General features: G+C 45.1%; 1 long non-coding RNA gene across 3 annotated transcripts; it reads left to right on the top strand.

Annotated features, from left to right (window-relative positions):
- The first annotated feature begins 42,591 nt into the window (after window positions 1–42,591).
- On the top strand, window positions 42,592–52,425 carry LOC142796257 (uncharacterized). 3 transcript variants are annotated; one of them, XR_012893664.1, is made up of 3 exons: window positions 42,592–42,979; window positions 44,330–45,267; window positions 52,244–52,425. It is a non-coding gene; the product is annotated as an uncharacterized LOC142796257 (long non-coding RNA). The 3 variants fall into 3 exon arrangements; XR_012893662.1 differs by having other exon boundaries at window positions 44,330–52,171; XR_012893663.1 differs by lacking the exon at window positions 52,244–52,425 and adding an exon at window positions 52,040–52,237 and having other exon boundaries at window positions 42,593–42,979; window positions 44,330–51,945.
- The last annotated feature ends 19,664 nt before the right edge of the window (window positions 52,426–72,089 follow it).

Genomic DNA, 72,089 nt, shown 5'->3' with positions numbered 1-72,089 from the left:
CACTTTGGCTCAATTCTTGGAAGCCTATGTGGCAGAAAAATTGCACTATTATTTCTCGGTTTTAATTACGATACACATGCACCTTTAATTGATAAGTAAACTAAATTCCACGTGGCAAAAAGCGATACTTTTGAAGTTTCTCACAAACACCCACACAATATTCTACGAAACTCAGAAAGCGCCCTCATGACCTAAACTTTTTATCTGAAATATTGTAGCGATTCACTGTTTTCAATAAACTAACTTCGCAATTTTTTTCACAAAAACAGTTGTGATGTTCGCCAGCCAAATAGGTTTTGACGTTTATTCTGAAATGGCCCAGTGGAGAAAACAACAAATGCCTGAAGGCACTATATTTTTGGGAAATTTTGATAGCAATTCATATGGTTTCCGTATTCCAATAATTACGTATGTAGGACATCCGTACATACAGAACGTTTCAGCAGGGTACTAACGCGTGTCCTAATCAAAATTCTCTCGCCGTGTTTGTCCGTGGCTTCTTCATCAGCACTCTCTTGCGACGCTGTGCGCCTGGCTTGCGGATGTCCTCAGCGTGATTCCGCTAAAACTACGGCACGGCTGTTTTCCGCACAGCAGTCCAGTAACAATAACCTTGTAGCGAGAGAGGAAGACGGGACGGCGGCCAACGTGGTCTTGTCGTTCTCTCGCCACTTTACTACACGCCTGAAGCGGAGCCGCGTGGCTTTCTACGTCCGACACACCAAGAGCGCTAGCTTGTTCTAATCCTCGTGCAGCTCGAGCTAGCATCAGCTGTGCGAGAGGCGCGGCGCGGTCATTGAGAAATGATGATGGTGATGATGGCGCTACAACCTGCTAGCCTCCCCGCTTGTCCGGAAACACACCAGTGTCGTGCGAGCCACCTGGAACGGCAGCCGGCGCAGCAGCTACACGAGACAGCGACGAGAACAACGGTACCTTGCCTGCACCCTGGGCCAGTCGCCCCGCCAGACTGCAACCCTTGTTCGTCGGTTGCCCAGCTGCCAAGGACAGCAGCCGGATCAGCAGCGCACCACCTGGTCCCTGGGCCTATTACGTAGTCGGTATCTAGGAACAGTGCAGCATGCCGATGATGCCCACGAGTTGGCCAGATTATTCGTTCAGCCAAGAACTGCCTCGATCACTGCTCTACCTCGAACGCTGGCGAACGTCGAAATGCGCTCTTCCGTCCACAGTGTGTGTGCTTTGTCGTCTTAGTCTACGACGATCATGCAGTTTCTTTTTTGTTTTTCTACCCTATATCACAATATCTATCTATCTATCTGTCACACTATCTATCTATCTATCTATCTATCTATCTATTCATCTATCTATCTATCTATCTATCTATCTATCTATCTATCTATCTATCTATCTATCTATCTATCTAGCTAGCTAAACGCCTGCCTGTAGGTGCTCCCGTAATCGCCCTTTCACTAGCGGTAAAGCAAAACTTAAGATGAGGGGGTAAGATGGTATACGATTACCACTCGTTGGTCATGACATGAATAGTGTCACATTCCCGTTGCGTACGTAGTCAAACAGTTTACGCCAGATAGTGCCAGATACCCAGGCGCGGTGAAGTGCCGCAGGTAAGCGGGTATTTGCCACAGGCAATTGACATTTCATATCTACGCAAGCATGTTTGGAACACACATGGGTTGGTTTCACGTGTGGGCGTTAAGAAAGTGCGGAGATCAGCTGCATTGACCCGCCGAACGTAAAGAACAAAATTTCGGCAAATACCACCTACCTGAGAATCGACGTTATGCGAAGCAGGCGCAGCGAAGGTGACCTTGTTGCAGTTTTTTATTGAGCCAAACGTCATGAAATGGCGCTAAATTATGTACAAATTTCACGCGCACATAGTTATGTTGAACAGTTGCAGATGTTTATATAACCAGTTGTTTGCACTTTCACCATGATGCCAACTGAAACATGCGTATTAGCTACATCAGAAGCGTATATGCAGCACTGACGCTCGCGAAGATGTCCTCGGACACTGCTAGATAAATCAACTTCAATGTTTAGCAACTCACCACAATTGGCGTTATTCCGACGGGGCGATTGCAACAAAGGAGTACATATGCAATGTTTATAAAACAGGGTAAGCAGAACTGCAACCACTAGTGACGTTTTACGATGATTACCGTATATTTGAAAAGTAGTTTCGAGATCTGGCGTAGCTCTCCCGAAAAAATGCTTCATTTGCACGCAGAATGCTTGTGTTTCATTCCAGCTGTGACCCTCACATTTTTTCTTTGCATTTGTTGGGTCGACGTTACTGATGTAGTGTATTAACGCTCGTGAATTAAAACGCCCCTGTGTCTTCTCACCGTTCCTGTGTAGATACTAAGTACGATCGTCTGTGGCACATATCCCCATTCTAGCATACCTTGCGTGGGTAAACGCCACTGTCTGGCGGGAAGTGTTTGATGACGTACGCGACAGAATCGTTACATTATTCATGTCTTTACCAGTGCGTCATATTTGTCAAACCATCTTAAACTCCCCTTGGTTCCCGCCAAGTTAAGGGGGTGACCACGAGAGCACCCAAACGTAAGCTACTAGATAGATAGATAGATAGACAGATAGATAGATAGATAGATAGATAGATAGATAGATAGATAGATAGATAGATAGATAGATAAATAGATAGATAGACAGATAGATAGATAGATAGATAGATAGATAGATAGATTGATAGATAGATAGATAGATAGATAGATAGATAGATAGATACGCTGATAGTCACCGAAGTTCGCTAAGAAATGATTCGCATTGAAAAGTCAGTCCTATCAGGAATCGAACCTCAGCACTCTGTACCGTAATCGTAATATTTACGTCATAATTAGGTCACTTCTCGCCACTGCTATTCAAATAGACCGTAATGTTTGTGAAGCGTTCATTCAGGATAGAATGATGACTATCCGATTTCACAAACATTACATTTGTACCCTCCTACAACACAGCCGTCACATCGGGTTAAGATCAACTTTAGTTGACAGAAATGCAATGAAGGCAACTGACAGCTGATATGAGCAAAGGAATGCCGTGAAAAAACATTAGTCATTTTGGTTTGAGAGCATTAAAGAAAAAATATTGCATCTCCATGAAGTGATGGAAGAAGAGTGCGCGAAGCAATAGGTGGTAATCTATGATGTAAACGTTGAAGTCACTCACTTGTACAAAGTATGGACAAATGAACGCACAGATACACAGGTGAACGAATGCAAAACAGACAGGTGGATGAATGCATGAATTGACGTGTGAACGAAGGACGGATGGACAGGCGTATGGCACGGCTGATCATGTATTGGGCTGTTGCGTAGTTGGTTGCACATAAAGTGTGTTGTTTCCACATATGTTATCGTGTCTTTTTTCGGGCAGGCGTTCAGCATCGTTTTGCGTTTTGGGGGGTGAGAGGGGGTCATGATGAACACCAACTATAGGTTGACTCTAAGGAGCTTCGTTCCTAAAAGCTGGCATTTGCTGCCTTGCACCAATGAACACATAGAATAAATGTTATGGTGCCCAGAGGAAACAAACCCCAGAATTCTACATGGCGAAAAAGTATTCTACCCTAGTGATATTGCAAAGACCAGTGGCCACAAAACATTGATCCCTTTATTCTCGAGCGCATACATTTTATAGCCAGATGTGACGTCATACATGCGACGATATCTGCGCGGCAGCATGCGGTGCACGTTATACATTCTTTCCCTCTCACTCTTTGTAAGTTTATTTTACAAGGTGTTCGACCTAGAAACAATCTGGTGGTTTGCGGGTTTGTGTGCTGCGCCGTAAGTGTTGGCTTTGATTGATTGATTGATTGATTTATAAGTGGGGTTTAACGTCCCAAAGCCACCATATGATTATGAGAGACGCCATAGTGGAGGGCTCCGGAAATTCTGACCACCTGGTGTCCTTTACGTGCACCCAAATCTGAGAACACGGGCCTACAACATGTCCGCCTCCAAAGTGTTGGCTTTCCGCTGACGGCGAAGCTGACCGTGCCTCAGTTTGTGACGTCGGAGCTGCTAGCTCTGTCAGGCAGCTCACGTGTACAGGCGGGATAGTCTGTTGAACAGGAGGCATCGGATCAGTAGCCGCCTGTTTATCTGGAACGGGTGTTTTGGCTGAGTTGCCGGCGGCCGGTGATATCTTCTCTGTGACGTCACTGTGCGGTGTTAAAGGGTGTCCAAGTCCGGACTTGGGATTCAGGCTTGGTATCGGGTCCGCATGACGAGGTCGCTTGTTGTCGGCATGCGTAAACCAAAGTTGTTCACGCACTTTCACCACGTATGCCACAGCACTCACAACCTGACGCACCATACCTTATTCCCATGAGGCACACTCATTGCGCATACTTTTCACGAACATTTTATTTATTTATTTTTTCACAATACCTTGCAGGCTCCTAATTTGAGCATTGTGTAAGGGGGGCGATTCATGGTAAAACATGACTTGAGACAAATATAAAAAGATGAAATCAAGATGGTACAATATGGAAAGTGCACTGTGATCTAAACGACTGCCAGAAAAGTAATAGTAAAACCCCAGTGGAAAAACTAAACAAAGGAAGAGCGTGCACGAAACACGAATTTAATTAACATGAACAGTTAGTAATTGTAAAATAAAAAAAATTTTGGCAGCGTTTACAATACTACAACGCAACATGATACAACGTTAAACAATTTGAAACATAAGATAACACATCTAGAGAGAATGAAGAAGAAATAACTACGCAAGCATGAAATGTTCGAGTAGGCGGTAGTGAAAGGTTTTGCGATTTGTGATCGAAGTGATATCACCAGGAAGATCATTCCAAACTGGATGGCGTGTGGCAGCGCAGAACAATTAAACGCCTTTGTGTTGCCGAATATGCACTCGAAACTGCCACGATTATGGAGCCGCCTAGACATGCGCAGTGGGGTTTTCAAAGAGAGAGAATGAGGCCTGGTGTTTTGAAGGTATCCATGAAGCAGACATAAAAGGGAAACACACCGGCGAACCTGAAGAGGGTGCAGCGAAAGTTCGAGTTTTATTTTAGTGATACTGAATTTTCGTTCGTAATTTCCGGTAATAAAACGAGCGGCACGGTTTTGAATAAGCTCTAAGTTAGTAATTAAGTAGTCTTGATAAAGGGACCAAATAGATGTGGCGAATTCTAACTGCGGGCGAATGAAGGTAAGGTACGCTAATTTGCGAATGTTAGGTGGCGTTTTACGGAGGTTACGATGAGTGTATCTAAGCGTTTGAGATGTTTTAGCACAGAAAGCGGTAATGTGAGGGCGCCATAAAAGATTGTGAGTCAAGATTATCCCTAGATACTTGAGTGACTGAACACGAGATATGACAGAGTTGTTATTGACGTAGAAAAATCAGAGTTTGATTGTTTGCGGGTGAAAGAAATGAGTTCACATTTTCCGGAGTTCAATACCTTGAGCCATTTTTGACACCACATATTTAAAAGGTTAATTTCACTTTGCAGTATCTGGTGATCCTAGGGAGTGGTTATTTTTTTATAAATTATACAGTCATCGCGAACAACCTAATACTTGAGGAAATATTGGTGGGCAGGTCAATAATGTAAATAAGGAAGAGTAAAGGGCCTAGAACGCTACCTTGAGGGACTCCGGAAGTTACATCAGCTAAGAGAGAAACACAGTTAATAATTATGGTGAATTGTTGGCGAGATGATAAGAAATTTCTAATCCAAGATTAGCTAGCAGAGTCCAGTCCAAGAGAGTTTAATTTGGAAAAGAATTGACTATGGGCAACCCGGTCAAAAGCATTGGAAAAGTCAAGAAAAATGCTATCGGTTTGTAGATTGTTGTTCATGTTAAAGTGCAAGTCAGTAGTAAGTTCCAACAATTGCGTATCGCAAGACATATTTTTACAAAATCCATGTTAATTTATGAAAAAGAAATTATTAGTCTCCAAGTGGCGGTGGCTATGCGATGCAAATATGTGCTCTAGCATTTTACAGGAAATGCATGTTAGGGAAATGAGGCGGTAGTTCTCTGGTTGAATTTTCTTTCCAGCTTTTATTACCGGAATAACTCTGGCAATCTTCCGGTCTTTAGGTAGTTGTCCAGTCGATAGTGACTGATTAAATATTCTGCATAGTATTTCGCTAGAAAGCGGTAGGGTAATTTTCAATATCTTAGCGTTTAAATTATCTACACCCGCCGATGTTCATAGTTCAAGGTTATTTATGAGACACGCAACTCCGTCCTCGGTGACCGTTATTGGTGTCATGTAAGGGTAACCTAAATCTGGAACATAAGGCACATTTAGGTGATGTTCTTTAGTAAATACTGACACGAAAAATTGGTTGAACTCGTGCGAGCATCGCTCATCTGTTAGTGGTGTGTTGTCGTCATTGAAGAGACAGATTTGTCGCGATTCATTTCCAGGAGATATGGTTTGCCAGAACTTTCGCGGGTTTGACTGCCAGAGGGAGGGTAGGTCATGTGAGTAGTACTTGGTTTTGGTGAAACTTATAGCCGATGAATATTCTTTCAGGCATGTATTGTACCTTTCCCTGGAAGAAGCGCTGGATGAATGTTTGGCTGCAGTGTAGAACCGCTTCTCGCAGTTTCGCAATTTGCGCAGTGATGAACTGAACCAGGGATTTTTGTTATCGTGAGCGTTAGAGATGAGAGGCACATACCTGTCCACCAACTATGACATTTTGTTTCTAAATACAAGCCAATTTTCAGCCGCAGACTGAAGAGAGAAAGATTGTATAAAAGACAGATAGAAAAAGGCCGCTAATTCATTGTTCATGCCTTTGTAGTCCGCTCTATTGTAGTTGCGAATAGACTTCGTAGCCATGGAACCTATGTTTGGTACCGGTTTGGGGATGGTGAGTTGCAGGAGATTATAGTCACTTAAACTATCACAGTATTCGCTTGTGCCTATCATATCAGGGGTGGTGGTTAGAACCAAATCTAGAATATTAGTACCACGTGTGGGTCTATTGACCTCTTGTGAAATGTTGAAATCCAACGAAAGGTTAATGAAATCAGTTAAAGTTTGGCAGGGTGATGATAAAGTGGGCCAGTCGCTATTGGGTAAGTAAAAGTCACCAAAAAAGTACACGTGATCCGTAGGACATCCCTTGATTGCAGCTGAGATGCTTTTTCGCAAATCATCTTGGAATAGCGGACTAGCATCAGGTGGACGATAGCAAATGCCTATTAGTATGTTCTTGCTGTGAGCCCTACATGCTGCCCATACTATTTCCAGATCAGAAAACTTATCAATTACGAATGATGCAATGTCGTTCTTAATGGCCAGAAGTATCACTCCACATCTCCTTTGTGTGCGGTCATGCCTATAAAATGTGTAGCTCTTATCAAACAGCAATTCCTTGTCCCTGATATTGGGGCACAACCAAGTCTCTGTAAGTGCTACGACCTTTTGACAGCTGTCATCAAGGAAAGATGAAACTAGGTCGCGTTTCGGTAGAATACTTCTGATGTGAGTGAATAAAACTGATAGCAGAAAAGTGGAGGTGGGTTTTGATGGTTTACTACGACCAAACTCATTCCTCTTTTTCTCTAGCTATCGTGAAGATAAAAAACAGATTTCGTGGAGGAGTCAAAAACGTATGTCTCTCTATCCATTCGGAGCTTATCAACCGATAATCTATAGCGTTTAGCCTTTTCCCTGGCATAATCCAGCAATTTCTTTCGTGCTTGACGTGTTGAGGGTGAAAAGTCTTCGCTTATTCAAAATTTTGACCCATGTATTTTCGGGCGGAAGCCAGAATGTTTTGCTTGTCCTTGAAGGCGGTCATTTTTGCTATTATAGGCTGACATTTGTTTGAAGCAAAGCGACCTAATCTATGTACCCTATCAAATTGTGAACCAGTCATTGGGATGTCAAAATTTTTGGAACAGAAAGATATGATCTTTCGTTCAGTTGCCGTCCTTTGTTCCTTCTCAACATATTCAATGCCAAAAAAGTATACTGGAACGTCGCAGTCCATGTTCGGTATCATCGCACTGCCACGTTATGCTTTTTAGTTGATTGACGATGTCAAAACATTTGAAGCGTTTGTTTCACTAGGAGCGACCGGAGAGTAGGCCGCTTCCAGTGTTTCGACCTTTTCATTCAAACTCTTGATTTCAAGGTCAGTCGCAACCTGTTTTTCCTTTACGCCCTGAAGTTCCCGCAGTATAGCGCTCTGACCTTCCTCAATTCTGTGAACTGTTTCCAGAACCGAAGCCATGAAGCGTGACAGATCGGCACTAGCGGGACCTGTGTTCTGCTCTACGTCTCCAGCGCCTAAAAGTAGCAGATCAACTATACTAGAATAGGTCAAGGCAAGAAGGAACAACAATTTTTTGATGACGTCAAAAACATGAGGTTGGCACGACACCGCCGTGAAGCAGTGGTCAGAGGTCCTAACGCTATAGGCATGATTCAAATAACTAACCTGCGTTAGCAGTACTGGTAAGTGAACCATCGTGGCTGTGGTGTTGTGCCCAACTGCGAGAGTCAGAGGTAGGTGGTTATATCCCACGTTGTTATCTTCGATGATGGCTGTTGTTGACCCACGTGACCAAGCCTGATTACAAAGACCAGCAGCGCCAAGCGAGATAATGCCCACCGAGGCAGACAGTGTCTACCCGTACAGCTGAGTGCAGGAATGGCGCGCGGAAAGCCATGATCCAGATCCGAGAAGGAATGCAACCTGCGTTAGCAGTACCGGTAAGTGAACCATTGTGGCAGTGGTGTTGTGCCCAACTCCGAGAGTCAGAGGTAGGTGGTTATATCAAACGTCGCTATCTTCGATGATGGCCGTTGTCAACCCACGTGACCAAGCCTGATCACAAAGACCAGCAGCGTCAAGCGAGATAATGCCCACCGAGGCGGACAGTGTCGACCCGTACTGCTGAATGCAGGAATGGCGCGCGGAAAGCCATGATCCAGATCCGAGAAGGAATGCAACCTGCGTTAGTAGTACCGGTTATCACCAACGTCAAATAAACACTCACGCCCGTGATGCACACATATCTGTTCTTTGAGTTTTTGCTGCTTCGTGTGCATCGATCTCGGAAAGTGTGGTTTCAACAATGCAAGTTTTGTTCGTGGTTGACGCTTAAGAAAAAAATCACTGCATTTCAAGCTGCTTGAAGATAATTATGGGGCGAAGCTTTCGGAGGTGATTATTGTGATGAAAGTTGAGATAGTACTGAAACTGATTGTGGGTATGATACTTAAATATAATTTTTATTCAAAGAGATAGTGCTCAGACCGATTGTGATATAGCGGTGATTCTTCTTTATAGCTGATATGAGGTTCCGAGTTCCGCGTTACGTTTTGACTTCATAATCACAGCTTCATTAGCTCTCATCTCTGGTGTAGAATTTTTTTGTCGGTGTTGCCGCCTTGCATCCGCTTCAAGTTGCCTCAACTGTGCGTCAGCTTGGTGTTTTTCCTGGTTAGCTTTTGCTTTTTTACCCCTAGTCTGTGGTGTAGAACTTTGTTGTCACCGTCACCGCTTTGCTTCGCTTCCTTCTCTTTTGTCTCCAGAGTAGCTACCCGTCGACGGTGACGCTGATACTCAGCACGTCGCGCTTTTCTGCGTTCTTCTTGGTCTATATGAGAGAAGAGAATGTGTGGTGTGGAACGTGGTTATATATATAAATATTAAGCGTTGACAGACGCGCCAACACATCTACAATTAGCCACAGCGCCCTCAGTTGCTTTTATGTTGAAAGTTACATGCAAAACGGTTACCACCAACGCACTCTGTTGCTTAAAGTTGAAGGTTACATAGTGTTACGGACAGACGGGAGACGACGGACATCGTGAGGTCTTAAGAAGAATGTTTGGTATGGAACGTGGGTATATATATTTGACGCTAGATGCGGGAGACGTGGCCTGGCTCATAAGCCATGTTTATTCCACTCTGACTTCTTTCTTCTCTATTTCTCCTAACCATCCCTGCCTTCTTACGTCACAGGATTCCCCCTCCCCCCAAAGAAGTTGCGTCAGACGAACAAAAATTATAAAGTGAACATGCACGACTAAAAAGTGAACACAGTCAAAAAAGGGACGATCGTTCCATGTCCCAGGAAGTTTCCGTAAACACACTTTAGCTTCCCAGGAGAGTGCAGCAGTCCGGTAAGTGCTAGAGTTCTGGTGGGTGAGGCTGACTGTTGCGTACTGAAAAACATAAGTACACCTTGAACGTTGAAAATGCAGATGATGAAACTGATTGTATACTTGCAAAGAATGAACGTGGTGCGAAGACTTTGGAGCACCAAGAGCATGATTTGCGTAGGCGTCGTGCTCTTTGCCTCGATTGGTACACATGCAGTGCTACCCGTCTGTGTGTTTTTTGACCAAGACTGATGTGGTGATTTCAGCGTCCTTCCGTAATACAGGGTGTGGTTTTGTGCCTTCTTCGTCGCTCTGTGTCCTGTTGTCTGAACAGCTTTGATTGTAGACTGAATCTTGAGCTCTTCTGAAGAAAACTTGTGCGATGTTCTTTTTGCAAAAACGTCTTGAATTAGAAGACTTGTTTGTCTTAAGCAAGACATACTTAATTTGTCGTCGCTTCACTTGACCCACTTGTAGACACCTTTGTCTAATCCTCGCGTGTTCTTTCAAAGATTTTTCTGTTCGTCGTCATCCTTGCTGGTGTAGCCTATGAAGACTCTGTGGTTATTGGGCTTGCTTTTGCTGGCAGTGATAGTGTTCATGTGGTAGGCGCTGAGGTGACAGCCATTTTTGACCATGGCACTGATTTTCTGGGCAACTTGATGTGGTGTAAGGTAGGCAGATGGTAGTCAGTGGACTGTTATACTGCATTGCGGGTAATAGAGGTTGTGCGCTCGAATTTACTGAAGACTGTTCGGAGGCTCTTGTGACGCCGTTCTTAATGGACGCTTGTGGCTCTCGGCAACGTTTGCGATTTGATGGTTCCAAGCCTCTTGTGTTGTTAAGACTCCCAGGTGTCCGTGCACTGAACAGTGACATCGCAGCAGGCGTAGTTTGATCAGATTTCAGACGGAAATGTTTGTCTTTCTGTGCAACTAACGAGTTAAGCTGTTCTGATGCATGCATCTGCACAGAAGGGCCAGAGTCTGGCTGAGTATCTTCAGGGTTCCTCACCTCTATATACACCGAAGTAGGCATGTGAGATGCGAGGTGAGCGCTGTGAGCAACTGAAGAGCCAATCGACGGAAAAATAGGAGGTGGTCGAAATGCGCGAGACGGAAAGTACTGGGCACATGGTAGCTCCTTAATGTGAGTGCTACGGTGCAGTGATAACGTAAAGGTTGGTTTTTGATCGGGCAGTTGCAAACCGTGGTGCGGTGGAGGGTACACTGTTCCTGCAAACATATCTGGCTGCCTTTCATTTAGAGGGTGCTTTGATTGCTCTTATTTTAAAGGCCGATTCAGTTTTGGTCTCCCGATGCGTCAGCAGTGCTTTTGACTGCAGCGACCTAGTGCGATTGTTTGTGGGAGGTGGGTTATAAGCAAATCTTCGTCGTAGTCGTCAATGTATTCTTTAAACCAAACGATCATTTCTTTTTTGTCTTTTCCTATGACTCGTCGTTTTCAAATATGTGGGTGAGGTAGAATTTGAAAGCCTCCCCGGAGATGAAGTCGGTAAAGTTGATGATCATCCCGATGTTCAGACCAAGATGCAGTGGTAGCGTGGAGCTCGAACAGGTCGAACCAGTCTTGTACGGGTCCATCGTCCACTGCTCTGGTGTACCTGTGAATGGGAAGGTCAGTACATACTTCTGACATAATGCTTGTCGATGCGTATGCTAGGCGCTTGCACGGTAGTCCATGTATGGTCAGGGTGTCTTGCGGAGAATTGCGTCGATGAGGAGACACTGATGAATTGGCTGGGAGATCTTCATTCTGTCGACTCGTGTGACGCTATGATGAATAGGTGACGTGTCCTGGCTCATACGCCTTGTTTATTCCACTGTGGCTCCCTCCTCCATCTACTTCTCTTAACCAACCCTGCCTTCTTACGACAAATATATATAGCGTCGACAGCAGCGCCATCACTTCTACAATTAACCACAGCGTCCTCTGTTGCTTATAAGTTGAAGGTTACATGTTGTTACGGACAGAGGGGAGACGGCGGACATCGTGAGGTCTTAAGGAGCTTTGCCCCTAAAAGCTCGGCGGGTGTCTTTCCCGTCACGCTATTTGGTGTGTTGCGGTATGTGATCAAGAAACTATCAATATTTTTGTGGAACGATTGACGCATACCTAATGATGTGCTTTCCGCCAGTTGCTTCGTCAGAGCACGTTTCACGGTCTGTACCGTTCGTTCAGCCGCACCATTCGAAGCTGCATGGTAGGGGGAGTGCGAATATGTTTCATGCCGTTGGTGACCATGAAATCCGCAAACCCGGTCGAGATAAATTGTGGCTCATTGTCGCTTACTAGAGCTTCCGGTAATCCGTAAGCGGCAAAAGCACTTCGAAGCTTTTCAGTTGTCTTTCCTCTTGAAGTAGAGAGCATTAGACGCACTTCGACCCCCTTGAATAGGCATCCACAAGGTCAAGAAACACATTTGAACGTGTCCGCGCAAAGTCTATGTGTATGCGTGACCAACATTAGGCTGGATAACACCAGGGTTGAAGTGGTGCTAACAGAGCTGCAGGTTGCATTGTTTGGTATATTTTCACTTTTTTACATAGTCTCCTATGGCTAGGTCAATTCCTGACCATCACACAAAACTGCGGGCTAGCATTCTCAAGCGGCTTGCCCCAGGATGTTCATTGTGCAGAATGTCAAGCGCGCGATGTCTCAAAACTTCAGGAATAACAACCTGAACTGCCCATGTTAAGCACCCCTGCTCCACTGACAGTTCGTCTCTGTGTACGTGATACACCTTTAGGTCTTCCGGGCATTCGCCAAGCCAGCCACTCAGAGTGTACTTAAAGTCAGACAACGCCTGGACGCTTTGGCGATTTCATCGGCTGTTAGTGGAAGACACTCAAATACTGACAGGCACTCGGCTAATTCTACTCCTGCTAGCACTGCTTGAGGCATCTGGACAAGGCGTCAGCCACGTTCATGCTCTTGCCCTTACGGTACTTAGGGCGGTACCTGTATGCTGCAAACGTCATTGCCCAACGTTGCATGCGCGCTGCGGTCAACGTTGGTATACGTTTTTCTTCACCTAAAATGCCAAGTAGTGGTTGGTAGTCTGTGTAAATTGTGAAGTCTCTGCCATAAAGATAGCGGTAAAGTTTTTAAGACCAATTATCAGCGTCAACGCTTCGCGTTCATACTGTGCGTACTTATTTTCCGCTGCTGTGAGGGTTCGCGAAGCGAACGTGATAGGTCTTTCTTCTCCGCTAGTATCGTGGAATATTACCGCACCTAGGCCTTAGGAAGACTCAACGCAAAGCACTCCTATCGGTTTGTCAACGTCATAGAAAGTGAGGACTTTGCTGCTAACGAGCAGCTTTTTCGTATCCGCGAAAGCATCGATACATTACTTCGTCCACGACCATTTCGTATCTTTCTTTAGTAGCCGTTACAGTGGCTCAGCAATGGTCGCACAGTTTCGCAAGAGCTGTGAGTCAAACTTCAGCATGGCCAAATACGCTTTTATTTTGGTGACGTTAGTGGAATTGGGCACGTCAATATTCGCTCCGATTTTCGCATTTATGGCATAAATCCCTTCTCCTGTAACTGTGGGGCCCAAATACGACACTCATTGTTGAAAAAAACGGAATTTTTCGGTGTTCAACGTGATGTTATAGTCCCGTAGCCTTTCAAGGACCTGCTCTAGCGTTATTTGGCTTCAAAACATATCATATCCCGCCACAAACACATCATCGATATAACACCCTACATGTGGAATGCCCTTTAGCACTTTGTCAATCAAGGGCTGGAAGATTGCGGGTGCACTAGCCACACCATATGTAAGACGCTGAAATCGGAACAACCCAAAACTGGTGTTCACCGTCGAAAATGATCGTGACTCGATGCTCAGTGGTACCTGCTGATACGCCGCCAATAGGTCGAGAACGCAGAACACCTTACACCCTGTAATTGCCGAACATAGATCTTCTGGCCTGGGCAGCGGGTACTCGTCTGTTTTGGGATCGTATTAATCGTAACTTTGTAGTCACCGCAAAGCCTAAGGCTGCCATCTTTTTTCTCGATTACGACAAGTGGTGTCACCCAGTCGCTACGTGATACCTGCTCTAGCATGCCTGTTTTTACCGTCTCACAGAGCTGTTCTTCCACTTTTCCTTAAAGTGCAAATGGAACAGATCTGGCTCGACAGAATACTGGCGTAGCATCTGCATTCAAATATAATTTTGCCTGAAAACTTCTTACGGTGTTCATTGTCTGTGAAAAAAAATGGCAGCATATCGACGGAGTGAATGATAGAGAGTGGGGCGAAGCAGCCGTCGGTCCGTTAGCTCTTGCTTCCATCCGTCCATGCGTGCGTCTGTGTGGCCACCCGTGCGTCCATCCGTCCGTCCGTGCGTGTGTCTGTTCGTGCGTCTGCACGTCAATCTCTGCGTTTTTCCCTGCGTTCGTTCTTGCGTCCGCTCCTGCGTCCATCCAAGCGTCCATCCATCCGTGCAGCCATCTGTCGTCTGTCCATGCATCTGTCTATGTGCCCGTTCGTCTACCTATTCAACACTCCAAGTACCACCATCTCGCATCTTTTCATCATATTTTACTCACATAGAAGCACCGCCAGACAGCGGACAATCCAAGGACTGAACGAGAGGAGGCACACGCACACTTTCTTACGGCTTGCGCTTCATGTCTACTTCCCACCTTTAGCCACCTCGAGTTCATGGTATATACTAGATCACTGTATTCATGGCACTGCGGCCCAACGCTCCCTAAACCTTTCTAAAACCAAGGAGGTTAGGCCCAGCGAGTACAACGTAGCAACCCTTTCTTGTCAGTGCTCAATGGACATGCCAATGGCAAGTGAGTTGTTCCCTGCAACTGAGGAGTCCATTGCTAAAAAAAGAGTACAATATGACAAGGAATCGACCGAAAGCGTTCGCAGTGTGAAGGTAATTGATATGTGGGGTTTGACGTCCAAACGCACCATATGATTATGAGAGCCTTCATTGAAAATGCAGCCGCTGCAGCCAGAATTCGATCGCGCGACCTGCAGGTCAGCAGCCGATTGCCTTAGCAACTTGACTAGCGTGGCGGGGCCGCAGTGTGAAGTGGAAGCCATGATGAGCCCAGAAGAGGAAACTGATTTTCTACAATTAATATGAGGCACACAATTCAAAATAGCACTTTATCTCTTTCTAAAGGGAAACCAGAGTGGATATTGCCATATAATAAGCTTGGGTGAGATCAGGAGTGAAAGAAGACAGAGACAATTTATCTGAGCTGCTGCTTGGCTAGTCCACTCAACGAGCCCATTATACCAAGTTTTTCTTAAGAAACGTGACAAGACTGGTGGAACTGCTGGGTACAGCGTCTCACGATCCACCCGATGCCCAAGACCCCGCACCTCCTGCCCAAGACCCCGCACCCTGCACCTCCTGTTCACAGAGTAAGCCGCCGCCAACGAGGCCTACCACCAGAGACACCAACCACTGACGTATCGACAATGACTTCGACACAAGATCCCGTGCAAGCTCTGACACCTTCAAAGCCGATCTACTGCACCGTCCAGAACCCACTCATGCCTAGCCGCTTTCACGGAGAGCAGCATGAAGATGTTGAAGACTGGCTGAGTGAGTTTGAACGTGTCGCAGCGATAAATTACTGGGAAGATGCCGCGAAGCTCCGGAACGTGTACACTTGCCAAAAGAACGGTGCCAAGACGTGGTTTTTAAACAGGCATGATGTTCTTACATCTTGGCGCGAGTTTTAGCGTCGCCTTCTGGAGACCTACAGGATTCCCGACCACCGCGAACGGGCGGAGCGTTCACTACAATCACGCATCCAGATGCCAAACGAGACCGTCTCGATGTACGTCGAGGACATGAAACGGCTTTTCAATCGAGAGGTTCCTACTATGGCAGAAAAAAAAAGTTGCGCCACCTCATGCGTGGTGTGAAGGAACAACTTTCTGCTGGTTTTGTGTGTAGTCCCCACAAGAGTGTTGCTGAGTTCCTTACTGAAGCGGCAACATTGGAGCAAGTGCTGCATCAATGGTCTGCCCTGTTTGACCGTCAAGTGAATGCTGCCTCAACTCCCGAAATTTTCGCCACCCCTGGGAGCAAGAGCCGCGAACAGATTTGCGAGATCATCCGATTTGTCGTCCGAGAAGAAATCAAAATGATGTACGGGACAAGGCAAATTTATGTTGGTTCTAACACCAATGTCATCCGTGACGAAGTCCAGCAGGTTCTGCACGCCCATGGTTTTCTGCCGATGTCAGTTGATCCGGAAATGGCTCCTGTGTCTACTGACAGTCGCCGTCGTACGTACGCGGAAGCCTTGCGATCTTCCACGCATCTTTCTAGTCAAGGAGTCCCGACCCAGACAGTGCCTCATGTCCCGATCCAGACAGAGCCGCACGTCTCAATCCAGACAATGCCATACGTCCCGATCCAGACAATGATGCCGTCGTCGCGATTCAGTCAGCGCACACTAGTGTGGACATCGATGGTCGCCATGCACTGACGCGCAAGTCTGATCTCTGGCGTACGCCGGACAGACGACCCCTCTGCTATCATTGCGGTGAGGCTGGTCACATTTACCGCGAATGCCCATACCAGCAACTTGGCCTGCGTGGATTTTCCGTCAATTCACCTCGTCTCCAAATTGGTCAAAGGCCAAGGGATATTGAAGAGTATCTTGCGCAACAGCGTGCACCCTTTACACGACGGAAATCACGGTCACCATCTCCGAGGAGACCCGCAGCCACTGGGTCACGTTTCGAGGTGACGGCACGGGAACGCTCTCTGAGCCCTCGTCGGGAAAACTGAAGGCAGTGGCCTTCGGGTGCAAGATCGCTGGGACTCAAAGTGCGGAAGACCTCCCATCGACGCTTTCACGCAACGCGGAAGACATTTCATTAGAGAATAATCGCAGTACCGAAGAAACGCCCAAATCCACATCTGAACCCAGTGACCGCGTGTCACTTGTCATACCTGTGCTGATTGACGGTTTTCAAGCCAATGCTTTGGTAGACACTGGTGTAGACTATTCGATTATTAGTGGGAGGCTAGCAAAATATCTCAAGAAAGTGATTACGCCGTGGAATGGAACGCGAATTTTAGCTGCTGGAGGACAAGTTGTAACACCGCTGGGTCACTGTACGGTAAGAGTGAAAATTCGTGCGTCAACGTTTGTGCTCAGCTGCCTCGTTCTTCGCGACTGTTCACGTGAGCTGATTATCGGCATGAACTTTCTTCGGAAATACGGTGCCATCATAAATCTTCGTGAGCGCATCGTGACCTTGTCTACTTAAGGCGCAACAGATTGAGATGCTGATAACTGCCGTAGACCTGTGCTGCGTGTTGCTGACGACAGTTTGACGCTGCCCCCTCGAGCGACTGTTTCCATCGAAGTCACTTGTGAAGACCTCCGGGACGGTGACGTGGTGGCTGAAAGCAACCTATCACTTCTGCTACTCCAAGGTGTATGCGCCGCCCGAAGTGTTGTGCGTGTCCGTAATGGACAGTCACAAATAGTAGTTACGAACTTCAACTACGAGCACCAGCATCTTTTCTACGGAACCACCGTAGCCTATGGAGACCCTGTTGCTGACGTCACGGAGTGCTTCGCGGCCGAGGAAACGCATGAGGATGAGGAATTTTTAGACCACATCGACATTAACTCGCCGCTGTCAGACGAGAGAAGGGCTGCACTTCATGACCTTTTAAGAAAGTTTCGGTCTTGCTTCGCCTCTTCTTCCAAAGTCCGTCAAACACACATCGCCAAGCACGGCATTATTACCGACGACGACATCCGCCTCATCCGGCAGCAGCCTTATCACGTTTCTTCCAAAGAACTTGCGGCTATTCAGACACAAGCAAAATATATGCTTGATGATGAAATTATTCAACCACTCAGCAGCCCTTGGTCCTCGCCAGTCGTTCTAGTGAAAAAAAAAAGACGGAACGCTGCGATTTTGTATTGACTACAGGAAGCTTAATAACGTCACGAAAAAAGACGTTTACCCGCTTCCACGGGTCTATGACTCTCTCCACAGGTTACGACGTGCGAAGTATTTTTCGTCCATCGATCTAAAGGATGGCTATTGGCAAATTGAAGTGGATGAACGAGACCGAGAAAAAACCACGTTTGTGACTTCAAACGGACTTTACGAATTCCGAGTTCTTCCCTTCAGCCTCTGTTCTACCACTTTTCAGAGGTTGATGGACACAGTTCTCACTGGCTTGAAGTGCCAAAGCTGCTTTGTCTACCATGATGATGTGGTCATCTTTTCCGAGAGCTTCGAAGAACATCTGAAGCGTCTGAGAAAGGTTCTGGAAGCCATTCGCTCAGTTAAACTCACGCTGAAACCCCAAAAATGCCATTTCGGCTATGAACAGCTGAAATTTCTGGGACATAACATAAGTGTGGATGGAGTTTGACCTGATCCAGACCAAACTGCTCCTGTCGCCGCCTTCCCTGATCCATCACATGAAAGAGCAGTACGCCGTTTCCTAGGCTTGTGCCCGCGCATTATCGCCGATTTAACGCCAACTTCTCGAAGATAGCTGAACCTTTTACGCGACTCACCCGAGATGACGTGCCTTTTACTTGTAGCGCAGAACCAGATGCAGCATTCACAGAGCTACGACAGAGAATGCAAACAGCCCCTGTTTTTGCCCATTTTGATGAGGACGCTGCTACAGAAATTCATATAGATGCCAGCAACGTCGGACTTGGCGCTGTCCTTGTACAACGACACGGTGGCGTTGGACATGTAATAGCTTACGCCAGTCGTACTCTTTCTCGAGCCGAGACCAACTATTCTAAATCGAAAAAAATGCCTAGCAGTCGTGTCAGCGACGAACAAATTTCGGCCTTACCTCTACGGTCGTCCCTTCAAAGTGGTGACTGACCACCATTCGCTCTGCTGGCTGGCAAATCTCAGAGATCCATCCGGCCGTCTCACTCGGTGAAGTTTGCGTTTGCAGGAGTTGGATATTTCAATTGGGCATAGGTCAGGGTGCAAACACGAAGATGCTGACGCGCTTTCTCGAGCGCCTGTGGGGCACGCTGTCAGGGACTCCGAAGATGAAGATGCCTTTGTCGGCGCAGTCAGCGATTCCGAATTTATGTCAAAACAGCTGGCAGACGACGAATTGCGCCCAGCTATTGATTCCCTGGAAGACCGGAACTCTCAGGTCCCTCAACACATTGCTCGTGAACTGTCCTCTTTTTGTCTAAGAAGAGGCATTCTTTACAAGAAAAACACCCGTGGTAGCGACAAAGCCTTCCCACTTGTTGTTCCTACCAAACTGCGTGATGACATCCTCCTTCCGTGCCACGAAGTGCCCACGTCAGGACATTTGGGCTATCCGCGAACTCTCGCCAGAGTACGCCAACAGTTTTACTGGCCGCAACTACCAATTAGTGTACATCGATATGTCAAAAGCTGCCGTGAGTGCCAGCGTCGCAAGACTCTGCCTGTGAGACCCGCGGGCCTGCTTCAACCGATCGCACCACCACAGACACCTTTTGACATCGTGGGAACGGACCTTCGCGGACCCTTCTTTTAGTCGTCCTCTTGGAACAAATGGATTATATATGCGACAGAATATCTGACTCGTAATGCTAAAGCAAAAGCGCTACACCGTGGCACGTCTTCTGAAGTTGCGCAGTTCTTCATGCATGAAAAACTCCCATGGCATGGTGCCCCGTCATGCGTGATTACGGACAGAGGGACGTCACTTACAGCACGAATGATGGAGGACATTTTTAAATTAAGCTGCACAAGTCATCGAAAAACGACGGCTTATCGCCCGCAATCAAATGAACTATCCGAGAGGCTTAACAAAACTATAGCGGACATGCTGTCAATGTACGTGGACGTACAACAGAAAACCTGGGACGAGATTCTTCCATACATCACCTATGCATACAATACGGTAACGCAAGAAACAACGTGATTTCCACCTTTCCGACTTGTTTACGTACGCAACGTGCGAACCATGCTCGATGCTATGCTTCCGTGCAATCAAAGCAATGAACTTGCTCCAGACGCTGAGAAATACACTCAATACACCGAAGAAGCTCGTCAGCTTGTTTGCATAAACACCAGTCACCAACAAGATGCAGGCGCACGACGTTACAACCTCCACCATCGAAACGTCACCTACCACCCTAGCGACCGAGTGTGGGTGTGGATCCCTGTTCGGCGACGAGGCTTATCCGAAAAACTCCTAAGCCGTTATTTCGGACCGTACAAGGTTCTTAGACTTGTCACAGATGTTACCTATGAGGTATTTCCGGACGGCGCAGCGTCTTCTCGTCAACAGCTTCGGCCCAAAACTGTGCATATCATTAGGCTGAAGCCCTACTCCACACAGTAGCCCTTGTAGTTTCACGTGCTAAGATATGCCGCGACTTTGCATTGCTGCTGCCGTTTGTGTTCTCCTGTGTTTTTATGCCTTTTCTTTTTGCGCTTAGCGCAAGCATTAGCGAAACATCCTCATTTGCGCTGCGAGTACTGACACTCTCGCTCTTTTGGTTCTCTATATCTGCGTGTAGAATAGTACGGTCTCGAATTCGCCTAGACTTGAAGAAGGAACGACAGAAACTGATACGCAAGAAGCCAATCAATCAGCTAGCACTGAGAGGGAAAGTACAGGAATTCAGAGTGTCGCTGCAGAACAGGTACTCGGCTCTTAGTGAGGAAACGAACCTTAGCGTAGATACAATGAATGATAATCTAACGAGTATCATTACGGAGTGTGCAGTGGAAGTTGGAGGCAGGGTAGTTAGACAGGACACTGGCAAGCTTTCCCAGGAAACGAAGAACCTAATTAAGAAGCGTCAAATCATGAAAGTGTCAAGTACAACAGACAAAATAGAACTGGCAGAGCTTTCGAAGTTGATTAATAGACGTAAGGTATGCGATGTAAGAAGGTATAACATGGAGAGAATTGAACACGCTCTGAAAAACGGAGGAAGTGTCAAAGCATTGAAGAGGAAACTTGGGATAGGCAAAAGTCGGATGTATGCACTAAGGGACAAAGAAGGCAAAATAACTACCAATATGGATAGGATAGTTAAAATAGCAGAGGAGTTTTACAGAGATCTGTACAGTAGCCGTGACAACCACGGCCTTAATACTATAAGAACTAGCAGTAACCCAGATTACACCCCACCAGTAATGATAGAAGAAGTCAGGAAAGCTTTGAAGAGCATGCAAAAGGGCAAAGCTGCTGGTGAGGATCAGGTAACATCAGATCTGCTGAAAGATGGAGGACAGATTGTGTTAGAAAAACTAGCCACCCTGTTTACGAGGTGTCCCCTGACGGGAAGAGTACCAGAGTCTTGGAAGAACGCTAACATCATCTTAATACATAAGAAAGGAGATGACAAGGACTTGAAGAATTAGTAGTAGTAGTAGTAGTAGTAATTTATTTTATTTCTTGAAAGGCAAGAAAAAGGATACAGAAGCAAAAGGCGTTTCATACGCCTGACAAAGGCCTCTGCACCTGTAGTTCGTCACAGATGCACTTTTTTTTTTCCCCTTCTTTTTCCCTTTTTCCCTTTTCCTTTTTTCCCTTTTTTTTCCTTTTTTTTTGCAGATACAAACAAGCAACAAAAACTAACATGTCATGTACCACATGAGCGTTAACAAAAGAAATACAGGAATAAAAAAAAAAAAAAAAAAAAAACAAGCAACATATAATACACTTAGCATAATACAGATGCAGGAACATAAAATGGATGCATCGTATACCATAATGAACTACTTACTTTCTTAACATTAACATTCTACCTACTCTTTTTACACAATATAGATTAGTGATGATAAGTTATTTCTCTTTTGATCAAAATTTGTTTAACTTGTTTTTTAAATGTCCCTAGGCTGACGTCAAACTGCAAGCCATTTTGGAATTCATTTACTATTCGCGTTGATTGGTAATGCAGTGTTTGCTTTCCGTAATTTGTCCTGGTTCTCGGTAAACGCTGTAAGTTTCTTCTTGCAGGATAACGTTGGTCATTTTCTTTTTGTTTATACCACTTATTTTTGTGTACCTCTTGAAGCAGTTTAAAATAATATATTTGGTTTGCCTTTAAGATTTCATGTTTATCAAAGAGCACTGAAGTGCTCAAACGGTCTATTCTACCCTGGTAATTTTCATAACAGCGAAGTATTTTCTTTTGTAGCATTATAAGTTTGTTATAATTTTTCGCTGTTGTGGTACCCCATACTAGTACGCCGTAACAGAGTCTCGAATAGAATAGGGCATTGTACAAATTTTTCTTCAGCCACTGAGGAATGAGGGAACCAATTCTGTACAGGCATCCTACCGTTCCCGCAAGTTGCCTAACTAAATGATTAACGTGGACATTCCACGTTAAGTCTTCACTGAACCATACCCCAAGAAATTTTTGATGTTTTTCTCGTTTTATGATGTTCCCGTCAAAGCTTATCTTTATGTCATATTTAACATGTTTATTTATTGGGCGAAATATAATATATGTCGTCTTCTTGGCATTTAACTGTAGCTTGTTTTGTTTAAGCCAGTTTGAGAGTGACGTCATATATTCATTTACATTTTTTTCTAGTATTTCTAAGTGATCTGATGTGAAAAATACATTTGTGTCGTCTGCATACATAATAAGCTGTGGTGAGGCGGGTATACATACAATATCGTTAACATAAAGCAAAAAGAGCAAAGGACCCAGTATAGAACCCTGCGGAACTCCTTGGGTCAACTGAAGCCGACTTGATGTGGCTGTCTTCATTTGTACTAGTTGGTACCGGTTATGCAAATAGTTTTGTAATAGCTTAAGGGTGACCCCACGTATGCCGTACCGTGATAGTTTCCGTAACAATATATCATAATGTATTGAGTCAAAGGCTTTTTTTAAGTCCAAAAATAAACCAAGCGTAAATTTCTTATTTTCCATATTTGTAATTATTTGATCTTTAATAATCGTTAACGCTTGTTCAGTAGACTTGTTTTTCTGAAAACCATACTGACATGTTGTGATGATGCCATACTTATTGAAAAAGGATAACAACCTGTCGTGAATAACGCCTTCAAAAACCTTTGATAATGTCGAGAGTACTGAAACGGGTCTATAATTTGACATATTATTAATGCCACCTCCTTTGTAAATTGGGGTTACCCTTGCAACTTTTAACTGTGCCGGAAACACGCCTGTTTTCAGTACAAGATTTACTATGTAAGCAAGCGCCTCGGATATTAGCGGACATATCAACTTTAGTTCAGCTGCGGTGATTTCGTCTATCCCTGGCGTCACATTGCTCTTAAGTTTTTTTATTAGGTTAGCTATCTCAGCACTGTCAGTAGGAAGCATAAAGATTGAATTCTGCATAGCTGTTGTTTCTTCGAAACACGAGTCATCTTCTCTTTCAGAAAAACCACTATACGCGCCCGCATTGACGAAATGACGATTTATAGCATTGGCTAGGTTCTCTCCACGCAGCACCCCGTTTTCCTCTTGCATTTCTGTGACGTCATGTCTTGCTTTCTTTCTCCCAGTAAGGGCATCCACTGTTTCCCAGACCCTTCTTGGGTTATCACATATGTTCTGAAATTTTTTCTGATAATATTCTCGTTTAGCCTTTTTTAAGTCTGATGTAAGTGCGTTGCGGTATTTTTTGTACTCGACAAATGCTTCGGGTTCTCGTAGGCTTAAAAAATTTTTAAAAAGGCCATTTTTTATTTGAATACGTTTATAAAGCGAGCAGTCTATCCAAGGTTTCCGGCAAGTTTTTCTCTTTCGAAAAGAGACTTCTTTCCTAGGAAATGCCGTGTTGTAACAGTGACGTAATGCATTCAAAAAACCATTATAGGCCTCATCAGCATCTTTTATCTTATATATATCATTCCAATCTACTGCTTTGACGAGCTGAAAGAATAAGTTCTTACTTTCACTATTTATGTTGCGTCGGACGAATGTTTCCTTCTGTTGCTTTTGGTGTTTCAATAACAAGGGTATGTAACAGAAAACTGGCAAATGGTCGCTAAGATCACTTGACACGATACCGCTTATGATCTCCGCTGGGTTCGAATTTGTAACGCATATATCGAGTAATGTTGCACTGTCCCTGGTCACTCTGGTAGGGGAACATACATGATTTACACAACCAAACGCAGAAAGCAGTGTCTCAAAATGTACGGCGGGCGTATCGTTTGCAGCAAGATTGATATTAATGTCCCCCATGATAACATAAGAAGTGTTGTGAAGTAATGGGGAAGATAGGAGTGTGTCTATAAACTCTAAAAAACGTGTTTTGTGCCCTTGAGGCGGCCTATAAATGACAATCGCTACAAGTTTATCAACCTTTATAGCCAAACATTCAAAATCTGTTGTGATTACCGACAGTTCTAGTTTTTCATGGGTATATTTTTCTTTTAAATAAATTGCAACTCCGCCTCCTTTTCTGTCCGCGCGACAAAGATGCTCAGATCGATATCCAGGAAAACTTGGGACATTATTATCATCGGTTAACCACGTTTCAGTGAACATGAGCATATCAAAGTTTATTGCCGCGGTGTCTAGAAAAATGCTTATGTCGTCCATTTTACTTCTAATACTCCTGGCATTCACATGTAAAGCAGAAAGGAAATTTTTATTTTGTGGATAACACGATTTTAAATCAAGAACATTGTAATACTTATGAGTTTCACTGAAAACACTCATAGTGAACAACGAAAAACAGCATTGGTACACGCAAGATACACTCAACAAAACTCAGCACATTTTTTCTATGTCATCTTGACAGGTCACATTAACCACAGCAGAAGATTCATCCTTACGGGCAAGCACTCTACCACCAGAAGTCCAGACAAACTTCCATTGTTTTTCCTTTTTCCTTTGGATGGCGGCTGAAAGCAGCGCCTTGTTAGCTTGAGTTAGGTGCTCATTTACAAAAATAGCAGCCCCTGGTCTAAGACCAAGCATTGAAGTGTCTAATCTCCTCTTTCTACATTTAGCCAGAAAATCATTCCTCTTTCCACGCCTGACGAACCGAACAAGAATGTTCTGAATTGTAGGTTTTGGCGTGCGAACCCAGTGACAAATGTCAATATCTGACGTGTCAACGGTCTCACCCACGCTATCCCCAATCTTTTGAAGAATACTGAGAGCATCACTACCAGGTGGTATGCCTTTAATCTCCAGGTTATTTGAACGCTGATACTGCTCTAGCTCATCACACTTCTTCGACAGGCGCTCATTCTCTGTCTTTAGTTTCCTGTTTTCACTAAGCAGTTCCTTTATTTCCTGCCTTAATGTCCTGATATCTTCTGCGACGTCTTTAACATCATTGCATACATCAGAACAAAAAGACACTCCCTCTTTCAGTTCCTTCATTTCTACCCGGAAATCACGTTTGAAGTTCTCAAACGCCCTGAACAGGTCACGTATCTCTTTAGAATCTGAAGTATCTTTTCCAGAGCCCTTACTTCCCATTTCCAAAATGTCATGCACAACAACAGCAAAGACGCTATGTTCGGCAGCAGTGCACTCCTATGCCAGAGAAACAAATGGGACTAGCCTCACCTGCAAAAGCAGTAGATTGAGCGTCAGAGGTACGCCTTTCTTGTGCACTGCTGCCGAACTAAGCGAGCCGCAGGATTCCGCCGTCTTTTCTACTGTTCGCCGTCACTCCCTCCGTGTCAGCTGACTTGATAGGCTCATGCGCCGAAATGGCTGCGCAGAAACGCCGAAGCGATGTCCGGGGGCCAGCGTGTCTTGCTTGTTCGTTGACGAAACGGCAGTATTTCCACGAGGCTCGGTAGGCCGACTTGGCAGGGAAATCTGCAAAAGCAGTAGATTGAGCGTCAGAGGTACGCCTTTCTTGTGCACTGCTGCCGAACTAAGCGAGCCGCAGGATTCCGCCGTCTTTTCTACTGTTCGCCGTCACTCCCTCCGTGTCAGCTGACTTGATAGGCTCATGCGCCGAAATGGCTGCGCAGAAACGCCGAAGCGATGTCCGGGGGCCAGCGTGTCTTGCTTGTTCGTTGACGAAACGGCAGTATTTCCACGAGGCTCGGTAGGCCGACTTGGCAGGGAAATCTGCAAAAGCAGTAGATTGAGCGTCAGAGGTACGCCTTTCTTGTGCACTGCTGCCGAACTAATTACAGGCCGATCAGCTTGCTCTCTGTAGTATACAAGCTATTTACAAAGGTAATTGCTAACAGAGTAAAGAAAACATTAGAATTCAATCAACCAAAGGAACAAGCAGGATTTCGAACAGGCTACTCAACAATTGACCACATTCATACTATCAATCAGGTAATAGAGAAATGCTCAGAGTATAACCAACCCCTATACATAGCCTTCATAGATTACGAGAAAGCGTTTGATTCAGTAGAAATATCAGCCGTCATGCAAACACTGCGGAATCAGCGCGTAGATGAAGTATATATAAACATTCTGGAAGAAATCTACAGGGGATCAACTGCTACCATAGTGCTTCATAAAGAAAGCAACAGAATACCAATCAAGAAGGGTGTAAGGCAGGGGAACACAATTTCCCCAATGCTATTTACCGCGTGCTTACAGGAGGTTTTCAGAAGCCTAGAATGGGAACAGTTAGGGATAAGAGTCAATGGAGAATACCTTAGTAACCTGCGCTTCGCCGATGACATTGCATTGCTGAGTAACTCGGGGGACGAATTGCAACTCATGATTACGGAGCTAGACAAGGAGAGCAGAAAGGTGGGTCTTAAAATTAATCTGCAGAAAACGAAAGTAATGTACAACAACCTCGGCAAGGAGCAGCGCTTCGAGATAGGTAATAGTGCACTTGAAGTTGTAAAAGACTATGTCTACTTAGGGCAGGTAATAACCGCAGAGCCGAACCACGAGACTGAAGTAACTAGAAGAATAAGAATGGGGTGGAGCACATTTGGCAAGCACTCTCAAATTATGACAGGTAGTTTGCCACTATCCCTCAAGAGGAAGGTATATAACAGCTGTATCTTGCCGGTACTTAGCTACGGAGCAGAAACCTGGAGACTTACAAAGAGGGTTCAGCTTAAATTGAGGACAACGCAGCGAGCAATGGAAAGAAAAATGGTAGGTGTAACCTTAAGAGACAAGAAGAGAGCAGAGTGGATTAGGGAACGAACGGGGGTTAAGGATATCATAGCTGAAATCAAGAAGAAGAAATGGACATGGGCAGGGCATGTAGCGCGTAGACAGGATAACCGCTGGTCATTAAGGGTAACTGACTGGATTCCCAGAGAAGGGAAGCGGGTTAGGGGGAGACAGAAGGTTAGGTGGGCAGATGAGATTAAGAAGTTTGCGGGTATAAATTGGCAGCAGCAAGCACAGGACCGGGTTAACTGGCGGAACATGGGAGAGGCCTTTGTCCTGCAGTGGACGTAGTCAGGCTGATGATGATGATGATGATCTGCGTGTGCATGCCTTCATTTTTTGATTTCTTTACGAGCATCGAGTCAATTATTTCAAAAATGGGACTATTGCCACATAATATGTTTTGGTGAGATCCAGGAGTGAAAGAAAGCAAAGACGATCTATCTGAGCTGCTGCTTGGCTAGTCGACTTAACGAACCCATTATACCAAGTTTTTCTTGAGAAACGTGACATTATTAAGCAACATTGGGGATGCATACCAAGTTTACGTTTACGTTCCCTCGAATACGGAACCGACCGAGCGCAGTGGCTTATGGTGAAGGGAGAGGACGAAGCATGTTAGCAGGCGCGGCCGGAGGAGAGAGAAAGCAAATATTTACCACCATAACCACCATAATAGTATGAGAAATACCGCAGTGGAGGGCTCCGGAAATTGCTACCCCTAGAGTTCTTTAACGAGCACATCGATCGGAGCACACAGGCCTTCAGAATTTTCATCTCCACCGAATATGCAACCATTGCAGCCGGTATTCCTTTTGGCATTTTTTCGGGACTCGAACATTAACTGCAGAATGATTGTCGAGGCCACTGCGTTGAAGAGACATGATTTATTTGAGGTTAGCAAAACTTCCATTAAATTGACAGCAAAGAGTTTCAGTTTTAGAGTGCGTGCCACGCATTTCTTTCGCTGACGCTACTGGCGTGATGTGCAATAAAGTCTCCACTTCTATCCTTACCTGCGCATACGCTCTTGATAAGAGTTATCACGAATGAACCTTGCACAGTGACACTGTCTTTTTGTTTGATTGTTTTTTACCTTGTCTAGTAGTCCTGTTTTCTCTTGTGTTGGATACATGTTTATATTATATTATCTGGAGTTTAACGTCTCAAAACCACAATGTGAATATGAGAGACACCATAGTGAACGGCTCCAAAAGTTTAACCATTTCGGGGTCTTTACATACACCTTATTCTAAGCACACGGGCCTCATACACTTTACTCCCCATAAAAGTTGCAGCCGGTGCAGCCGAGTTCCATATCGCAGTCTTCGCGTTTGCATTCGAGTGTCATAATCACTAGGCCATCTTGGCGGGGCGGTGCTTCCACTAACGAAAACGAAAAAAAACCTTAGGGGAGCCTAAAGGGCCATCCTCTGGCACCCGTATGCACGCGCCTACTAAGCGTGTAGTCGCCCTGGTGGAAGAAAAGCTTGCGCAACCATTGGCACACGTCGATGCCCACGACTCTAAGGCTGACGCACAGTGTTGCTTCATCGCTTGGCTGAAAATTGTCCAAGATCAGCACAGTACGGCGCGTTCTCAACTGGAGCAAGTTCGCATGTCTTCGACGAAAGCACGCTAAAATAATGATTGTGCTTTGCCTGCCACAGTTCCGACTAAAAGTAATTGTTATCATCACGACGGTCATCAGCCATGATTACGTTTCGTTTTCCGCCCCCATGTCTCTCCTATATTCCGCAGTCACATCTGTCCTGTGCTTGCTGCTGCCACTTTATACCCGCAAGCTTCCTAATCTAATCTATCCATCTAGCTTTCTGTGTCCGCTTAAGCCACTTCCTTTCTTTGGTAATCCAGTCAGTTATCCTGAATCAGTTAGTCAGTTAACAATCTTTGTTGGGTCCTGAGGAACTACAGATTCGCGGTTGCGGGCCGCACCCACGTTGGGGTCGGAAGATCATACATGGTCCTCCTTTCGCTGACGGGAACTTTGGAGTTCCTCAGATACCTAGCGCTTATCCTGCCTATGCGCTACATGCTCGGCCCATGTCCATATTGTTTTTTTTATTTCCCCTATAATATTATTATTTTGCCCAAGTTTGCTCCCTGATCCACTCTGCTTACTTCTTGTCGGTAAAGGTTACACCTATCAATTTCCTTTCCATCGCTCTCTGAGTCGTCCTCAATTTAAGCTGAACCCTCTTTTCAATACAGACTCCAGGTTCCTGCTCCCCAGGTAAGTACCGGAAAGATGTTTCTAATAAATACCTTCTTGAGGGATAATATCAATCTAGCAGTGATGATTTGAGCATGTTTTCTGGATGTTCTTCACCCCTTTCTTGTTCTTCTGTAACAAAATGCTTGATTGGGCTGGTTAGTGCTGCATGGTAGATGAAGAAAGTGCTTCACAGCGCAAACGGCAGGATAGGAAAAATTCTTGTTCCACCAGGACAAGAGGTCTATCTTTGAAGACGCTGCTGTTATGCAAGTGTAAAAACCGTGTTGCAAATTGCTCCACCATTCTGCGAGCATCCAAACCTGGACAAGGTGGAGGTGCTTATTCTCGTAATAAATATAGTTGGACGAGCGAAACCTGATGAAATTGGTGGACTCGTCCAGAAGGGAGTCCATTAGCTTCCGCAAGACGTGTAGACGGCTCATCAACGGTCTAGTGCCGTCGTCGCCAGCTTACGAAGGGCTGGTGTCAAGCTTCTTTAAAATGATAAGGAAGAAGAGTTCGTGCTTATGTCGAAGCAGTGGTATGAGAACAAGGCTGAAGAAACCCTGCGAAAGAATTTCAAAGAGCTACCCCCCATCAAAAGAGCTAGAGTGAGGGCGAAAGCGACAAAACTAAGCCACGATGTAGGAGTAACTACTTTGGCAAACTTTGTGAAAACGACAAAAAACCTGAGCCTTTCTCTTTTCTTTTTAGTGCGGACACACAAAGGAGTCTATTCGCTCAGAGCCGGCGTTTCTGCGCATCGTCCTTGAGAGCACCTTGTTGCAATATATCTTCAGAGGTGTTTAGCAGTCCTGCTCTTTGATAACCCCTGTGAAATCAAAAGCCGAGTCACCGCCAGTGATTACATCCGGACTGAGTGCCTGAAACGGGTAAGCGCTTTATCTGATGATGTCAAGAGATTGTTTTATTCTTTACCTCATGAACTTGTGTAGGATGAAGTTAGCCAGTGCTTTGAGTGTTATGGTTGCACCGAATTTCAGAATGCACGTGGAATTCATGTTAACGGTTTTTTGGAACTACTGCGCTTCTACGTACATTCGACCTTTGTACTTCACAAGGACACATTCTACACTCAGTGGGAGAAAATGTGCATTGGCTCTTGTTTGGCTCCGGTTATTAGTCACCTTTTGTTCGCGCGGTACGACAGAAGTCTCATGGCCTACCTTCATCTGACAAGCAGAGTTAAAGGGTTCCGCTAGGTCGACGACTTTTTAGTGTTTTACCACATCGATCAATGTGACCCTCGGTGATCCAACGGTGAGATATTTGACGTATTTTCCGTGAAATGAAGCGTCTAGAATTAACGTCGGAGTTTATTTCTGAGGGAAAGGTACAGTTTCTACACTTATAAATGCTTTTTTGGTTGACCATGTTTGTTAGCGGTGCAATCCACGCTCAAAAAAAAAGCCTTCTACCTTTTACGTCCACTTACTCTAGCTAGGCAAGCGAAGCATTGCTTTTTCCTGCCTAAAAGCAGTTCTGACTCGCTGGTGTCACCATCAGTTAAAATGAAGTTTTTCGCACCAAGTGACCGCCTTCAACAAGAAGGCTTTGCTAATCCCCTGCTAACTTCTATCGCCGAGACTCTCCTAACGTCACTAAGAGTGCCTGAGAAGAGACAAAGCAACAGCCAACTTAACAGGCCTCGTTTTAGCACAGCTGTTATTCCCAACGTACACGAGGTTTCTCATAAGCTAAAGGGTTGTGTTCTGCGCACGCGATAATCTCGCAGGGCTATGTCGCAGGGTCAACAGCAAAGACCTTAAGAACGAAGCATGCAATAAAAACTACGCTACGCGCTATGTTGAATGTGTTTTAGTGTTTGTCTTTAAGATATTAGTAACTTGTGGGCTCTGTAACATTGGCCAAGCAGGCTGATGCATGAATGATTGGTTCAGGGAGCACGCTTGCTCTCTAAAAAGATCCATTCCCGGCCACTTGACAGACCATTGTAAAAAATTGTGGTTGTCAGCCATTTTTTGACAAGTGTGTCGTCATGGGACAAAAGTAAAAAAGTAGCGCGAACTCGAAATACAAAAGTTTTTCGCATAAAACTACTTGGTTTTACCTGTGTTAGCGCACCCTCAATTTTCTTTCATGGCTGTGAAATTAGTTATCTAAGGTCTACTTTTTGAAAGGTTCTTGATAAGGTACACCATATGGCACATGTGTGTGGTATTCTGGTGCTGTGTGATTATGCGCAAGTTCTGTTTTTCTATATATTGCAGTTGGTTTTCAACGCTCCGTTCTCGTCTCTTCTCTCTCCTCCTCTCGTTTGCGCTGTTAAGTACTTTATTCGTCAACCTTGTTCTTCTGTGACTTCAATCTCGAGGTTCTTCTCCGCGGTTATTACCTCTCCAAGTTAATTGTACTTTTTTACAACTTCCACTGCACGATTTGCTATTTCGAAGCACCGTTCTTTCCGGAGGTTGTTGTCCTAATACATACAAAATGCGATGAGCAGGACTTGGAAAATTACTGGCCGATCAGCTTGCTGTACGTCAAAGACGAGCTTTATAAAAGTATGTGCTAAGAGAATTAGGGCAACATGCAATTCTGGCATCCAAAGGGAGAAGCAGGATTTTGAACAAGCTACTCAACTCTTGACCACAACCACACTTAAAATTAGGTAGTAAGCTAAACATGCCCTGTCCAACCACTGCACACAGCCTTCAAAGATTACAAGAAGGGTTTTACTCTGTTAAGACATCAGCAGTATTGCAGGCACTACGGAATTATGGCATCGAAGAAGCCTACATAAATATACTGCAAGAAATCTACATATGTTTCACAGTCACCATAGTTCTCTATAAGGAAAGCGACAGAATCAAAATCAAGAAAATTGTAAGACAGGGAGACAAAGTCTTCCTAATTTTATTCACCGCTTGTTTTCGGAATACTATATTTGAAAGAGTTAGGGATAAGCGTTATTGGAGAGTACTCATCGCTGTGTGACTCAGTGGACGAATTACACGTCATGTTCACTGAGTTAGGAAAGGAGAACTGGAAAGTAGCTCTTAGAATTAATCTGTTGAAAACTAAAGTAGTTGACATCTCAGTAAAGAAACCCTAAGTAACTACTGTGGTATTCACCAGAAATCAAAATCTGAGCGTGCGCCGCTGTTGCGAACTAAAATTCAAGTCTAGGACAACGTACGTGTATTAAAGCCGTGCGAAGTGCTCACAAAAAGGAAAGGCAAAAGTCTGTCACAGTGTCCCCTCCCTTCTATGTCTGTGGGGGCGTGGAACCATTAGCATGGCGGAGGCACTCACAGCTTTCTACTGCTTACGCAGGCTGTTTGGTTACATGGTTTCATGGCAGCGGGTATTGCGGCATCCACTTAAGACGACTGTGCACGACCGCGGTCTTTGCCGGATGGCTCTTTAGCGGTACCGCTCGTATACGGTCCTGAAGAAGTGTGCCTGTTGCCGTCTTCGATCAAAACTGCCTGACACTTGCTCGGCAACTCTTCAGGAATGCTTCCTCGAGACAGAATTTAAAGTTTTTTTTCCCTCAAGTAGCAACAATGTGCATTCGGTGACTCTGGCTGCCACCTGAAGGTACATATAGTCCGCAAGGTCATTTTGATAGTAGGCCGTCGAACCGGCCGCATGGCGGAAGTGCTCACCAATTTTCTAATGCTTAGCTGGTTGGTGCTCTTGAAATATTGTTACGGTGCGATTCCTTTATTTACAGAAGATGATCAATGCGAGAGTCCAGGGATCTGGCCGATCACCGCTCGTGCCAACCTCGTTATCTTCTTCTTCCACGCGCCCCCTCAGTATCGTAGCAATTCCCCCTTTGCAGACGATGCCCACCGGGCGAGTTAGGCTTCGTTGCGATGATGATAGCGTTTTACCCGGGCAACATGAACGACGTTGGTCTTGCTTGAGCGGCGGCGAGTTGACAACAGCTGAGATATCACGTACTTGACATCGCTGAGACGTTCCAAGACAACAAACGGACCGGTGTAGTTGGCCAGAAACTTTTGGCAGCAGCCGCGCTTGCGAAGCGGCGTCCAAAGCTACATTAAGTCCCCTTTCTCAAGCCATACGTGCCGGTGACTTCTGTCGTAACGGTTTTTTGAGCGTTTCAGTGAAACGAAAGTTCGAAGACAGGCGATGCGCCGGGCCTCTTCTGCGCGGCAAATGGTTTCGGCGAGAGTAGGTTGATCAGTCTCGGAAAAAGGAAGAATTGTGTCAAGAGATGTGCGGCGGTGGCGTGCGTAGAGCAGATAAAATGGACTGTATCTCATTGTTTCGTGCTGTGCAGTGTTGTAAGCGAAAGTTATAAATGGCAAAATCGTGTCCCATGTTTTGTGTCCAGAATCAACATACATGGAAGTCATGTTGACGAGAGTCCTATTTGTACGTTCCGTCAAGCCACTAGCCTGCGGGTGATACGGGGTAGTGTGACGAAAATGGCACGAAGCAAGACGAAGGAGGTCTTCAACTACATCGGCAACAAATCGCCGCCCGCGATCACTGATGATGACACGGGGGGATCCATGGCGTAATATAACGTGTGACAGCATGAACTGTTAAACTTGAGTGGCCGTTGCCGCAGGAATCGCCGCAGTTTCGGCGAACGTGTGAGGTGGTCAACGCCCACAATAATCCATCGGTTGCCGTTCGTTGATCGCGGAAAAGGGCCGAGCAGGTTGACACCTACGACGTCAAATGGTGAACTCGGGGGTGCTATGGGATGAAGTAGTCCGGTAGGCGGAGTTGTAGGACGCTTGTGGCGTTGACATTGCTCACAGCTCGCAACGCATGCAGTCACACTTTTACGCATCTTCGGCCAGAAGAAGCGTTCTTGCGTGCGATAAAATGTCCTAGAAAAACCCATATGGCCAGATGTTGGGTCGTCGTGCATTGCTCGAAGTACGTGTTGTCGAAGACTTGTTGGCCCAACTAGAAGAAGGCGAGGGCCTACGCCAGAATAATTCTTTTTGTAAAGAACGCCATCCTTTGCGACGAAACCACGTTGACCGTTCGTTCCGGAAATAAAGAAAGAAGCGAGACTGTTGTAATTGCGTTGCTCTGCTCGAAAACTTGTTAGGTCAGGAAGCGGAGTATCCACTACAGCCAAATATTCATCAAAGTTGTCAGCGTCACACTCGATGGTGGAAGAGGAAGTCGTGAAAGGCAATCGGCGTCGGCATGACGACGACCGCTCTTGTAGCAGACTTCAAAGTCGTGTTCTTGCAATCGTAACGCCCAACGAGCAAGAAGACCAGATGGGTCCCGTAGTCCAGTGAGCCAACATAAAGAATGGTGGTCCGTGACAATCGAGAATCGGCGTCCATAGATATAAGGGCGAAACTTGTGCACGGCGAATATGACCGCGAGACATCCCTGCTCTGTGACAGTATAGTTTCGCTCCGATTTACTTAAACAGCGACTGGCATAGGCAACGACGTGTTCAGCAGCTCCATGACGTTGGACCAAGACGGCGCCAATACCTACACCACTGGCGTCAGTATGAATTTCTGTGGCAGCAGATGGGCCGTGGTGGCGAAGTACGGGCCCTGACGTAAGAGCAAACTTGAGTTGCGAAAAAGATGACTCGCATTCCGCTGACCACCGAAAAGGTGCGTTCTTGTTGAGTAGGGACGTCAAAGGGTAAGCGAGGTCAGCGAACCTGGGCACGAAGTGACGGAAGTACGAGCATAGGCACAAAAAGCTTCGCAACTTTCGTACCGACTGAGGTTGTTTGAAGCTGCTGACTGCTGCATCTTTCTGGGGGTCGGGTCGAGCGCCATGCCTGTCCACCAGGTGACCGAGAACGAGAGTCTCACGGCTGCCAAAGTTCAGGGTGAGCTTAGCTCTCTCAAGGCAGGTGAGAACAATGTCTAGACGATGGTTTTGTTCATAGAATATACGGCCAAAAATTATAATGTCATCCAGGTAGCAAAGACAAACTGCCCACTTTAATCCACGAAACACAGAGTCCATGAAGCGCTCAAACGTGGCTGGAGCATTGCATAGGCCAAACGGCATTACATTGAATTCAAATCGACCATTTGGGGTTATGAAGGCCGTTTTCTCTTCGTCATTCAGGTGCATCGAATTTGCCAATAACCAGATCTCAAATCCACGGAGGAGAAGTACGATGCCGAATGTAAACAATCGATGACATCATCAATCCTGGGAAGCGGGTAGACATCCTTTTTAGTAACAGAGTTGAGCCGTCTGTAATCCACGCAGAATCGCCATGTACCATCCTTCTTTCGGACAAGAATCACAGCGGCAGCCCAAAGGCTACACGACTCTTGGATGACCCTTTTCTTTAACATCTCTTCTACCTGTTGAGTAATGACCTTGCGCTCCGCAGTTGAGACACGGCATGGTTTCTGCCGGATAGGGTGAGCGGATCCTGTGTCAATCCCATGCCGAATACGTGACTCGGGTACACTTATTTGCTCTTTTTCTGTGCAAAGTCAAATATAGTAGCGTGCTTCGCAAGGACTTCGACCGAAGCTTGACGTTTTTCTGATGATAGCGAATTGTTTAGCATACTCAGAAAGTTGGCTTCTGTATGGTACGCTGCACGATTAGGATCTACTCTCTCGTCACTTAAAGATGCAATAAAACTGGTCGAATGTTGTTCAAAGCAGGCGAGTCTGATTCCGCAGGGTGGCATAACAGGTTCATTTGAATAGTTCCACACTCATAAGGCCGATCGCCTATCACTGATCGACAGAACACAATGTGGAATGAGCGCAATTTTCTTGGCGCAGTTGAGAGAAATGGGCTCGACAAGAACATCAAACTTTCCGGCGTCCGTGGCAGAGGCGTCAACGCGTAGTCTCGAGTTGGACGGCAAGACAACATCCTCAATAACGGTGATAGATCCTATGAGAGCACCTAGGATTGTCAGTAAATGCCGATAGCATAATCTCGCCAGCACCGCAATCTACAGTAGCCCCGCACTCGCTGAGAAAATCGATGCCCAAGATGATGTCATGGGTGGAGCTGGTCAGGACAGCGAATTCAGCCTCGAAGACCTTGTCACCCAAAGGGACACTAACAACACCCACACCGATCGGGCACAATGTCTCCCTGCTCACTGCACGAAATGATGCACAACTGTCCCAGCGAAACATCACTTTATGTCCTAGCCGCAATTTGAAGTTAAGACTCGTCACTGAAACAGCTGCTCCAGTATCTATCAAAGCCATCGTAGGAAGTCCATCAATAAGCACGGGGACCCTATTTTGCGTCATAAAAACGGGTGGAGGCATAGACAGATGTAGTGACAAATGTTCGGCGACCTCACCTCCATTGGCCGCACCACCTAGTTTCCCGGAGGCGGGGAGGTGACGCGTCGACCAGGAGAAGGGGAACAGAACCGGCGTGTTGTGGGGGGCGTCAAGCTTCGCACAGAGGAAGGCGAGTCGTTGCGTAAATTCCGGTGTAAATTGCGTCCTACATGTGTATCACTGTGGGTCATTTGCTGGAAGCCGTCCCCAAAGTACGCGTCCCGCAGTGAACGCATACCACCGCGCCAGCGGTTTTGTCGAGAAGAAGCTGATGGTCCCTCGTAGTAGCGTTGCTGGGGGCGACGCCTTTGACCACAGAATCGAGCCACATGTCCACTGAAACCGCAGTTATAGCACACAGGGGCCTCACACACGTCGCCAAACCTTCCACGAGGCGCCATGTGTCCATGATCATCCCACGAAGACACCGTTGTAGGTGGTTGGCGGGAGGCGTTCTGAAAACCACGGTGATGATGTAAGTTGTATGTTGGGGGCTCTGGTGCTCTTGATTGGGGCACATCAAATAGCGTGGCATCAACGGCAGCACACATTGCTTCGTATGGCTGGGCGGTGTTGATAGCAGGTGCCCTCGGCGGGTTGACAGCATCACGTCGTCCAAGTTCTTCGCGTACGATTTGCCTGATCATTGAGGCAAGATCACAGGGGGATGTTGGAGGGACATTGACACTTGCAACGGTGGTGACGTTGGCAAGTCTACCAAATTTGGGAGTGATGCGCCTAGCCTTCAGTGTCTCAAACGTGCGGCAGTGTTGTATTACGTCTGCTACAGACGCCAAGGTGTCCTTGCCGATGAGGAAACTGTAGACATCCTCAGCAACCCCTTTGAGAAGATGCCCTACCTTGTCATCTTCTTTCATGCGTGGGTCTACAGACTTGCACAATTTCAGAATCTCTTCAATGTATGTTGTGCATGTTTCACCGGTGACTTGAACACGCTGCATCAAAGTTTGCTCAGCGTGCTTATTCTTTATCAATGGGTCCCCGAAGCAGCTCACTATTTCTTTCTCAAACGCTTCCCAGGTCGTTATTGTTTCTTCGTGGTTTTCAAACCACACCAACGCCGTCCCTTGAAGAAACAATCCGACGTTGGACAACCAGGAGGCCGAATCCCAACAGTTGTATTTACTCACACGGTTGAAGTGTTTCAGCCATTCGTCGACGTCTTCTCCGACCCTCCCAGAGAAGCTTCGTGGTACCATGTGTCGGGGCCACGCAGCGCCAGACGAAGAGTGCGTGGTGTCGCCGTCAGCAATCGGATTCATAGAGAGCGGTGGTAGACCAACCAGTCGGCGGCTTCGGCGTTGTTCTTAAGGTAGCGCTTCCGTGATCGTTGGCCTTGGATCGCTCTGCAGTACCCCGCACCTTCCACCAATCTTGTTACGGTGTGATGCCTTTATTTACAGGAGATGATCAATGCGAGTGTCCAGGGATCTGGCCGATCACCGCTTGTGCCAACCTCGTTCTCTTCTTCTTCCACGCGCCCCCTCAATAACGTAGCAATATGTCCAAAAAACTACGTACTGCCTTGGTGGCTCCCAATGAAGTGATTTTTCCATGTTATGTTTTCGGTAACGATCGGTAATAACGCAATCTTAACGTCAGTATGTCATTTTTTCTAGTTGACCACTTCACTTTTTATTATTGTTACAGTGTGGCGACGATATTGATGTTAACCCAGGCCCGAGTGATGCGCAATTTTATATGCTCCTCTATGGGCAAAGCAAAATGATGTTGCAGGTAAATTATATTGAAGAAAGATATAAGCGACTCAGCCTAGACGTCTGAATTTAAGGCAGGTATTTTTCCACTCGAAGCTAAGACTGACTAAATTGATGCTGTACGCGATACCTTTGCAAAAATGGCTGACCAGCAGCAGGATGACCATGTGGCATTGACTGGTCTTATTCAAAAGATTGATGACATCGAGAACAGGCAAAAAAGAAATAATCTGGTCTTTCGTGGCTTCGACGATTCATCCGCTAAAGAAACTACCTCCAAATCGGAAGAACTCGTTGTATCACTGTGCAAAAGTAGGCATGGTGTGACAGGCCTGAGTACTGAGATGCGGATAGCATAGGGACATACATGGCAAGTAAACCACGTTCAGTCATTGTAAAATTCACTTCCTGTGAATCCCGCCAATCTGCGATTTTGAATGCCTTCGAACTCAAAGGCACCAGGTACTACATATCTGAAGATTTTTCACACTCCATCATGGAAAAAAAAGAAGCTGTGAACTATGCAAAAGTGAATAAGCAAGAAGGCGAAAAGGCGGTTTTGAACTGTGATCTGCTTATTCTACGGGGAAGGCGTTTGCACCTTTATGTTTGGACGGCAGATGTAGTGCAGCAGTCACATTTGTATAGGCGCACAACAGTACTGTCTTTAAAGCTTTCAATAATAAATTGCTGAAGCATAAAGAATAAAACAGACAAGTGTTTGCGTACTCATTAGCCCACGGTTGTGCTAGGCACCTAGTCATGGTTAGGTTTTTCTGTTCAAAATTCCGGAATCTTCCCGAAAACCAACCACCGCTTTCGACGCGATAGAAGCTCTCATTATGGAAATGTCTTTATTCTTGTAAATAATATTATACCTTGCGTTCTATTGCTGTGCACATTTCTTGGTGTTGCGGCAGTCTTTTGTCGAATGCGGTCGGGAAATGTTAAAAGAATGGTATTTGGCTCTTACTATCATCTACCTAGCACGTCTCATAGGAGCACTAAAAAGGTGCTTGATTACGGTAGTTGGTGCTGCATGGTAGACGAAGAAAGGGGTTAACCGCGCAAAAAACAGGAGGGGATAGCAGAGACAAGAACAGAGCGTTGAAGTAATCAAGGGTAACTTGATATGACTAGCTCTTGATAAGGTAGGCCGTTTGATACAACTATGTCTGGTTTTGCTGATGTTGCGTGGTTATGCGCAGATTCTGTTTTCCTATATAATGTAGTTGGATTGCAATAAACTTTGGTTGTTAGTTCAGCGCTCTGTTCTCGTCTCTTTTATCCCCTCTTGTCGTTTGCGCTGTTAAGAACTTTTTTCGTCCCATATTAGCAATTCATCGAGTTGTCCTACTTTCTGGAGTGTCTGTAGACACGACCGTGTCTTAGTTGGGGGTGATTTTAAAATAACTCAAAGTGACTGGTCATGGTAAATTCAAAGTAATATCATTACTGGTTCTTTGTAGTCCTCTTTTTTATCTAATGGGCGCTACTTGCTACTGTCCAATATGTCTGGCATTGTATCTGACCTTCATGCTTTACCTGGTTTAAGCAACCACAGCATTGTCGTTGCTGATATTTGTGTTAAAAAACCAACCATTGTAAAGAAACCACCGAGAAAAGTGATCTTGTGTTGTAAAGCTGATTACTGCTCAAAAAAGCAGTCGTTATATTTGTACTTCCCTACATTTGGTAGATTAAAGGATAGTTTGAGTGTTGAACAGTTAAGGGAATGCCATAAAAAACTTTCCTATCTTTTAGATAACTTCGTTTTGGCGCGGATACTTCTGTCCGAACGTGATAAGGATAAGCCTTGGTTCAATGACCTACTGCGAATTATGCTGCGCAGCGTGCGCAGGGTTACGTAAGTAATAACTGCGCAGGTCCACAGAAAACCTCTAAAAACTAAAAAGGCTGAAGGTATATATCGAGTTTGACCAAATCGATATAGGAAACTCATTTCGCTTAGATTGGGGAACGTTTAGTGAAAGACGCAAAAAATTTTTTAAAGTATATCCGGCATAATGGTCAGTACGACTATTCTATTCCACCCACTGAACGCTCAGGCACCGTGATTGCTGGTGACAACTGTCATGAGCGACAGCCGAGAGACTTAAATTTATTAACGACGAAGATGACCAGTGTTTGAAAGCGCGTGGTCGGAATGTTGGAGAACTCGAGGCATGACGATCGAGTGGAAGAGAATGACGAGCATGTCATGAGCTGGCATTCTCTCTGGGAAGTTGTTGGCGCAAGGACAAAATGTCGGTACGAACCGGCAACAGGAACGATGGGCGTTCGGGTCAGCCGCTTGACACGTGGGCGCCCCGAGGCGACTGGTGAAATCTGCGGTGATCGAAAGAAGGCCCCTCAGACACGCATTTGCCATGCCCAGCGAAGACGAGCGCTCACTGCACAAGTCCACTTTCAGAAGCGAGCCACCCAAGGCAATCACCGAGGTGCCACGTCAACAACGGAACGCCACGTCGGGTGAAGCAGTTACCAGTACCAATAGCCTGAAGAGGACATATTGATTTTAAATGTGGGGTTTAACGTCCCAAAACCACCATATGATTATGAGAGACGCCGTGGTGGAGGGCTCCGGAAAATTAGACCACCTGGGGTTCTTTAACGTGCACCCAAACATGAGCACACAAGCCCATAACATTTCCGCCTCCATTAAAAAGCAGCCGCCGTAGCCGGGATTCGATCCCGCGACCTTCGGATCAGCAGCCGAGTACCTTAGCCACTAGACCACCACAGCGGGGCCCGAAAAAGACCTATGAGCGTTCGCGACGACGTCCTGCCCCCACAGGCGCCGACAAACGCATCGAGCTGTGGAAGGGATGTCGCGATCTAAGAGATACCAGAGCTGGCAACAAGCTAGCCAAGTCAGTGGCATCATGTAGGCTGGCCCAAAGCACCATAAGAGATAAGGCGACAGTCAAGTAATCATTCGGACAAGTCAGAGTTAAATTAGACGGTTTAGTCACAAATCCAGTTTGTGGTCAGTTTTTTTGTGTACTGGTTTTGGACATTTGTTTATGGTTAGAGTGCTGTTTTTTTGTTATAAATGTTTGTCCTCTTTTCGAGTCCGAGACTGAGTCCAACGCGCGGGGCTACACACACATGCACCCCGTAATCCGTGACAGAAGCGCAAAGTCAAAGCATTTATAGTGGCTACATTTCTTGTGTATTTCCAATCGCCAATCTCGGCTTGTAAGTGGGGATTTTTCATTGTTTAATGAAGCAATGTCCCATGTTGAGTATGCCTTGACAAGTGTTCGTAACCTCATTGCAAATATTTTTCCTGAAAAAAAAAAAAAAACTCGACCGAATGATATTGCAGCAGCAATGGCTAGTATTTATTCTAATCTTTATGCATGTATTTTTGGCGTCGTTTACAAAAGAGAAGTCCCCCTCCCCATCTCTCACAATCTTTAGGTGAAAGAGCAGCCCAGACCACCGGGGAGCGTACATCAAAACCGGTCCTGCCCGAGCAACTGGCGGTGCCCTTGCCTGACGAGCATGACGTTACGGGAGAGACTGACTGGGTGGTGGTGAACGCGATTACCGGCGGGGAACAAAGCACAGCGTCGACCCAAGGGCAGTACCCCCTCTCCCAAACAAGTTTCTCGGCCCCCTCTCTTCACCCTACGCGAGGTGGCGGTGAAAGTGGTTCGGTGAAGAAAGGAAAAAGCAGCCTATTTTGCAGCCCCAAAGGGCCGCTGATACGATTTCGGAGATTTTTCACTAACACATTGGGCCGGTAGGCCAAGCCCCAGGGTAATTTAGAGACTGATTTGAGCTCTCTGCGTAAACAGTGTAATTTATTACAAAGCTTTAAAGCTGCAAATGGCTCAAGATCGCTGCTGATTGCTGTGACTTGGCCGAACGCAGTTTCAACCGCCCACACACCAAGCGACGCGATCTGCCCTGTTGACGTCATCGTTTTCAGCTGATGTGCTTGACTGCGCAACACGCAGCTCAGGTATTTCTTTTCAAATAAACAGAGAACAAATGTTGTTCGTAATTTCTAAACCACTTTAAAATTTATTTCGATTAAACGTTTTCACAAATAAAAAGGAGACGATCGCAGTTTACAACTAAGCTTCGGAACTTCCGGCACATGGTGAACGTTGTCTGCTTGAATCATTCACGCTCCGTGTTGACGAGAGCTGCGCAACGAGTGGGCATCACGCGGATGTTGTGACTCATACACTGGTGATAGCGTGAATCACCCTTGCCTCGTTGTGGGCTGCAAGTCCGTTTATTGGCGACAAGTGAAGATACGACACCGTGCGCCTGGAAAAACACAGCAGGCGCACCGAGTGGCTGCAGCGCATCGGATTGCCCGTATCAGATAAACGACGGGAGTTACGCGTATGCGGTCGCCACTTTATGCTGGAAGACTACGAACGCGATTTCGTGCTAGTGCGGCGATGTGAAGAGGCACTCCCTCAAATCCGAGGCACTGCAGTCTTTCTGGTGAAAAGGTAAGTTTACGGTCGATTCGGATCGTGCTACAGGCTTGAAAACGTGGTTCGCACGTGTACGTTCAGAAAATACTATGTAACTTTGTTAATTATAACTATAACGACTGTGTCTTTTCAATGCAATGTGGTCCACTTCGCAATTATATACACGCTGAAAGACTTTTCCCGGTTCGCGATTTTTCGTGCAAAACACTTGTGCAGAAGGCTGCCTTTTTGCACGAGTGTATACGTCATAAAGCCAGCTGTAAAATGCAGGTTCAAGTGTACGGCATGCATGAGCTCAAAAAAAAAAAGCCCCGCAATAGTGTAACACGTGTTCCTTGGCGTTTATAGGCTAAGTTCCGATTGCTCGTGTTGTAATCACGCGGAATAGCAATAGCACGGCGTGCTACAAAATTGTCTCGCAGTGCCGGCGTCTTAAGTGCGTTGAAGCTTATGCTTCAAGTGTAGCGCATATGCTTTATTTGTTCATTTATTTGCCAGTGTGAATGCACTTTTATGTATGTGTAAAGGCAGCCTTGCAAGAGAAAGCGTGCCGATTGATGGATCGTTTAATTCATCGACTGCACTTGGGGAAATTACTCCAAGAAGCTTATGGTGCTTTTTGGCCTGAGTTGCCCTTGCGCCACTAAAATCTACCATCATCAAGAAGCTTATGGTTGCTTACGGGCCGAATTGTAAGCATGTAGGTTTACGTTGTGGCATATAATGCTGGACAACGAAGAAGCCGAGAAATATTTGTACCACGTTCTCACTTAATAAATTAGTTGTATAACTGCAATACTCCATTTGTTTACGTCCAATGCATAATCACCAAATCCCAGCAGTGCAATGAAATGTTGGCTTTACATCTAACAAGAGCTTGGCAGCTCATCAAAAAAAGAACTGTTAAATAGTAGAACTGCATGCAGATGTAATGTGCGTATTTCATCCGAGATCGGGAAAAAAAACGTAAATGCCGAAATAATTTTTTACTAATAGAATAATCTCTCCACTTTTTTGAGTATTATACAAGATTTTTTGGCAGCATCTTTTTAGTACACACATATGAAAATACATGCTATGTATATAAAATTATTGCACTAAATTGTGCGAACGGAAATGCAAAGACAACACCTAAAGTCATTGTCATTTATTGTGCCTGTGGTAAAAGAAATTGCTGCTTTTTTCAGCATCACACACTGCCCCAGAAAAGTGTATGGCACAGTCTTGCTACCTTGTGCTGGTCATGTTTGTCCTGCTCTGTTTGTGTACATTAGCGCTGCACGAAAGTTAGAGTGGAATGTATATGTGTTGCATAGCATTGCTGCATATTATGAAAAATAACTCAGTAACACCTTTCTTACGCAGCCACACACTGTGCAACTAGCTGATGCCGGATAAGGCAGCTCGATTTCCGCCACTCCTCCCAGATAAGAAAATATTTTGTGTTCTTTGAAACATAACTTGGCACCAGGGAAATTATCGCAAAAACCAGAAGCATTGTATTCTTTCTAAGCGTGTTGATGTTGTTTAAAACAAACACAAGCTACTTTATATAAAGTGACTATATTATCACAGGCCACAAAGACAGTGTGATGTATAGGTATAGTTTATCAAAAATGCAGGTGTAACATGATAAGTTTATTTTTACTAACTCATATTCAGACAATCGCACAAAAAACTGTGCACAAGGCAACCACGAGTACAGTGGCAATTCGGAAGACATTGGAATGCTGGTCTGTTGGTAAGTTGACTTAAAAGTTAAAAAATTCACGTATGAGGCTTAAAATGTACAGTAGCTGTTCAGTTACAGCATTCACACCTATTCTCCTAAACAAAGAAAATTAGCAGGAAATAATGCATGATGATGAACGATTGGGCATGACACTAATCGAAGAAGTTTGTTTATTTGAGTATTTCATAACCATCTCAGCTACGCATGTGAACATGACCCTGAAGGTGCTCGTTTTGGCCAATACACTGACAGAAGCTGCCTTCACCACAGAATCTGCAGTGAAGACACAGTGTGGTGCTTCATCATATGAGCAGGAGTAGCAGCTTCAACCGATGTTGCTTCAGTGCCACTGTTCTCAGAGGTTTCCGGCTTCTTGGTGGCTCAACACCTGTCCGAATGAATGAATCTTCTCCCGCAAAAAAAAAAACCAGCTGCCTAAACATCTGTCCACGGATCCTTCGCTGCTGAGGAAGAAAAGCCAGGTGCTGAAGTTGACGTCACATACTTGCCTTCATTCAGCGAGATTTTCTGCAGGCATTACAAGCAATCAGTAATCTTTAACATGTGGTGGGTATGTAGTCACAAACTAATTCGCATATTGAAATCACCACGTGAGATAGGAATTCTCTAGTTTTGTGTGTTCCCTTTCATGTTTGCAACAAAGAAAGTCAAGCCCTTTAGTTCCCTGAAACATTTCCCCCCAGATTGGTTGTGAGAATTTATTAGAAGGCAGAGAGGTCAGCCGAAGATAGTTCGCTGTGGAGTAGTTCATGACAGTTCACGTATCTTTGCCAGAACACAAATTGTCCATTCTGCAGTGCATGCTCATTTTTCCCACCTGTGTGTTTTAAAACTACGAATGTTATGGGCAGTTTCATTCCTGTGAAAAGCCTGTCGAGACTCTTTTATGCATTAAGAGGCAACCTGCAGATATTATAATGATATACATAAGAGCTTGTACAATTGAATGCAGGCCCGTTGCCAGAAACTTTTCAAGAGTGACCCACAGGCTTCTAAAAACCCGTATTTTTATTAGTCATGTTTGGTAGAACACACCCCTCTATCAATTGTTCAAGTAGAATCGGGCAAGGCCCTAGGAATCTCTAATTCTGGCTATGGGCCTCGTTGAGCACTTGTATAGGAGACATGCACTGAGGAGTTGATGACAAATCATGCAAATTTTTTGTCAACCTTAATTCAAAGTAGGCACACTGGTTTCTCTTATGCAACTTTGTCTCTTATATGAGTGTATCTTATGTCGGAGTTCGACTATATAAGCAGAATTTATAAATCCTCTTTATTGACATTAGCTAGGCAAGAGGATTTCTATGACAACAGCAACGAAGAATGTTAGTACTCATTTGCAATTCACGATGCTCTATAATACAGCAGTGTTTTAGATGTTGCCACAATCTCAAAGAGATAACGAAGAGCATAGGAGATCGCGTTCTCCTGCAGTTTATACGCTTAGGCCCAACAGTAGGATTAGTACAGAACTTATGCTGAAAGTTATGCCTAACTAGAACAGAGCCCGGTCGAAAGCAGTATGACTTATTTCACACGAAAGCACACTGTGGTTCATAAACACTTTCTTTTATTACAAGCACGTATTTTCAGATGTTCACCAAATAAGAAAGGGCACACTGACACATGTGTACAACTACATTTTTCGCAGCATCTACAACGGGCTGCCACCTACCAAAGCAGTTTCACAGTGGACACAAAGAAACAGTAAAATGATTTATGGGACACTATTTACACATCATATATGTGCCAATACACCAGATTCTTTTTTATAAGACATTACCAGTTACTTTATATAAGACTTCTGAATAGCGCTACACTTTGCTCATAGAGTGACTCTTTTGTGATAGTATACTTGTGCCGCGTTTGCGGTTATTATTAAAATGGAGTGCGCCAATTACGTTTTCTTAGTTGGTTTTGAAGAGATGCACTTAAAAGGTCCCTGCAATGGTTAATTGAATATGCGTTAGCATTTCTGCTACAGCACATTGTAATAATAGAAACCGTAAATTCAGGTATTCACCTTGCATCTTCAGTGCTAAAAGCTACAAGCTTTTTAGCAGTGCTTTTTCTCGTGATTCTATCGAGAATACAACAGTCACTGGTACACGATTGAGCTGTAGCTATTTTTCACCATTACACTTGAATCTTTCAATAAAACAATACTACCTATATCGGCTACCTAATTTTTTTCTAGTGCACTTATAATCAGTAAACGCTATGAAGAATTTGGAGAAATTAAGGTAATCGAGACCATAAGCAAGGAAAAATTGTAGTAGTATCTTTGAAGGTGAAGTAATGGCTTCAGGTGAGTGGATGTTGACAGCTATTTGATATCTAAGTGTTCACTCTACTGATTGACCTCGACAACTCCTCTCGAAGGTTGCCTGGCATTAGCACTCATCACTAGATTTGTTGCAAGGTGAAATGCAAGAAGGGCAGACCATGTAGTTCAAAGACACTGAAAAGTCTTACTTTATTCATGTCAGTCTAAAATATCTCGTATAGAAGAAATAGGGGTCAAAGGAAGCCTTCTTTTGGTGTGCCCGGCTTTATTATACACTTTCTGTCGCATTGTTCAAAGCTCCCACATGCTAAGCACACACATGCTAAGCAACACAACACATGCTACGAGCAACATTATGATTGCAGCTGAAACCTCCTTCTCAGTTACATTACTATTACTTTAAAAACATCCCCTATACTTTCCTTGGCATAATTGTCAGTCACTTTTCGTTATATTGTCTAACAAAGGAAACACGCCCTTAAATTATTTACCCTAATTTTTAACAATCATAGCGAGGGTCCCGTTCTTGCAGACCTAATGCCATCGGGTAGTATGCCAGGGAATATTATTCAGCTGCCAGCCGTAAGAACATCACCTGTTGTATGATGCTTATTGGCAAAAAATGAGTGTCCCACACTCGCTGCAGTGGCAACAGGCAGCGCTTACTGACACTATAACATTTAAATGCACATACATATCATATAAAGTGGACGGAAAGATGGCCGTCATGGTAGCTCAGTTGGTAGAGTGTCGGATGCGTTATTCGAAGGTCGCGAGTTCAGTCCCTGCCAGTGCCGAGTTGTTTTTTCGTCCACTTTTCTTCACAGTTACAATAAAATCGATTTATAATAACATCTCCTCTACTATGTTTGGCACAATTGTCTGTCAGTTACCACTAACCTAACCAAGCCGTTTTATGAAAACTAACGAACAATAGTGCCAAAGGAAGTATAGGGGACGTTATTAGTTGTGAATGTAATGTAAATGTGAAAAAAATAAATGTGTATGAAAAGATTGCTTTTCGTGAGCTGGGACTGAACTAGTAAACTTTGAATTACCCATCTGATGCTATACTAACTGAGCTATTGCGGCGGCCTTTTCCTCGTCCAGTTTACGGGGGACATATGCGCACTAAACGCGAGTGCGTCAATCAGCGCCACCACGAGCTACGCGACACCAACAGGCAAAAAAAGTGTTTCACACTCGCCGTCATGGTTGCTAGTAGGGCTGACTCACACTGCCACGTGGGAATGCACATATATACTGGATAAAGAGAACGAGGAAATGGCCGCAGTGTTAGCTTATTTGGTAGAGCATCGTACGCGTTATGTGATGGTCGCAGGTTCAGTCCCAGCTACTGGCAAGCATTTTTTTCGTCCACCTTAATTTCTTCTCATTTGCATTACATTTACCATAATTAGTGTCCCCTATACTTTTTTATGGAATTATGGTAGGTTAGTTCTCATTATTATCATGTCTAGCAAAGAAAAAAAAATGAAGGCCCCGCCGCGGTGGTCTAGTGGCTAAGGTACTCGGCTGCTGACCCGCAGGGCGCGGGTTCAAATCCCGGCTGCGGCGGCTGCATTTCCGGTGGAAGCGGAAATGTTGTAGGCCCGTGTGCTCAGATTTGGGTGCACGTTAAAGAACCCCAGGTGGTCTAAATTTCCGGAGCCCTCCACTACGGCGTCTCTCATAATCATATAGTGGTTTTGGGACGTTAAACCCCATATATCAAAGAAAAATGAAGCCTTAAAATTATCACTTTTTTCTTTCAACCAAGCCAAGAGACTTGTTCATTGTGCAATACTGAGTAAAACACCAGCACTAACATGTTTTGTGGGGTCATTCATCTGCAGTATCTATCAACACAACAGCACTAGAGTTCCAACAATGGAAGAGCCTTTCGACAGGGAATGAAAATTCATTATGTTTGAGAGCTCCTGTCATGAACTGCTCCATATGTGGCCAAGTAGTTGGCAACCGTAACTTCAGTGTCATAGGAACTCTGGTCGTTGTAAAGGGGGTGTGCGAGCAACTGCACTAGCTCCGCTGGAGAAGCCAGCCCCTTGTTTGAGGTAGTGAAGCTGGAGCCGGCAACTTTCTCCTGGCCGCTGGCATGCTCTGCTAGGGCTGCGTGGTGGCTGCAACCATGCAATGCCTTGGTGCTCAAGTCATCACAAAATACGCCTTTTACAACTACCAGAGGGTCTACTTGCTCCCTGCAGTAAAACAGGTGCACCTGTTGATCAACATCTAAATATAACAAAAGCAAGAGTTGTAGACGTATTAGACAGCATGGAAACAAATGCGTATACTTCTCTTGCAATAAAGTGAATCTTACTTTTTTCCATTATTTTGCCATAGATTTACAAATTGCAAAGCATTTGCTTCCATCTGTATATCTTTGTCAATGTTATCTAAATTCAGAACATGAAATCATTTGGTATAAAACTTGTACAAAACAAGCCCATCTGGTTTTATTGTTACAATGCGAAAAAGCCTAATAATAGTGCGCGCAAATATTAAAATGTAGAAACCAGTCACCTGGCAAAATCATATTTTTACAAATAGTTTTAGCTTACTGCCCTATTTATCTTACTGTGTATTATTAATACTCATGATAGAAGTGTTTGAGATGATGAACTTGTACAGTGGTAAAACTGTATCAGCGGTGCAATACTCGTGGGCATGTCGGCATGAAACATCATTGCTATTATACCAGGCCCCGGAAACTAGACGCTAGTTTCAGTTTTAGAGAACATGCACGCTCATAGTTGCTGGGCATCCTTAGATCTGGTTGAACGGAGTGAGGTTGATGTGACAGTTGCGCATTTATTGGCCATCATAGGTTTTTACATACAAAAACGTCTACGCTCCGTAAAGAACTACTCTTTTGTTTATATGTTCTTTCTTATTCCTTTATTCGTGATTTTTAAATAAGGTGAAGCGCAAAGAGTGATTGTCTTGCATTCGTAGCGCTTGCTTCCGCTCCTTCTTGCCTCTAGCTCAGCGATATTAGAAGCTGGATCTCGTTCGGTTATTTTGGTCAGTTACCGTGTCATTTACAAATAAGATAAGGACGGCAAGTTGTGGCGGGCAAAGAATGAACCACAGTGAGCTATGCCGAACAAGTAAACCATGCATTCGTCGAAGATGCCTTATTTGGGCAACACATGTTTTTGCGGCTTTGTGGTGTGCTAACGCAGAGATTTCTAGTTTAACGAAGGTTTTTCAGCGTTTCCTAAAAGCAACATGTGAGCAGAAGAACTTGGATCAATCATTGGAGCAAGTATTGATTTTGCATGAGTGCATATGAGCAAACCCAGTTCACCGCAAGCCAGACTTAACTGAGAGATGTGCAGTGTCGCTTGACTAATTGGAGAAGACGGCAGCCAAGCTCCTGTCGAAAAAATCGGTTTATTGAAAGGCTTGCAATTGAGTTAGCTTGGCTACATAGTTTTAGCTACTTTTACTTTTGGCAACTAGCTCAAATGATGTCAAATAATTAAAGGTCACTTCCTACTTATGAAATTCTTGTAGCCGTGGTTTCAGATTTAATAGTATCACTCGAATGCACGTTATGGACTAAATGCTTCCAAATAATATTACAGAGAATGTCGATGGAGGCAACGTTTTGACAAGTGAACTTTTTTTCGTCAAGGCAACAATTTTGCTCTCTTGAGGACAAGTGAACTTGCCAAAACACTGTTTCCAGCCACGTTCCTTCTCGGAGAACCTCTGATAGCTTAAGTGTCTTCGTGCCTCTGAATTTCAGTTTTGTTTGGTACTCAATTTCTAGGCCTGTCGTCATAACAAACGTGATTGAGTCAAATACGTGTCCTATCCACGATTGTTGATGATTTTACATTCGTTCAGATATTGGGTTCAACGTTTACTCATTGTGTTCATGTGTCAGTTGTAAATGGTAGCTGCATCTACATATTTACACTTTCACACTATGTGTATGTACTGTTTTTATGCGAAACATGCAATAAAAAAGCATTTCATTCATGTCAATTGAGTTTCGCCTTACTGTGGAATCAGTCAGTTTAACTTTTGCCTCTTCAGAAATAATAATAATAATACTAATAATATTAATGATAATAATAATAATAATAATGTTTATTTTTCATCAATAATTTTATGAAGGACAGCTGCAGGTAAGAGCTGCTCTCCAAAAGAAGCAGCTTGACAAAGGCCCACAGCTAACCTTTAGCAGGACAGCAGTGGCAAACATTCTGCAACGTGAAGTCAACAACAATAACAAAAACACCAAATAGATAAATGAATAAATAAAAAATAAAGATATAAAAATCAAGTCCAAATTTCAAAAATAAAAATAGAAACCATGATAATACAGCAACTGCAAAGAAATCTTAAAAACTAAACATGTGTATATCGCGCAACAGAATCTGTGTACAAATTAAAAAATCTATGCCAGCTTTCATATATTTATTAAGTAACGTAGGAACTATGTAGGATAACTTATCTGTGAACGAGTTTGTTCTCGAAGTTTTTATTTTCCATGTTTCTTTATTTCGTGTTTCAAACAATGTAATATACGGCTGCAGTTTTGAGAGGTCATACAAAAAATGTCGACTTTCTTTCAATTCACGCCTGATTACCAATGCTTCACGCCTGATTGCCAACAAGAACAAAATTTTAAAAAAGATTACCAAAATATAATGGCCGCATTTTCCAAGCGGCCAGCGGACGTGCAAGAAGGCAAGAGGGCATTCCGCTTGCATGCGAAGTGGGAAAGAATGACTTCTGTGGCAAGCCTCCTTTACTCAATTTTTGTACTTTGTCTCTATTTGGCGACCTCACCAGTAACGTCATGAAGTAAATTTTTTGTTTGTGATTTATTTCTAGTAGGATGCCCGGCAACCGCAAGTTGTAAAAGGAGCGCTTCCGCTGCCGAGAACGAATATATGGGAGGTACAGGGAACTTTCCGCACCCTAAATATACTGTGTAATACCTAAACAATCGATGCATTGTGCCACCCGTTTTTCCTGTTCTTCCTCAAAAAAGGGCAGCCATGGTAGATACACTCGGTGATGGGCGATGTGACTCTCCTGGCTACAGCGCCAAGTATCTCACGTGCTGTGTGCTTGCCATGCAGAATGGCTTATTTTATACACTGAGCTGGTGAAAGTCGAAGAGGTAAACTTGCAGGGCTACTAGTATTCTTTTGAAGTGCTAACAAGAGACCCCTTGCTACACTTTTGTTCACAGTCCTTCAAAGTCCTCTACAATGTCTCCATGGAAAATCAAAGACTTGCTAAGTGCCTGACAGCTGTGGAGAATCTAGGCATCCACATATGCACGTTGACAACAAGTACCATATGTTTGTGCAAAATTTGCAAGTAAATCTAAAAAAAAACATTCAGGTAATAAAAGTATATCTTTATGTGAAATTGTTAAATTGCTGTCTCAAGAAGGAATGTTGGATGCAAAGGAGGGATGGGAGTTTCGCCACTCTTGCAGTACTGTGTGTGCCCATAACAGCAGGTCGAAGGAACATATTAGGCACGATTTTTCCCAGATCGACATCCTAGTGTCACGCTATACTGCCTCAAACGTAGGGCAAACATGCGACACTGGTAATATGTTTGGCAAGTTGGTAAAGGTAAGCATGTACACTGTTTATAACGTTAGTGTGGCACATGTACAGTAATTTGGCTCACTCTAATAAATTACCTAAAAAGGGTGATATTTACACAAGTGCAACATCTTAAAATCTGGCTTTTCAACTTGTAATCATGCTAGACGCACTTGCAACCTGCAAGTTGCTTCTTGCATGCATGATCTAATTACAATATTGAAGACAACCAGCAATAACATACTAGCTTATAGGAAATCCTGGGAATAGAGAAACTTTGAAGAAACTTGCACAAAAAATTTGGTGAAGCATTTTTATTTCATTCCTTATATTTGTAGCAAAAAAAACAGGTGCGGACACAATCAAGAAACTCATACACAGTACGAGCACTGGTCCTGTGTATGTGTTCCCTATGTCTGCATCTGTTTTTTTTCTAAGAATATGAACCCAAGTGACTCAAAACAACTAGCCCCCATCCCTACTTTGGCTGCTCAAACATGCTTTGATATTAAGAGCAAGTGCGTCCCCAAATACTTTCATTAGAGACATTACTCTCAGAAAAACTTTTTTATTTGACAGTTCATTATAACAGCTGACACCAAAATATCTGTCATCTGAGCTCTGTCATGCAATCACATTAAAAGCAAATTCCTATACTATACATAAAGATATGATACCCGGAAGTGTAGGTTAAGTAAGGTAAATGTCCGGGCATGTAATCTGAGGATTGTAGGTTTGGTTACTGCCGGTAAAAAGCTGTCTTCTTGTCTTTATTTTTTTCACACTCATGTCACCAATACTGCAGTACCAATAGAAGAGCGCAATTAACATATTTTATACATTCCTTGATTTCTGTGTATGCTTGTTGCCCCGCCGCGGTGGTCTAGTGGCTAAGGTACTCGGCTGCTGACCCGCAGGGCGCGGGTTCGAATCCCGGCTGCGGCGGCTGCATTTCCGATGGAGGCGGAAGTGTTGTAGGCCCGTGTGCTCAGATTTGGGTGCACGTTAAAGAACCCCAGGTGGTCTAACTTTCCGGAGCCCTCCACTACGGCATCTCTCATAATCATATAGTGGTTTTGGAACGTTAAACCCCACATATCAATCAATCAATCAATGTGTCAGCTTGTTTTCAATAATTTCATATAAGGAGACTTGAAGGTGTCCTCTTTTTTTTAATCTCACCACTGCAAAGGAGCTTTCAGCTGGTGCAGCTAGTAATAACCGTTCAAAAAAGGGGTGCGCATCTGTTAAGGAGTGTTGGCTGTTTATTGAACAGATGCGCTTCTAACAAACTGTGGCTCTTCAGATGACAACCAATGACAAGGTAATAGTTCAAAAAATATTCTTCTGAACATGCGTGCAATAAATATATGTTAAAAGCAGCGCCTAAAGGAAAATATAAGATTGTAACCATGTCACAGCATGCGTGCTTCTCATGCTAGTGGTCGTCACCAACTGCCCCACAAAATTTTTTTATTGTCACACGAACCCTCTCCCCCCCAGAATGGTGGATTTATATCATTCATAAGGTAGGTTGACTCACCATTAAGTAAATATGGTAATTACTTTTATCTTGTAATGTGTTGTTGCAAGATAGTGCCTTGTCTCTCTTCACCTTGCAGGCTATGTTAAGAGCTATTGGAACATGCCATGAACTTCCGTGAACTCTCATCATATAAGGAGTGCTTTACAAGCAATGAGGCAGCAAAGGCATGGCATATATCCTTCACCTATGAATGGCCATCTAAGGAGGAGCTCATTGTTCAGAGGCACACACGCTTTCCAACATTATCGACCTCGATTGTGGGACAGGCATTTATTCTGATGATGTTGATTTCGGTTCAATTCCCAAAACAGTGACGCAATAATAATGAGATACGTTATAGTGAAGGGCGCCAAGAATTTCAGTCCCACGATGTTCTTGAACAAGCACCTAAATCTAAGTAAAAGGCCTCAATCATTTTCGCCTCCACCGAAAATGCAGCCGCTACGGCCGAGATTTGATACAGCATCCTTCGGGTTATCACTTCAGTACCACAACAACTAGACCACCATGGCGGGTAGTCACCAACACTTAGCACAGAATCAAAAGCTCACTGTCAAACTGACATCAAATCTATTTTCACGTGTGTGCGTTCTGGCTGGCAGCACACAGACGGCCACTGTGTGAATCGAGCGAGAGAGCTTCACTGCATTGAACCAATGTCAAAACCTCAGTTAAACAGAGAAAATGCAACCGTAGAAACGACACGGCTGAAGGCTTCTCACACTGGTGAATGGGGCAACGTCAAAAGGACGGTTAAGCAGAGAGAATGAAACCATAGTGATGACGCAGCTGAAGTCTTCTGACACAAGTGCGATGGAACAAACCTTCTTGGCAGTTTTGAAACCATGCAACAATGACTGATTTGTGCAAAGTGCTCTCAAATATAATTTTAACATGTATGGTATACAGTTGGCATCACACAGAGAGCCATTTGGTGAATCGAGCGAGAGAGCCACATTTGACTGAAAAAACTGCTCTCCTGCCAGTCAGGCAACAATGCAGCCATAATTGCTTTTTGTGAGGTGCGTGAAATGTTATTTAACATGTGTGCTACGGCTAGCAGCACGCAAAAACCACTGTGTGAATCGAGCGCGAGAGCTACATCTTATTTTGGCGTCTGTGTACTACGGGAGGTAGCCGAGTCAGAACAAGATCTACTTGAGATGACGTTACAAGTTTGACAGAATGGCTGGATGGGCGTATTTGAGAAATGCCCCTCGTTTCGTGTTTGGGCAAGTTATCTCTTTGGCAGTTGTTCCTGTTTGAACACTGTGCACCTACTTTTTAACTGTTGACTAATGATAAAGTTTGCGATTATCATCATAAGCGATGCGATAAGCAAGCCCTACATAATATTCCCTTGAAAAAATACGCACGTAGCACAACTATTTTGAAGCGAAAGATTGCATAACAAGTCCATTGGAAAAAAACAAACCTGTGCAAAACAGGTCAACCTAAAAGGACATGAATGCGGAAATCACTTATGCGCGGATATCATTGATGCGTAGTTTAAAGCATGGGCAGCTTGCAGTTTACTTTCAAGTTATGATATAAAAGCTTTCACGTGCGCTCAGAACTATATCGAAAGCCCTAGTAGTCAGCTGACGGGAATTGCTTCCGGGTGGCGCTAACTACGCACGCATGTAATACAACTCTTTTGCGTCCATCGCGTGAAGAAGCGGTTCGCTAGAAAGCGACATTTTCTAGAAGAAGGCATAAGATGACATTCCTGGAACTGCTATTTCAACTTGTTGTTTTGTTTGTTTGATACACAACTACCTGTGCACTTCTCTTTCAACCGCGACGCTGTTCTCCACCACGCAGCACCACGGAGTGCAGGCACACGCTTCGGAAGTCTTCATGCCGAAATACGCAGCCGTCTTGAACAACTTGTGGTATGTCGTGACAGCAGAGTTGTTCAAGGGCCGTTGGCGTTGCTCCACAAAGCCCGCAGTTGCACCGGCATTCGCGAAAATTGGCTTAAGTTATCGTTATTGTGGACACCACACAAGCACCGCGAAATGAAACACAATGACGAAATATTTTTCTACGCTCGTGATTATGCAGCACAACGTACTAGTTACACGAGCGACACAGCAAACGTGGACGTGAGGACGAACAAGTATCGAACAAAAAGGACTACTAAATATTTTACACTTACCCGTGACCGTTGAGATCGTCATGGAAGTCCGGTGAGTCAGGTGGCGGCGGATCACTGCTGTCATTCTCGGCACGAAGCGAAGAATCGCAAAATGGTATGTCACTCTATGGTTCAAAAACCATTTCATCGATCATTCGGTGCAAACGCTCTTCAAGTCCGGGGTCTATGGTGAGCAGTGGTCTAAAGCGCCGTGAAACAAAACATAGGCTGATCGCGTTGAGCGCACAAACAGACGATCACCCAGCTGGCCCAGCCGCGGTCAAGCGCCTGACTGCCGGTGGCTCTGCTCTGGCTTTCACTCACCGCAAGCAGACGACAAAACGTCACGCACGCGTTCTTCCACGTCACATTGTGACGCAGGCTCCGTGTTCGCGGAGCTTAGCTTCGAGCGCTCGAAGAAAAAGTTGGGGGTGAAAGCGGAGCAGAGGAGGAAGGTACCTTTTCAGTACTCGTAGCTCCGTTAATAATCTGTGTTCCGATTGAAATATGGTGGCAATGGTTTGCTCCAGTAGTGGTCTAATAAAAAACGAATTGTGAAAAAACCATTTCAGGGACCCTTTAAGGGAGCATGGCGCAGCGTCGAGACATCCAAAGAGCTGTCTTCCGGGCAAGAAACCTCTTCTCTCTATCTCTCTCGGCCTCCCCTCCCTCGCACCGAGATCACAAGCGCATCGTCTTCTACGACAGTTGGCGCACCTAGTGCGGAAACGCCGCATAAATCACGCCCAGGAACACAGTCAATTAGCAGCTGTGTCCTTGGGCCCCTTAGCAAGCCCTACCCAGCACTTTCCTCAACTGCAGCCCCAGAAGGCACTGAACGATGTGCACCACAGGTTGTAGTCCCGAACGGAAAAAACAAGCCGCGTGGGCAGCAACCCACATCAACGTCTTCAAGGAACATGCACACAGAAAATGAATAACCTGTTTCTCCTGACACACCTAAGCAAGTGGAGACAGACCTCTTTTGGCCAGCTGCGCGCAAATCCAGCTCCCATGCCGAAACCCGGGAGGCTATTTCCTCCCAGCTATCTTCCATCCAGGGTGCATTTAGTGTGTGCATCAATTATACGCGCAGCGTCATTGCAGTTGAAGTCGACAGAAGAGTGACCCTTTGCCCCCTCCTCGATTCGCGCGATGCTTGTGCGCGCCAAGCAGGCATCAACGAAAACTTGTAGCGCGGTGTTAAATAGCGTTGACCCCTCGCTGGGCAATGACACCATCACGGCTAACATCTCCGCCTCCGTGCTTCTGCCACAGTGCACGCGCACTGGACGTCATGTGGTCTTTGAGTTCATCGGTGCCGCAGCCCCTGCGGATGTCGAACTATTCAAACAGCAATGATCCATGCGCCCACACAGGCCTCGGCCGTTCCAGTGCCTGTGCTGCTGTCGATATGGCCATGAAACTTTTTTGTGCGCGTCGGACGAGTAGTGCGCGTGCTGTGGAGGGCGACACCCTCGCACCTAGTGCAAAGAGAAACGAGAGCGCTGTATTTTCCACGGCGCAGCTCATCCGGCCATGGAACCCCACTTTCCAGATTGCAACAGAAGCGTTGCACTTCGGGAGAATGCGCGAAAACGGAGCACCCGATTTTTCCGCCGCGAGGCCCTAGATGCAGTGCGCAGGAATGCCCCTGCTGCACATGACGCCACCACCCGCGCGGGCTTTTCCAATGCGGCAGCCGCCAGTGGAGCCCTTCGCCAGACGTGAACCCTCCTAAGAAAACACACTCAGCAATGGAGATCCTCGAGGCTGCTCTCCATGCTGTCTTGGACTACCTGCCAGCTGGCAGCTGCATCCAGCAGCGCTGTAGAGGTACTTGCTGCGCAACAGGCACTCACCAACCAAGGCGAGTAAACCTTGTTAACAGCGGCCGTGCATCCTGCAGTGAAACCGTCGCTCTTTGCGTCGCCGTCACAAGGAATTCATTAAGCACCTACAACTCAATGAGTTCGACGTCATCCCACTCCAAGAAGCCCGTGTTCGCGACAACGTGTGCAACCTTCTTGGATTTACTGCACACCAATGCGACGCGTGATGTGAGATGCGCGAGTGTGTGGAACCCGTGTGTCGCAACCCTTCACAACCACCCGCTCACCCCCATGCCTCTATTTACGTGCGTCTCAGTCTCGCCCACTGCAAAATCGACACCTCCACCTCCAGTGGTTTGTGCAGCGCGGTTGAGTGTGTCGTGGTGAAAGTGTGCGTTGGTGAGTGTGACACTTCCGTTCCGTGTGTTTATTTGGAGGCCGTCCACCAACGGGACACAACTTTTGTGGCGCGGCTCACACGGCTCCTGAGTGATGATGTCCTCATCCTCGGGGACTTAACTCCCACCACACAGCGTAGGCAAGTGGCCACAATGATCCCAGAGGTAGAATATTATTTGACTTTATTACCGAGAACGGCCTCCTGGTGGTAAACACCGGCGCCCCGACGTTTCCCGGCGCGGAGTGCAGCGCAGCGACCTGTCTATGGGGAGCGACTGCTGCCGATACGAGAGGAAATGGTGTCGTGACACGTGGGGCTCGGACCACTTTCCGATTTACCTCGAACCACTCAATCGGCGACGCGTACACGCGCGCACGTACACTGTGACTTAATGGCCGAGGTTTCGGGAACTTTCGGCCATCTCGGAGCCCTCAGTGAACCACGTCCAGTGTGTAGGTGTCCCGCAGGGCAATGTGCTCAGTCCGTTCCTCTTCAATGTCGCCTTGGCAGACATTGGGGAATACATTCGCCGAACTTTGTCACCCGATGTGGGCGTCACCATCTACGCGGATGACATTGTGGTATTCGTGGCGCGCCGCTCTAAAACCGAACAGAACGAGAGGACCATGTGTTCAGACTGTCTTTAACACCAACGACGCGTACATCTGCGCCAAGGGGATGTTCCTCTCTCCGGCCAAGGTGGAGGCTATGATGGTGCACCGAAGAATTGTCGCATGGCACTCCACGCCTCGATTCACGCTCCTGGTTGTCTCTATTCTATGGTCTGTATTCAAAACAAAACAAAATGTCAAAGCCGCAACACACGGTTCAATTGAAGGTATTAACAAACGATGGCGAAGCAGTTCCTTGGGACACTGCCTGCAGTTTTCAAAGCTCGGTTGGTGATTGGATAAAATTAGGAAGATTGAGGTACCGGAGGAGCATCTACAAACCCGATAGTTTCTTGTTATATTACTGCTATATCTAGTCGTAGTCTGCACGCTGCGACAGCTTCGTCTCCTTTCGTTACGCGCGCGGCACCGTTCTTGTCGATAGTTGCATCATGCAATTTTAATTATGTTGCTAAGGTGATGAATTTGCCATTCAATTGAGGGGCATGCCGTAGCTGAAGACTTGGGACTAATTTTGACAATCTTGGGTTTTTAGACGATTACGCGCTCGCCAAATTACTGCTGCTGTGGCCGAGATATTGCACTGTACAGTCGAAAGAAAACATCCCACCTCTGTCAGACCGTAAGAAGAAACCATTTATTTACAAGCGCGCACACTGCAGTGAGCAGTAACACCGAATAAATTCGTCGACATTCCATTGAATTATCAGTTCACAATTCCTTCATCCCGGTGGCACCTTTATGAACAATGACTCATTTTCACGTGCAGCTTTTTTTCGTTTTGCCTTTCGAAACCTGTAGATACCCTTCACGAAACAATGAAGTCGTTACAGCACGTAAATTACCGCTATGTTTGACACGAGATGTGGTGCGAACGAGCTCGTATAAATTCAAAGTAAACAAAGCTTGAGTGAGCGTTCTAGCAAAGCTGCAGTCTCTATAGTGTTCGCCCCCTCGGGTTCGTAGTCAGCAGGAAGGTCCATCGATGAACCTGAATCAGTGGCCTCACCGCAAACACATAGTGCTGGAGTTCTCTTGTAGATAGTAACTTCGACCACCGAGCTTTTCCACTTTCTCGAGGGTCTTGGATGCGGCGCTTTCTTTAATAAGTAGTTGAAGAGTTGGGCGGTAACATCGGCACTGCGTCTGGCGGTACCTCTGATCTCCTACGTGGTACACGAGCTTCTTCGTCATCTATAACGTGTACGTAGTCTCCAAGAACACATGAAGACTCGAAGTGTAGCCTACATACAGAGCAGCTTTCGTTCAAGGTCCCATCCTGTCGATGTAAATTTTGTTCCCAAACCCTCCTGTGTGCTTCGTCTTTGGGTGCAGCAAAAAGTCACGGCTGCTCATCTTTTTTCCAAAGGTATACCCTGTTTCGCATCTAGTTGCAAAGCAGTGTCATTGCCGCCGATGACTTGACATCGCCCCACTGTCGCGTGGCCAGCAAAAACGTTGCATGAAAAACTTTCGTCAAGCGGGCGCGAACACAAGCAACAGCACCGTAGAAGGCAGAGCGGCGCGCAGTTGACAATCCTGCCAGCCCATGCTTCGGCAGCGCCGCCTTGGGAACCGGTTTTGTGTCCACGTGCGCCGCTTCACGCAATGCATGGCGAGAGAGGGTACCTGAACACACTACCCCATATTCCAGTACACAATACCCTGACGTCACTCGTTGTGAAGCAGCGATGAAGCCGAAAGCCGGCCATATATACTTCGCGAATTCTACTATCTTGTTTATATCCGTATGTAAAGCAGAAGGCATTACTCTCTGTCCGGCTCGGAAAGCACGTGGGCGTCGCAGCGCACGTGTCGTGGCGATTCGAAACTAATGGTAAGGAGGACTCAACATTCCGGACCAGTGCGACCCCTGCGGCAAAATCGTTTAGTCCGAGTATTACCAGCAAGTAACAGCTCGCCGACAACGAAGCATGTACAAGAGAACGCGCCCTAGATGCACTGACAACAGCGAGTGTTTTCACTTCATTAATTCAGCAACTGTACAGGCATAACGATCGGTCGCGCACCTTCTTTCACGGTCACCTTTTGACACGAGGCCGACGCCGCACCCGGCCACTGTGCCCGTGTCCCGCGTGAAACTCACTGGCGTCAGCATTCTGCGACTGTGTTGAGTTTCAGCACGGTGCAAGTGACACTTGAACGTGGTTGCTCTAACGGTGAGATTATGATGCTGGGGGCGAGTATAACAAGCGGAACAGAAAATGTGTTTTATTACGCACGTGCAAGTTGTTAGTGTACTCATACCGATAACGAAACCACGTATATGCACAAGTTACTTATTGTGTCTCGCTGGACGCAACAATTTCGTCCGTTGCCACAAGCAGTAGCACTGACCAACCGTCACTGACCTGCATGGCGTTCGTCGTCATTCCGCTTTGTCATGGTGCCCAACGCTATTTCGCTGAACACTTCAAATGCATCATTCGCATCATCCACCACCCAACAAATGTATATGCGCTGGTTCTACGCACTGTTCAGACCCCGTGGTGGACGAAAAGTTTTGTAAACGTTGCTAAGAGTAGAGTAACTGCCAGGAGAACACTATGTAACCAATAACGCGGCGCCGAGCACGGATATTGTCCGCCATGGCTCAGCACGAGACCGGCGTTAGCACACTTGCCGTCACCAGCCGCGGCCACTCACTACCAGACCAGCTCTACTGCGCAACACGTAATCATAGCAACGCCGTCGTTGTGCCCAGTGAATATGGCCGCCATGATGTCATTTCCCCCACACTTTTCATGTAGCGCACTGGCTGGGAATGCCCTATCCTACTTTCCTTCCTCCGTGGCATCGGCTAATGAGAAAGGGAGAAAGTCCTGCTCGCATGTTCCGCAGCCAGTGACTTAGGATCACATCATGCTGCGGGGCGGGGCCTCCTGCCTTGGGAGGAAGAAAAGATAGGAGAGGGCATGTCCAACCGGCGTGCTACGTGAAAACATGGAAAAAAGTAAAATATAGGAGAGGCCATGACGTCATATTCGTCAAGCCACCGCATCGCAACCACCCGCACTACCTCCTAGCGGAGAAGGAGATAAACACTTCGCGATTTCCGGCGATAAGCCGTCAGAGGGCCATCGAAAGCGGTGTTCTCTGCCGGAAGCGAGTCAATTGAATCCGCGAGTGCTGCTTCTTTTGCGTGTTTTTTTTAAAGCTGTGTGATAAACAGCTGTAGTGTATACTCGGCGCGAATACCGTACACTACCAGATGTACCTGGTGGCCCTTTTCACGTATGGTCGCTTCACTGTTGTTGGCATTTGCATGCGGAGCTCTCAGCTGAACGCCTTGTGGGTTCTTACTTACCGTATCAACTGGGAACACACGCGAACTTTCGTTTTTACTGTTGTAGGCATCGTGTCGCGTTTTGAGAAGCTGAATAGTACATACGGAAGGACAATAAACTTTTCTTGTTACCGGACTAAGTGTGCATGCATTTTACGGTGTGCGCTCGCTGCGTGTATGTTGTGTGCGCACTGGACATACACACTTTACGTGCACGATCACGTATACGGTACACCTGTGCATTCTTACTGACGTGAAGTACGTCAAGTACTAGGCTGGCATTGCACGGAATAGCTACGAAGCAAGCTTTCAAAATCGTGCATTTTGCCACATTGACACTGTATATGAGCAAAGAACTGCTAATCAGCCCATAGATCAGGAAATATTGCTGAGAGAGAGAGAAAAGGCCTTGTGGCGAGCATATTGCGTAAGTCACTGCGAGATGAATTCGAATAGGATGATGCAGGGGGTGAATGATTTTATTTCAGACACGTACCGGTGCTTTTTGCACCGTTGCAAAAAAAAACACTTCACGAAGTACTTCAGGACGCCGCGCTCGGGCCTGCCACGCACGAGCAGCCTCCCAAAGGTGTGCTCGCAGAATTTTACCGCATGCAAACCATACAATACGCGCTAAGTTAACGCCGGTACTATATCAGCGAAACAGCACTGAGAGCACGCCACGGAGCGTCTGCTGTTTTGTTCACCCCATACAGGTTTGTTTCCCCCATAAGTTTGACGTCACTTCCGCCATATTTTTCGCATTGCATCGGGATAGCATAGGACCTCTCCTTAGTTTTTCTTTCTTCCGTGAGTGAAAACTGTGGAGGAAATGACATCATGGCGGCCGTATTCACTGGGCACAATGACGGCGTTGCTATGGTTACGTGTTGCGCAGGATATCTGGTCTAGCAGTAAGCAGCCGCGACTGGCAGCGGAATTTATGCCTCCGCAGATCTCGTGCTGAGCCGTGACGGACAATATCCGTGCTCTGCGTTGCGTTATTGGTTACGAAGTGTTCTCCTGGCAGTTACTGTGCTCCTAACAAAGTTTACAAAGCCTTTCGTCCACCAAGGGGCCCCAACAGTGACGGGTGGCGGATGGCGTGAATTACGCATTTGAAGTAATCAGTGAAAGTGCGTTGGCCATTATAACGAAGCGAAACGACGACGAACGCCTTGCAGGTCAGTGACGGTGTTCAGTTCTTGTGCTTGTGACAACGGTCGAAAATATTGTGCGCAGCAAGACGCAATGAGGAATGACCATTTGCACATACGTAGTCTCGTGTTCGGTATGTGTACAGTAACAACTTTCATGTGCGTAATAAAACAGCTTTTCTATTTTGGTTGTTTAATTGCCCCCAGCATTGTAATCTCAACGTTAGAGCAACTGTGTTCAAGTGTTATTTGCACGGTGCTCAAAGTCACCGCAGTCGCAAAAGGCTGCGTCGGTTAGTTTCACGCGAAATACGGGCACAATGGCCTTGCGCCGCGTGCTGTAATACAACCGTAGAAGGCGCACGACCGATCGTGTTGTCTGTACAGTTGCTGAATTAATGATGTGAAAACACTCGCCGTTGCCAGTGCATTTAGCGCGCCACGCATGAAAATGATGATGTCCTGGGAATGTACTGTGTGTTTCCTACTAATGTCATACATGATCTTTATGGTTACTCATCATATATGTTGCCTACAGGACACTACTTTATGTTTACGAAGTCCTTCCTTTACGTCTGGAAGGATTCCTTCTTGTTACGTCCGGGATGTGTCCCTTATTTTTACTGCAGGATGGTACCTGGCAGCAAACTATATGTTACAAGCAAGTGCACCTTAGTTCACAAGTTCGTAAGAAGGGGTAGTACAAAAACAGTTCTTACCAGTGCCGCGGCCAGAGGGGTGACTGACTGTGCGAAATTCCCCCCGTTGTATATATATATATATATATATATATATATATATATATATATATATATATATATATATATATATATATAACGCCCCTCTTAAGTGACTAAAGAAAAAACGCCCCCCCCCCCCTGCTGAAGGGCCTATGCATAAGGGCTATCAATGATTGCAATAAATTGTCGCGGGTACATGTCACATCAATCATTGTATAATTTTTATTCAAAATACATGAGTGCTTAGTGGTGGTTATGACTGCTGCTGTTTTTTTTCCTTTTTGCGATCACTCTGTAGTACCTGCGAACGTTTCAAATTTCGCGAGCTTAACTTTTTCCTTTTTTTCCTAAAAGAGAAAAAAAATATTTTGCACTCTAAATTTTTGAGTGACATATATTTGTATATGTTGTTTATATTAAAATGCAACCACGAAGTTTTTTTTTACGCAAGTATGATCCACATCAGCCGGGCTGTTAGCACAATACTTGTGCTATGGCTAGAAAGGTTTTTCTAGTGTAGTAAACGACAATTTTTATAGCGCGACAACAGAACAATGACAAAGAGACGCGAAGGACACGTCTCTTGTCCCTTTGTCGTCGTTCTGTTGATGCTGATGACCTCAGATGGATGGAACTCACCCACAGAAGGGGATAGGTCATGAACCGGGTGGCAGGATACTTAAATAAAACCAAAATGAAATAAAAGCCAATCTGAAGATTTTCTTTAGAGATAAAACTGCCTATAAACAGAAATTGTTTCTGAGCAAGTGGTCAAACCATCTCTTGTTCCTGACAGACATAGCTACAAATTATAAACTAAAGATCTGAAAAGGTTAGGGTTCACTAGCACGGTAATCTTTTAGTTGCATTGATGTAGTGAAACACACTGGAGCATAGATACCTGTGGCAGTAACCAAATGAAGTGCCGCCAAGTGATAAAAGTACTGGTACATTTACTCGTATTCCTAGTTTCTTTTCTCGTGCTATAGCTATCGTCATGTCAAACCGACTGGCCCAAGCTGCCACACCTTTAAGTCGTGAACGAGGCGGTTAAGCTGAAAGATTTTGCAATACAGCCGCCAGAGGACGCGATCGCTCGCTGGTACGCGGCATTTACGTGTCCGAGTCCGTGCTCTTAGGTGTGTCTTGTTGTAGCCAAACTTTGTGGCCACGGTGCAAACTCCCTGGGCTCGTCACAAAGGGCACCATTGATTTGTAAACAAAGAAAATAAAACACATACTTTCGGAGTATGTTACCAGGTTATCTTTATCTGATAAGCAAATACAAGCGGAATATATAGCGCGTACGGACCGAACATGTAGGAGATTCAGGACTTCAGTACCAGTTCATTATCATTATTTTCTATACAATTGCGTCTGAATATAAAGATATCAATATCCATATGTATATATGGCGATTACATAAGAAATACAACAAACAGATAAAAAACGCAAGGACAAGTGTTTTAATCCAGAATGTAGTTGAACAGTGGAAAAAAGAAATACAGTAGTATTTAAACAAAATAAACATTCAATCATAAATAATTATTTAAAATGAGCTTCAGCCCACAATAAATTTCATTTCATGCACACACGAGGAAAAAATATATATTGAAAACATATCAGGAAGGTGCGACAAGCCGAATATACATACATTACCATGAAGAAGGAAAAAAAAACAAGCGATAGATGGATGCAAACTTCGGAATTCTCGCGTGACGTTTAAGCCGTGCTTACTGGCACCACTGCAATTTCAAGTGTTTTTGTCTGTCCCGTTTTCAGGCCACGCAATACGCTTAGTGACTGCAAAAAACGTGCAGCCTGGTGAGTGCATAATACTTTATCACGTCCCCAGTGAGCCGCCGCTTATGTACTGCGCAACCGATTGGTTCGAATTCACAAGCTTGAAGAAAAATGAAAATGCTGATCGTTCGCGATCAATTTTTAGGATCTCGCCGTTTATCACGTGCTTGAACGTTGACATAAAGGTCATCAAAATCCCGCAAACACACCGCACAAATGTCGCCAAGCTCCTTGTTTCTTCTCTCGATGCTTCGTGCTCAACCTTGCTGGCATACTGGGTCCATGGGAGCTCTGAATTGGGATACTCATTTTTCACTGGTCTTGTATCCGCCTTTGCATAATGACACGAAAAGAGTTCACTTTTTCTTTTTAGCCATGTGGTACGTTTAAGCGGCTTGACAGATTCGCATTTGCACGACGGCACTGTACGAATCTTTTAAGACGCAGCTCAGAAATAAATTGCAGCAACCACTGAAGTTCCAATGCGAAATTCTAACAAGACCCCCCCCCCCCTCCCTCCAACTAGTGACGGTGACTTTCTCTTTCCCCTTTCACGCACGATCTGAATTAGACACATTGGTCTTTAAAGCAATGACACGCTGATATTCAAGGCGTTTTTTGCAGCTGCTTTCTGCGTGCGTAAAAAGGCAATATAAAGCTGATACGTTTCCTAATTTACCAATTGGTACAGACAGCTCTAAGTAGAAACAAAAAAACAGGCGTGTCGTCTGTTGCATATATATATATATATATATATATATATATATATATATATATATATATATATATATATATATATATATATATATAGTTTTTTTGTTGGTACTTCACCAGTCTGGCAGTTACTTGTTGACCAATTCATTCCAGGCTTTGTCAGCTGGAACATTCACTTTGATTTGGGGGCGCAGAAGTACAAGTAAAATTTAGCATATTTGGAAAGATGTCTTGCTAATACAGTTAAATTGTTTGCGCGCTAGTGTGTGCATCTGTAGCATGCTATATGGTAAGTAAAAATTATATGTATTTCCTTCTATTTCTGCCACGAAGATAATTAGTGATAATATCTCCGGTTGAAATGAGTGTTTCGGAAAGGACTCATACGACAGGGACGCAGTTTCACTGCCGCCAGCTGCAGCCCGTCGTCAACCTCCCCCGCCCGTCACGATGGATTGATGAATGGATGGACGGATCAATATGGCTGAACCCTTTAGATCGGGCGGTGGCTAGCGCCACCAAGTCGTAATACTTTTCAACCAAAAACTACATTTATTTTTTTTCTTTAATAGTGAGGTTGAGGATTCGTACTTTGCGGCGAAGGGTTCAATTTTCACTCGTGCCTTGACTTTAGCCACCAATCGATAACCTCCTTCTGGTTAATTCTACCCGCTTAAAGTCGATTTTACCCTCACTGTCCCTAAACCCCAGTGCTTTGAAAAACTCTGTGCCATAAACCTGAACTGGAGGGTGAAGCCCTTTACAGAACATTATCAAGTATTCGGCAGTTTCTTCTTCCTCTCCACACGCACTGCCTACCATGTCTACCCCTTCGTATTTTGCCCAATATGTCTTTGTTCGCAATACTCCCGTCCTGGCCTCAAACAGTAGAGAGTTACCCCAAGCATTATCATAGATCCTTTTCTTGGCTATTTCCTGCTTAAAAGTTCGATAGATCTGTAGTGCGGACTTCTTAATCATGCCAATTCTCCACGAATCATTCTCAGCTTTCTTGACCTTCTTCTTAACCGATAATTCTTTTTGTTTTGGCCCCCTGCTGCTTTCCAAGTATTTACCAGTCAATTTTTTGGTTCGCTTTCGCCATTTTGTATCGCCATACTTTATGTACAAGTAGCTGAATACCTTCCTTGCCCATTGCTCCTCCCCCATATCTGTCAATCGCCTCTCAAATTTTATCTTGCTGCTAGCTTCCCTACCCTCAAATGATGTCCATTCCATATCATCGTGTACTCCCTGATTTCATGTATTCCCGTGAGCTACTAAGGCAAGCCAACCTATTCCACGTAGCTTAATTTCTAATCTTGCTTGAACTTCTGATCTCATGCACACCCCACATTGCCGAACGTCAGACCAGCAACCATGACCCATTTCCATATTCCTCTCACAACATCATACCTATTGTAATTCCAGAGTGCCCTGTTTTTCATTACCGCTGCATTCCTGTTACCTTTAGTCGACACGTATATTTCGTGTTCCCTTAGGTACTCGGCCCCATTGTTTATCCATACGCCCAGATATTTGTATTTATCTGTTATCTCTAGCGTGACCTCCTGTACTTTAAGCTCCCTACCTTCATTGTCATTAAAAATCATGACTGCTGATTTTTCCTTCTTGAATCTGAAATCTAACCTATCTCCGTCATTACCGCAGATGTCCACCAATCCCTGCAAATCTTCTTTGTTGTTGGCCATTAGCACTATATCATCTGCGTACATCAATGCTGGTAGTGCCTGTTCAATGAGTTTTCCTTGTTTAACGAAAAAGAGGTTGAATCCCAGTCCACTTCCCCTAATTTGGCCTCTAATCCTTGTAGGTACATCAGGAATAACAAGGGTGACAGAGGACACCCCTGCCTAAGCCACCGTTTCACCCCTGTAGGCTTAAATACATGTTTTTCCCAGTTTATAACTACCTTGTTAATTTTAGTAGATCTTCTATAAAAAAATTAGTGTTTACATCTTCCACGCCTAGTGTGTCCAGTATTCCCAACGATTCCTCTTGAACCACGCTATCGTACGCTCCCATGATATCCAAAAATGCGAGCCACAGGGGCCTGTGTTCCTGTTCTGCTATTTCGATGCACTGCGTAAGTGAGAACACATTTTCTTCCAACCTCCTGTGTTTCCGAAACCCATTTTGCAGTTCCCCCAGCCCCTCCTCATCCTCTATCCATGCCTGCAGTCTTTCCTTTATATTCTGCATCGCCAGCCTGTAGACCACTGATGTCACTGTTATAGGACGGTAGTTGTTTATGTCAGCTTTGTTCCCCTTTTTTTTATAGATCATCCTCATTCTGCTAAGTTTCCATCCATCGGGAACTTCTCCATCGATTATTATTTTGCTCACTGCCTCTCTCAAAGCCTGCTTAGACTTCGAACCTAATGTCTTTATCAGCATAATTGGAATGCCATCTGGGCCTGTTGATGTACTACTAGGAACCCTTTTCTCAGCCCTTTCCCACTCTTGTTGTGAAAATGGAGCCATTGCGCCACTTGATTCATCCTTGTCTATTGTGGTGCATAAAGCACTTCTGTGTTGAAATTTTTCTGTCACCCTTGTTCTTCTATATTCAATAGCTTCGTCCCCTTCTAGTCTAGCACCTTGAGCTGTAGTTATAAACCTCTGCTCTAGGCTCGTCTCATTTGTTAGGGAGTTTAGATGGTTCCAAAATTTCGCAGCTGCCTTTCTATCTTTTTTATGTACTTTTGCCAGCCACTGGGCTCCCTTTCTTCTAATCGTTTTATTGATCAGAAGGGATGCATTTCTTCTACAGCAGAAAGATTCCCATTTTCTTTCAACATCATCTGTCGGTTCATCCCGCTGCTTAGCATGTCTGTGTTCCCTAGAGGCTTCCTGACGTTTTGCTATGGCTCTCTTAACTTCCTCAACCCACCAACGCCAGGAACAGGCAGCGCCGCGTCGCGGTGAATAGAATTTTGTTTCGCCGCCGCCGCTTTCGAAGAAGGCGCCCGTTCTTGACATCAGGAAAGCCTTTCTAGCCACTATACTTGAGCTAGTGGGGGCCTTAGGGCTCCTCGCAGGAGTTGGTTTTGCGTCGATTTTTACCGTAATTTGAGGTGTGCTTGCGCTCTGCGTTTGTTTTTGCGTTCTGCTGGTGCTGCTTATTACAAAGTTGAGCTGTACTCAAGCAAAGACGTGTGGCATCGTATTGTGAAGCACTCGCCAGGTATGTACCACATTCCTACTGCCAGCGCTTTGTTAGTGCTATGTTTTTCGCAACATGTGGACGATAAGTGAAGTTTATTAACGTAGCAAACCTGTTTGTGTGTATCGTCTCGACAGGATGAAGGTAAACTTGTGCGATGGTAAACGCGGGCGAGCTTTTTCTTTTGATTGAAGCAAGGTTCAGTGTTTGTATGCACAGCGGGAATTCATCGGCAGATTTGAGCAGAATTATTGGCAGCGCCCGACTCTGTGGGCAGTGGTGTTGGAAGGGGGCCATGCTCGCGATCGACTACTATTTGGTTAAATAATCCTTGGGCGATGATGGCGTTTGTTTTCCCAAAGCATTGATCACATCTAGGGCGCGTGTGCTTGGATCTGATTGTTTTTTTGCACGCCCGTTCATATTGTGTGCTATCGAAGAAAACCTGTTTAAGACAGTTTCATATGCTGTACGTTCTTTTTTTTTAATTGCTATCACGAATTCTGGCGGGTAGCTGAACGTATGCAGGTGTACGCATTCGTGCCGGCACGCATCTTTGAACTACCGTGCTACTCAACTGTGTTCTCGTGCAGCATGTTGCTTCGTCTTAGGTAGGGCTCGCAAAGCTTCAACGTAGGTTTATGTAGTGATGCTGCCCGTTTAGTCAAATCCGAGCTTACAGCATACACCCCCAACAGAGGTTGCCCGATTCGGCCAGAGCTCTTGAATTCTGAGCCGTTGATTGAAATTGAACTGTGTTTTCGAACTAATGTTTGATGGCTAATTGTGGCCGAATAGCTGTATCTTAGCTGTGCAAGCCCTAATTTGATCATTAGTTCATTCAGTTGAGCACACCTAAATTTATTCAGCTTGTTATCACTATGCTTTGATTTCGTTCTTTTGTTTTGGTTTATTAAATATTGTGTGCGCCTCGCCCAACCTTGGTGTTCAAACTTTGCTAAACACATTTACATGTACGAACAGTAAGAACAGTTTAGACCACCACCTCCAATAAAATTTTCCAACAGATGACAAGGTAAAACTCATCTAATCAAGAACAGACAAGAAAATAATTCAGAACCACACACTGACCACAAATAAAGCACAAATTTGTCACTTGTGAGTAAGGTTCATGTACGGAGGTTAAAACATCGTGCTTTTATTTAATTTCAATCGTGGCCAGCATGTTGCTTTAATTGCCTTCACATCAGATGACAAGCCTAAGTAAATTTTCTAGGCATGCGCTGCAGTTGTGGAAGGGATGTCTGGTGTTTTCAGAAACGAGAATTTTATTTATCACTAAAAACTTGTGATAATGCTACACATAACAATATGCATGCATAAGGCATGCACGTGTTGCTCCAAAAATGTAAATTGGACATTGAATTTCCCTCAGAATCATGAATATAGACAACGCTTCTAAGCTGTTTACATTGAAGCAAGTAAACAACGTTGGAAATCTGTCTCATATAATGTTAATTGCTCATTGCTAAATCGTGGCCATTAGCTTCCAGAATTCTGGTTACTAGAGATTGTTGCAGAAGCTTGCATGCTTTGTTGGGATGGTACGTAGTTCATTACGAATGCTTTGTATGCCCTAGAATTTCCACTTTTTTTCATACATTCATAACACAGCCTGTGTTAAGAGGCGTGTGAGGGGTACTGTCAATTTAGCCAACGAGAAATATTGAACCTTATGACCATAATTTAGCAGCAACACAATTGTAACTCAGTAAAGACAAATTTCTGATAATATAGGTATATTCGTCTCATTGTAAATCACCGGAAGAAAGCTACATTAGCTGTGTTCAAATTGAAATTCAGAATTCCATTTTATATGTTACCTGCAATGAATACTTGATAAAAGTGCATACCGTCATGCATGTGCTGTCGTATAACTAAATAGGCATGTATACGCACTATGCAGGAGCGCTATTCACGCGTATTTGTGACATACCTGTAATGAGTAAATTGCATACTGTTTTTTAATGTTGCGGTTGTGTTCACCAAAAACATTGAGA

The sequence above is a fragment of the Rhipicephalus microplus genome, chromosome 2, assembly GCF_043290135.1.
Source record: "Rhipicephalus microplus isolate Deutch F79 chromosome 2, USDA_Rmic, whole genome shotgun sequence".
NCBI classification, from domain to species: domain Eukaryota; kingdom Metazoa; phylum Arthropoda; class Arachnida; order Ixodida; family Ixodidae; genus Rhipicephalus; species Rhipicephalus microplus.
Note: the sequence above shows the minus strand (reverse complement) of the source record. Positions and strands in the feature narration are given on the sequence as shown.